This window comes from Camellia sinensis, chromosome 8, assembly GCF_055761805.1.
Source record: "Camellia sinensis isolate YWXY chromosome 8, ASM5576180v1, whole genome shotgun sequence".
NCBI classification, from domain to species: domain Eukaryota; kingdom Viridiplantae; phylum Streptophyta; class Magnoliopsida; order Ericales; family Theaceae; genus Camellia; species Camellia sinensis.
In genome coordinates, this window is record NC_138968.1 from 53,623,554 (window position 1) to 53,695,642 (window position 72,089).

The 72,089-nt window shown below is 34.3% G+C and overlaps 3 protein-coding genes, 1 long non-coding RNA gene and 1 pseudogene across 6 annotated transcripts; 2 read left to right on the plus strand and 3 right to left on the minus strand.

The window, feature by feature from the left end:
- The first annotated feature begins 709 nt into the window (after positions 1 to 709).
- Positions 710 to 1,081, plus strand: LOC145797765 (uncharacterized). The gene has a single exon (XM_082885179.1). It carries the CDS (start codon positions 710 to 712, stop codon positions 1,079 to 1,081), a length of 372 nt encoding a protein of 123 aa, XP_082741305.1.
- A 22,694-nt stretch (positions 1,082 to 23,775) lies between these two features.
- Positions 23,776 to 37,580, minus strand: EGY2 (ethylene-dependent gravitropism-deficient and yellow-green-like 2). 3 transcript variants are annotated; one of them, XM_082882639.1, is made up of 13 exons: positions 37,194 to 37,580; positions 37,033 to 37,111; positions 36,836 to 36,904; positions 36,622 to 36,708; positions 34,289 to 34,339; positions 34,025 to 34,135; positions 32,738 to 32,812; positions 32,540 to 32,645; positions 29,236 to 29,329; positions 25,498 to 25,651; positions 24,738 to 24,945; positions 24,445 to 24,605; positions 23,776 to 24,291 (listed from the first exon to the last, which is right to left on the minus strand). In XM_082882639.1, the coding sequence occupies exons 1-13, from the start codon at positions 37,337 to 37,339 to the stop codon at positions 24,043 to 24,045; spliced, it is 1,590 nt and encodes a 529-aa protein (XP_082738765.1). In that variant the 5' UTR covers positions 37,340 to 37,580; the 3' UTR covers positions 23,776 to 24,042. The 3 variants fall into 3 exon arrangements, with proteins under 3 accessions (XP_082738765.1, XP_082738766.1, XP_082738767.1); XM_082882640.1 differs by having other exon boundaries at positions 36,622 to 36,702; positions 37,194 to 37,553; XM_082882641.1 differs by lacking the exon at positions 36,622 to 36,708 and having other exon boundaries at positions 37,194 to 37,578.
- On the plus strand, positions 25,985 to 26,299 carry LOC145796936 (uncharacterized). The gene is made up of 2 exons (XR_014337680.1): positions 25,985 to 26,090; positions 26,122 to 26,299. It is a non-coding gene; the product is annotated as an uncharacterized LOC145796936 (long non-coding RNA).
- LOC145796935 (PRA1 family protein F3 pseudogene) lies at positions 28,082 to 28,917 on the minus strand (annotated as a pseudogene).
- A 5,139-nt stretch (positions 37,581 to 42,719) lies between the features above and the next one.
- Positions 42,720 to 47,620, minus strand: LOC114269072 (auxin transporter-like protein 2). Its single transcript, XM_028210333.2, has 8 exons — positions 47,233 to 47,620; positions 46,967 to 47,152; positions 45,993 to 46,105; positions 45,679 to 45,862; positions 45,368 to 45,465; positions 44,217 to 44,424; positions 43,779 to 44,036; positions 42,720 to 43,227 (listed from the first exon to the last, which is right to left on the minus strand). The coding sequence occupies exons 1-8, from the start codon at positions 47,389 to 47,391 to the stop codon at positions 43,021 to 43,023; spliced, it is 1,413 nt and encodes a 470-aa protein (XP_028066134.2). The 5' UTR covers positions 47,392 to 47,620; the 3' UTR covers positions 42,720 to 43,020.
- Between the last annotated feature and the right edge of the window lie 24,469 nt (positions 47,621 to 72,089).

The following is a 72,089-nucleotide window of genomic DNA, read 5'->3' on the forward strand; positions in this document are numbered from 1 at the left end:
TAGACAAAAGATTTGTAAACAAAAGTGTAGAAATTTGCTAGAGAGAATTGTAGAGAGAGAGAGAGGAAAACTTTTGATCAAAAATTTTTCTAACCCTAAAAAATGAGAGGGAGGCCCTCTATATATAGAAAACATGAATTCCCTTCAAGAATATCTAGCCCTACATGTGGGGACAAATGCATACATCTGTGCAAACAGCTGACACAACTGCCACAAAATATCTGCAAAAGAAACTGGTGGCCGGCAGGCCATATCAGTGGCGGGCAACCAAGAGTGATAGCCGGCAGTCCAAAAAGGTGACCGGTAGGCCACCAAGGGTTATAGGCTTGAATAACTAAGGCTTGGTCCAAGAATAAGGCAACAGAGGTGTAGGATTTGAAGGGCTCAAAGTTGTGGCATTCTACTGAGGACTTTGAGCACTTGACGAGCATATAGACTCATCATCGGGTGTGTATGCAATGATGTCCAAGTCATAAGGGGCATAAAAAATGGGGTGTCTATAGGCACTCAGTTTGATTGTGGAGTCTATCGCGAGCTGTGCAGTTTATATGGAATTCGACCCAACTTTTGTTCACCTGCTTATTCGTAAAGTAACGGCCAGGCTAAAGCCTTTAACAAGGTCATCCTGGATGGCATTAAGAAGCGTTTGGAGAGAGCCAAAGGCAAATGGATCGAAAAGCTCCCCATTGTACTCTGGACTCATCAAACCATGCCTCGTAGGTCTACCGGTGAAACGCTATTCGCCTTGTGTTTTGGTAACGAAGCCATCATCCCTCTCAAAATCGGTTTACTAATGCTTCGTTCAAGGGCTTTCGATACTGGTTGCAACGATATGATACTGGCAATGGATACGGACTTGCTCGAAGAACGCCGCAACCGCACTCTCGTTGCTATGGCCCGCTATCAACAAATGCTCGCCAAGTCTTATAATCACTGCATGTGCCCACGCCGTTATGTTCCCGGCGAGCTGGCATTGAAAAAGGTTCTTCTCACCGCGAAGACTTCATCCGACGAGAAGCTCGGCCCTAACTGGGACGGCCCCTACCGAGTTGATTCCATCGTCGGGGCAAGAGCATACTAACTCTTTGATATGAGCGGCAAACCATTAACCGACCTTGGAACTTAACCCATCTTCGCAAATTTTATCACTAAAGTGTACCAGTTGGGTCTCTTTTTACTTTTTGCACGATGTAATCGTACCGCATTGTATGTTGAATATATGCTGAATATTCTCTGTGTTGTGGTAACTACAAGGCTGAATGTAAGTCTCTGAATTTGGAGCGTCCTTCATGCCCAGCATGCATGCATGGTCAGCACAAGGGGCCAACGCAAGTCTCCAAATTCGAAGCATCCTTCGTGCTCGGCATGCATGCATGTTCAGCACGGGGGCCAATGCAAGTCTCTAAATTCAGAGCGCCCTTCATGCTCAGCATGCATGCATGTTCAACATGCGGGCCAACGCAAGTCTCTAAATTCGGAGCGCCCTTCGTGCTTGGCATGCATGGATGTTCAGCACAAGGGGCCAACACAAGTCTTCGAATTCGAAGTGCCCTTCGTGCTCTGCATGTATGCATGTTCAACATGAGGAGCCAACGCAAGTCTTTAAATTCGGAGCGCCCTTCGTGCTTAGCATGCATGCATGTTTAGCACGAGGGCCCAACGTAAGTCTCCGAATTTGGAGCGTCTTTCGTGCTCAGCATGAGGGGGCCAACACAAATCTCCGAATTCGAAGTGCCCTTCATGCTCGACATGCATACATGTTCAGCACGAGGGGCCAACACAAGTCTCTGAATTCGGAGCGCCCTTCATGCTCGGCATGCATGCATGTTCAGCATGAAGGGCCAACGCAAGTCTCCAAATTTGGAGCGCCCTTCGTTCTCAGCATGCTTGTACAGTACGAGGGGCCAATACATGGCTCTGAAGTCGGAGTGTCTTTTGTGCTTGACATGTGCTGTGTCAATTAAAGAGTGAAAAGAAAACTCGAATTATCAACAAGTGCGTAATTTTTATTACAATGATGCTTTGGGGATCCAAGAAACTAGTCATTCTAATTATAAAGCATGTTGCTAAAAATAAATGTCGACTAAGTGTTTTCCAAATTTCCGACCTCTTCCTCATCGTCGGTCTTCTCAGGGTCATACGCTTCAAACGGCAATGTGTATTCTTGATATAATAGGAAAGCCACATCAACTCCCACTACCTGCAATGCCTTGAGCCATCCGTGTTTGAAGCCACGATTCTCGTAACGACACACGTCATTGGCTAGTTTCTCTATCGTCTTATCAATACCGACCTTTCACCCTTCGAAAAACCCCTTATTGTAAGCCCCGAGTTTTTATGGCTTCGCGCGCAAATACGACTGTAGTGTCTCTGTCGGCTATGGCACAGTCTAACAGGCGCTACGCGAGAGTATCTTTCGACAGGTGCGCTATGCCAGCTATTTTCAATTCGGTAATCTTTACTTTCCGAGCTTCATTTTCGACCCGTTCTTCGGCCTCCTTAAGTCGGCACTCCAGATTCCATATACATCCGTCTTTGTGCTCAATATCTTTACAAGCAGTTCACTGACGTATGCCAATCTCATAAGAGCTGTATAGTCCTTTAACAGTTCCATGAACCCCCTCTTTGAAGAAGTCATAGTTCGCGCCTGTTGCCACGGACTGATGAACTTCGAGAGGAAAGATTTGCCGAGTAAACTCCACTGCAATGTTTGGATCATGAACAAGTGAATCTGCCTTAGTCATCGGTTTGTTGACAATGAAGACCAAAAAACATAACGGACGAGGCGGCCCACTGGGCTCGTTATGAACGGCAAATAAGGTGCCTGTGATTTTTGTAGTTCCCCTAGTTTGCATCCTGGGAGATCTACTACGGCCCTTCCTCCTTGGGGGGTTGCATCGCTTACCAGGTGACCCACGTCCGTTCCTTCCTCCTCCAGCTCCAACGCCTTCATCGTGTGGGTCGTGGGTCATCTCGATGCCAAGTTCTGCTACTGTTCTTCCCTCTCCTCTACTATTATAGAATACTCTCCCCAACATATATGCTTTTTAACACTAAGAAGACACAATTGTCTTTGTAAATAGTTCTTTAGTAAAGCGCTTGCGGAAGATTGAGGAGATCGCTTCCGGAATAAGATAGGAACTCTCAAATCTTTATCCGTGTATTTAAGATGCTTGTGGATGACTGCGGAGATCGTTTGGCATTTATTATGTGTGTGCACCATATCCAACGCCTCAATGAATAAACGCCACACGTGGAATATAAATCGAGTCGATACTAACGCCGCTCGCACAGTTGATGTAACACCCCAATCCTTCACATGTCATCAATATTGTCCGCTTTGGGCTACACTTGCACGGATTTGTTCTTCCCAATGGGTCGCCCATCCCAGAACTACTCCAGCCTAAGCATGCTTAATTAAAGGAGTTATGCTAGGGATTTCACCACTCGGGAAAAGGCTTCGATACTATATAAAAGTCTAGGTTTTTACTTTTATAGCCCAGGAACTCCCCATTCGTTCCCGATGTAGGACACCAAGACCTTACAATCCACCCCCCTTAAGGCTACACATCCTCATGCAGTAGCCTGCCAGCTCACAAGCCCGCCCATATGCACCAAGAGACGCTAGGGGCTCACACTCAGTACTCCGGAGAATCGACTCTGATACCATTTTGGGCATTATATTTTAATATAAATAATTCAACATGGTTAAGTATTAAGTTCAAATATAACAATTAAAGAAGTACGTTCCAAAGCTTAATCTTAATACAACCCCAAATGTTACTTGCCGAAGCCTATGTCCTAATTCGAGATCATTGCCTTGTCAGAGTGCCCATGCCACCATACCTGTTATACACACTTTGTCATACTCTTGTCTTGTCATTCTGCACCTTTTTGAGGTTATCTAATCCGGCATTGCCACGTGTCCCAACAGAGGGATAAGTCAGGTACTAGCTGAGAAACCCATATCATTTTTTCATATCCTAGCCTTGTAGAGAGAGAAGCTCTAGAGAGAGGAGGAAGAAGTTCTTAGAGAGAGAGAGCTAGATTTCCAAGCTTGATCTTTGGAGTTTGAACCGTAGGATTTGCATTTTGAGGTTAGATTCTTGATCTACTCTTGTCGTTCTTTATGTTAATCTAATCGCATTGCATGATCTAGCATGATTCATAAGCCATGCATTGATTTAAAGTTTGGTTTTAGAAAGAGAAAGTGATGTTCATGTGTTCTTGAAGAAAAACCATATTTTGATCCGAAAGTTTGTATCAAGATCCATGTTTTCGTGTTTGTTTTCATGAAATCTCCATGTACAGGTACCCAGGTCTATGTTTTTAAACTTATCTCATGAAATCTTAGATTTTGGAATAAAAGTTATGATTTAGCATTCATGTTCTTTATGTTCTTCAAGAGGAAACCTAGATTTCCAGACTTCATTTGCCTAAGTGTGGCCATTGAGACCCACTATTGCCTAGATCTCACACCTAGGCCAAACATCGTATCTCACCTTGGCCTACCTTGCATGATCACTTGCACCTTAGCCTATCTTGCATGCACACCTAGGCCAACCACCACACACCTAGGCCGGCCTTGGTATACCCTTGCCGGCACCTTGTAACATCTCGGCAAGCAGCCGCACACCTAGGCCTAGGAGACCACACCTCGGCCAAGATGTGTGGGACCTCGGCCAAGACCTCCTGAGTTCACCCAGATAGGTCATTTTAGCCTAGATTGTCTCTGTGCATCCATTCCAAGACCTAGTTTGTACCCAGCATGTTTTCCCTAGATGAAAAACAGTGATTCAACTCCCAGCACATGTTTTACTTTGTCTTGACTTGGTTTTGGAAAGAAATGCCGAGATCATTTGCACTCATGTAAAGCTTATTTTGAGAATGCATTTCATACCCTTCTTTGAGCATCTCTTTTTTTCTTCTTGAAGTGCATTCAATGGGATTTATTATGTACTTGTAGGTCTTGGATTCTTGCTTTAATCTCTACACCCGAAGAGCTATGTGAGTAATATTTTTAATAAAGCTATGTTATAATATTTTGATAAAAGCTTTGCTTTGTTTCGTTTTGGAAAAGTATTTGTTCAAGTATGAATGATTATCCCTAGTTTTTGTATCAAGTATTATGTTTGTTTTGATGACATTCTTAGAAAGTCCTTAGTACTAGGGGACTATAATGCAACTAGTACCCTTGTTTGAGATATCTCCCTTGCCACCGATGGTCTTGTACTGGTGGGTTTGTCTAATCGATTCCGGGTCGATTATTCCCTTGTTTTGCCACTGATGATTTTTTGCGTGGGTTGTCTAACCGATTCCTGGTCAGCCACCGACGGTCGTGAACGGTGTGCTTTGATTTCGAGAAGGTTATTTCCTTGTTTTGTCTGGAATGTCATCCTTTGATATTATGTAGATGTTATTAACATCCAAGAAGCTTTGAAAGACTTTGATTGATGAACTTGATTCATCCCATGTTTTGTACAAGTTATTATATGTGTTGTTTTGATAAAGATCTCGGATATCATTCATTCAAACCTTTATTACTTATATCATTCACTGAGTATCCAAGCTCACCCTCTCCTTATATATATATGTAGGTGATGAGCAAGAAGGCGGTGACGCCTAGATGTTATGTGCAAGATGTTTTTATTCATGTTTTGTATTCTCTTGAAGATTATGCTTCTTAATTTGTAACTCATTTCTTTTGTATATGTCGGCTTGAGAAGCCTTTTGATCAGGATGTAACATGCACTTTATTTTATTTGTATCCAAGTTATAAAACCATGTTAAGATGTATGTCATTTCATTTGATCTATGCACAGCTCTTATGGACTACTTAGATTTAAATTTGTTGCTTCCGCACATGTAGGCCCCATATATATATACTCTGATTGTGTAAATCCTTGTAAATTGGCCTTTGGTAATCTCGGATTACTGGCCATCACGGCACCATTCTACTAGGGGCAGAGTGGGATCGTGACACTAAGTACCACCACCCTATCATGCATGATCAAGGGTGGTGGCGACCAAGAAATGTGACACGTTTCATCACTTTGAGTATGAAACGTCTCACATTTCTTGTGTTTGGATTAACGTCCGATCCAAACACATGCAATGCAACACAACATGCTTATCTTGTTCAGGTTTTACTTGTCCAATTCTTGTTTACACATTTTAACCTTACCAAGCCATTCTTTAACCGGTTAAGTCCAATGTGATTATCCTCTAATGAGAGAGGGGTCAACCAAAGGATGGTTTAAGACATGAGAGAGATCATGCCTTTGGCTAGGAGGAACCCTCTTAAGAGGGTTAAAGCCGTTGAGTACAAGCTCTATCTCAAGCTTAAACACAATCATAAAGTTAACCAACCCTCAAAACAAATGGAAAAATGAAGAAATGAGGGAGGTTGTAGATTTTTCAATGCTGAAATGGCATGAAAAATAAAGCTAAAACATGCAAGCAACACATGCACAACATGTTAAGAGCCAAAAAGTATTAAAGCTAATGAAGAGCACTACACTAGAGGCATGCCTTATCGATCTCAAATGACTAAACCAGCTCTGGACAGAGCTTAAACATGCCAAATCAAAGGCTAAAACATGCTGAGATGGTAACATAGAAGGCAAGAAAAACATGCTCACATGTTGGCTTACAAACAAGGCTTAAAGCACAACTCTCAAAAGCAAATACTCGTTCACTGGAGCAGGCTTGCTTGAGGTCAAATATGTGTTCTCTAGGCCGTCCGACTTGGGAGAAAACAATCTCGGCATTTTTGTTTCCGAATCATTCGATGTCAACAGCTTGGTCTACACCGTTTTGGTTGGCTTCTTGGTCGGCCTCTTCACCGGCAGATGATCCCCCAACGCTGATGTCTCTTAGATAAACAAAATTGGGAAACACGAGAGTCGTAAGTTGTTATTCGCCTCTCGGAATCAGAATATGGTCGGCCGCAGAAAAAATGGTGTAAGAAGGCTCATACCGGAGTAAGATGTGCGTGGCACGACCTTGGCCTTGTAGATTTGGCCGACCGACAAACTCAAGGACCGCCTTGATTTGAGCAAGCATCGTTTTGTCAGTGAAAGCAAGGGACCTTTTCAAGTTGTTTCCTGCATCAGGAATAAACAGTTAGATGGTATACGTGCCAAATAAGAATAAATCTTCGTTGGGATTAATCGGCGACCTGGTTCGCCCTTGCACCTGGGAATAGGAGTCTGGCGATCTTCTCTTTCTCTGAATTCCCAGTTGCCCCGAACGGCCACCATCGCGTCATCCACTTTTTTGCCAGAGCTGGCAAGGATGGTAACCAGATGGCGATTGGTATCTTTCACCCTGAGGAAATACCGCCCTTGCCGACCAGACGATTTGGCAAGGACGTAGCAGTGCCAAATGGCTGAAATCCTTAAGTCAAGTCAGATGCGGCAGTTTAATTCTATCACGCCCAATACGATTCAGTAGAAATTGACATTGGGTTGGGATGGAATCAAACCCAATGCCGTAGTACAGATCTAAGAGTAAGATGGAGAGGAAAATGGACACCCCCTTCGGCGATTGCCAGAAGGGGGAACACAACGGTGTTCTCATCGGCCCTCTCCATGCTCACTTCACCATCCCCAACAAATGACAGTTGAACATCATCAAGGATAGAAAAGTGATGATGAAACATTACAACTCTATCTTTAGAGAGAAGAGCCTTGAGGTGATTCGCCATGGAAGAACCGGAGTAAAGGTAACAAGACAGAGAGACAAAGGGTTGAACGATAAAAATAAATAAGAAAATGGAGCTCAGAGAACTTACAGACAATAATGAAAGGGTCGCAGGCTGGAAGAGAAGCATGAAGGAAATGACGGGAGCCTTGGGGTTAGAAGTCACGAATGCTGCGCAACAATGAAGCTTAGGCGAAATGAAATGGTGGAAATATTTCAAAACGCATTAAATAAGGAGAGAGCCCGAAGAGGCAGGAAGCCACAATCATTATCTATCATATCTTTTCTGGCACAAGTGTTGAAAAAACACGTCCGTCGCATTCCCATCTCCCAATACATTTCCAAATAATGCCCTTTCGAACACCAAGTTTGCCGCCTATACGAGTCTGCGAATAGCCGACTACTCGAGGGGCAATTGTGGTAGTCGAATTTATATAGCCCACTATTATCATGCCCAACTTGCGGATCGGCCCATTAGACCTCACCCTTGGACTTATGAGGCCGAATACTATCGTCAAATAGAAGCCGAGTATTCCCTACAAGTCGGCATCATGTCTAGATGTCGATTAAGATCCAGACGAGGTACAAAGCAGAGGATAAAACCTAAGAGGAAAAGGTCTTTAAAATGAGGAGGGAGATCTAATGATGAGTTATGTTCAAAAAACTAATCCTCACACTAGATAAAGAAGAAGACTAACTAAACCGTTGGAGTGTTAATTCTGGCATCGCCGATTGAACTGTTCTTGTTTCAAGTGCCTACAAGAGGACAGATCTAAAACCTGTGTAGATCCAGGAGTATTCCAAATCCATCACTCCACAAAAAGCTACTAAAAAATTCAAAAAGTCCATACTATTTAGGAGAAGCTTGTGAGAGAAGCCTAGAGGACAAAATTATTGTTTTATCCTTTGAATTCAACTACCCAAAAGTCAAAAAGTCAACAAAGGTAGAATGGTCATTTTGATTTTATTACAATATTTTATTACACATCTTTTCCTAAAAAGTCAAAAAATTATTCCAAACATACATCTTTCTTTTCTCTACTTTTTTAGCCAAAAATTCAAAAAATACACTTATATAGCACATCTCAAACAACCCCTCAGTGTTGATCCCTTGATCTCAGCATATGTTCCGGTTAACTCTTTTAGTTTCTCTTCAATTATTCTAAGCCACCTCATTGTCCCTGTCATGCCATGTCATTGGCACCCTTGTCACGCCACGTCAACATGTATGTTGACAGGTGGCATTATAAATTTTACTGTCAACGGTGTGCTTAGTCGTTACAAGAAAATATAATTCTCACAATAATTGTTTTCTTGAAGGAAACAATTTTTCTCAAATATTTTTTCTAGAAAAAGTACAAAATTATACATTACAAGAAAGTTTAAGTCATTTTTATATATAAACTTTCTTGTAAAATCGAACAGGTAACAGGAAACTAAATTTTCCTTTCTTTTTTTTTTAGGGTAAATTATACTTACATTCTTTGAGATTTGGGTTTAATACATATCACCCCCTACTGTTTGAAAAATTACACTAACCCCCCTGTTATTGTAATTATTTAGACAGAATGAAGATATTGTACTCATGCACTCTCTATTTTTTTGCTTTGCTTTACTTTCTCTCTTTTTTTCCCTTTCCTTTACTTTTTTTTTTTAACGTAATTTCTTCTATTTTTCTATTAGGAATTGTTACCTTTTATATAGGTAGGGGAATTTGTGAAATGAAACTATTAATCACAAGGGTGATAATGTAATTTTTAAAATGTCAAAGGATGAATAGTAATTGGATCAAATTTCAAAGGGTGTCAATGTAATTTATCCATTTTTTTAATATATTTTTTATAAAAAAAATATTTTTATATGTAATATTTTTGACAACGGAATGAAACTTTAAGGTTGAATGAAAAGAAATTATGACCATTTCCCAAAACACGAGGAGGACAAACTTAAGTGATGAAGATACGCACAGCACCTGCAAACATACAGGCGCCCAACATGTCACCAACTGTAAACTTTTTTTTTTTTTTTTTTCCTTCAATTCTCTTTCATTTGGCAGCACTCTCTCAATGCCACATGCATTAATTTGACCCTCAACATGGATGGGATAATATGAGCAAACTTTTTTTTTTTCCTTCAATTCTCTTTCATTTGGCAGCACTCTCTCAATGCCACATGCATTAATTTGACCCTCAACATGGATGGGATAATATGAGCAAGGATCCTCGGTTGCCGTTTTCGGCAGCCGTTTCGGCAGCCCCCCAAAACGACGTCGTTTTGGGGGTGTTTTGATTTTTTTTCTTCTTCCTCGTCGAGCTCGACAGAACCAGAGGGGAGGGGAGGGGAAGGAGAGAGAGGGGGAGGGGAAGAAGAGCCGCCGGTGGGCCGGACTGAAGGGGGCCATAACCAGTGGGGGAGGAGGAGGAGGAGGAGGAGGAGGAGGAGGCGGAGGCGGAGGAGACGGCGGTGCTGCGGTGCTGCGACGGCCGGGGTGAGGCGACGAGCTATGCTGCGACGGCCGGCGTGAGGCGACGAGCTACGACGGCGACGATCGGACCTCCCCCTCCCTCCTCCCTCTTCTCCCCTCCCCTCCCCTCTGGTTTTCCCCTCTGGTTTTGGATCAAGAACGAAGAAGAAGAAAGAAAAAAAAAAAAAAAAAAAAAAACCCCCAAAACGACGTCGTTTTGGGGGACTGCCGGGTAGGGCTGCCGGGTAGGGCGGCCGATGATCCAAATTCGGGATAATATGCATTATCCTCTACAATTCTCGTTCATGTCACATCCTTAGCAGTGGTAGGCATGACACTTGGTACTTACACATTGGTTCAATGTGTGAGTATTCAATCAAAAAGATTGGGGTAGTAATACCTCACACCTAACTACTGTCTCCAAACAACAATGTACGTTTAGTATTAACTGTTAAAATATATTATACATTATAACTTAATAAATTATGAATTTTAATTTTAATTAAAAATTATTAATTTATTTGGTATAATTATTGGATTATAAATTTAAGTTGTTAAGTAATATTTGTTAAATAAGTTGTGAAATAATTTTTCAATTAATTTTTATTTTTTGTTATTCACTACTTGTGTATATTTCTCATAAATAATAATAATAATAATCTATAATCTATTTGAGTCTTTTTCTATTTTTAAAAAAATAAAAAAATTTAAGAGTATAACCGTAAATTAAATATCTACAATAAAAGCTGATAATCAGAATCAGAAATAAAGAGTGAACAATTTCTCAGAATCAGCTTTTTTAAGTTGAAATAAGTTGTTACAATAAAAAACTGTTTAAAATAAATTTAACCAAACAGTCCAAAATAACTTTTCTAAAACTAAAAACTATAAAGTCAACTCAAAAAAACCTAAACAAATACCCCAAATGTATGATTGCCAATCAGAGCGATAGAAAGCTTCAACTCCATTCTCATTTTAAAAATTCCAAACAAAAAATAACAACAATAATAATAAATAACAGGAAGTTGGGGGGCAATTGTGAAGTCAAAAGTTAGTACGAAACTATGTATATCTTAACTTGAATTCGCAACACAGTCATAACCCTAAAAACAATTTTTGTTGGCATTAGTTGGGAAGAATAATTTTTGTTGTTCAGGAAATTCTAAAATCGAAATTAACGAAGGCAATTTCTCAAAATGATAATCAATTACTTTTGCAAAAAAAGGAATGATCGACATTGCCTAAATATACTTGTGAAATTTAAACAAACACAACTTAGTACTTAAATGTGGAACTACAGTACTTCAACCACATATCATGTACTTAACCAGATCTCAAATTTGTCAAATATTGAAAGTTAGTATTATGATTATACCCAAGTAAGGTTGCAACCCATTAGCAACTATATAGAAATTTCATTGGCCTTCAGATAGAATAGAATTGCATGTGCTATTCAATACAAAAACTAAAAGAAGGGAAAAGAAAATAAATAAATAAATTCAAAGGAGCAACAAATAATGGGTGGGTTGCATTAAAAGAAATTTAATGGCAAACATTGGTGAGCAAGAAGCATAAATGGAGGCCCATATGGAGTCAATGTATTTGGGTGAGGGCTGCTAGCAATCAACAAGCTCTTTTACGCTGTGTTTGGTTGGAAGATTTGGGAAGAGATTTGGAAAGAGAAAGGGAAAAAGTGTGTGAAACTAGGTGAAATATAGGTATGTTTTATTCAAGCTCTTTTACGCTGTGTTTGGTTGGAGGATTTAGGAAGAGATTTGGAAAGAGAAAGAGAAAAGGTGTGTGAAACTAGATGAAATATAGGTATGTTTTATTCACATTTCACCTACCATTTCCATTTCTCTTTCCAAATTCCTCCTCAAATTTCCTAACCAAACACAGCATTAGGAGGCAAAATTAGAGGTATGAGGACGGCACGGGACATAAACAGAGGAATTTGAGAATAGAGAAAATCATGTATTTATGATTACTTTCAATTCTATTTGTCATAGTTGTAAATTTGCAGCATGCAGCAGAACATTTTGCAGACCTAAATTGTGACACAGTATTTAAATGGAGCAGACAACACCATAACAATAAAATAAAAAAATCAGTCATCTTGTGTCCCAAGCAAATTAAGGCTGCATAGACTACTCTAAAATTAAGAACCCAACTTGCCATCCCTGACCATGAAATAAATTTTGGGTTGGTGGGTGGGACAGTTGTTATGCCTTTTTAATGCTTTGCTATTGTATATGACCATTGAGAAGTGTCCTAGCCAAGAAAATTGGATGAAAGAGGGGCAATAAATGTTTTAAAATAAGAGCGGACTCAAAGATGCACCTTGATTGAGAGAGAGAGAGAGAGAGAGAGAGAGAGAGAGAGAGATGAGAAGAGTAGTTGAAATGAAGAAAGAATATATAAAGAGGGATTTTTCAGCAAAATAGATATTTTAAGGGAAAAATGTCAAAAATTCTAGTATCTCACTCTTAGCTCAGTCAAGGGCGGCAAATGAACCGAACTGCTCATGAACAAGCTCGGCTCGGCTCATTTAGTAAACGAGCAGAACTCAAGCGCGTATAAGCTCGGCTTGTCAAGTTTGGCTCGTTTATCTTTATTTAAATTATATAATAAATATATTATTTACATATTAAATAATATGTAAATAATAATATAAATACATTATATATATATTAAATAATATAAAAAAAAAATTTCAAGCCGAGACGAGTTCGAGTTTCATTAATATTAACAAGCCGAGCCGAGCCGAGTTCGAACTCAATAAACGAACTCGATAAGTAAACGATCCAAGCTCGAGCTTGACTTGATTCACTTGCCGTCCTAGTCAGTCATAAGACATTTTGGACAAATACAAGGTGGAAATCCCATTATTTACTACTTTCTGGAAATATATCAATTGAGCTCTGATATGGACACATTGTTTTACAAAAATTGTTACAGAAGTGAAAGATTAAAATGGAGCAAACTGGTGTCGTAAGCCTAGTAATAATATGATGAGAGTCATTATGGAGCAAATGCCGTTGTTCAAATCCTATTGACTATATATATATACAATAAAGGTTGAGACCCCCTTTGGGGGTCACCCCCTTCACCCCTTTTGCATTTTGATTGGCTAACTTTACTCTTTTTTTTTTTCTTTTTTTTTCCTGATCTCCCAATCCCCAACCCCCACGTGTATGTGGGAGGTGGTGGGGGTGGAAATTTTAAGGGGGTATGAATCATTGCTTATATATATAACCGCTACATAATGTATGAAATCAATTATATACCCAACTTCCACCAACCCAAGTGCACCCCCACAACATCAACCAAACAGGTATGACAAGTATTTCTTTATCCCTATTCGCATGTTGTAGCAAAGAGTAAATAATTATAGTCCTTCTTTTATATTTATTTTTGTCTCTTTGTATTTATTTTTAGGTAGACTTTTCAAAAAGCCTATGACTAGGCTTGCCTAAAGAGTTAGAAATTTTGCAATTTTTGGACGTAAAGTCTTGCAAAGTTAGATATGTTAGATATGGAGTTAGATAGGCATTAAGTTATATTTTGTTTGTATTCACCCCTTGTAAGTCTATATGTTGGCCTTTATGCCAACATAATAATGTATGTAAATTCTCTCCATCTTTGAGCTTCCCTCTTTGTCCCTAATTTCTCTACCTTAATTCCATAACTCTACATAATTCCATAATAAAAATAGTAAAAAGCTCCTTTCCTTTTTAGTTTTGTAATTGGTATCAGAGTTTGGTGAAGAGCTTTTTGAAAGCAAGATCAAGCTATGTAAGTATTTCTATCTATGTATAAATTTTTGATATATATACAAGTTTGTATGGTGTGTTTTATGTTATAAAAAAAAAATTAAATTTAAAATTTCGTCTTAGTTTTTTGTGTATCTTTTGTATTTTATATCTTCATAATTATTTGTTTCATTTATAGTTGTTGTAAAACCTATATGCTTAATGTATGTCAAGGCCCATATACTCGTTAAGATCTTTTGACTATTGGCCATAATTAAGTCTTTAAGATCGTAAAGAGAGGTTTTAGGCACCAGATAATACACTAGGAGGGTCTTAAGTACCAACAACAATCTAAAATGGCAATTAATTCTGATGATATAATATGCTTTGGAAATACAAAAAATAATGTTAATAATAAATATGATCATAGTTTGCATATTACTAAAGAATCTGCAAATATAAATAGTGTGTGTTTTAGTTTAAATAATATTACTGATATTATGTGTTCTTGGTTTCTAAATTAGATAAAAATCAAAAAATAAATCAAAATTATCTAGAGACTAAAGTTGAGTCTATAGAATCTAAAATAAACAATTTGGGTTCTATAATAAATATTGATTTAAATAAAGAAATAAAAAACCAAATAAACAATTTGGTGACAAAATTAGAAACTATATCATTCATAAACAATGATGGAATGAATAGCCCAGGAGATAGTTACATCCCTAGGCTATTTTATGGTACAGAAGATATTATGGTACTTCAAACCAATACCTATAATAAAACTGAATAAGAAAATATTGTTGAAATATTAGATTATTGGAGAAAATTATATAAAGACCCAGACTTAGGTATTGATGAAAGAAATAGGCTACTAGATCAGATAAGAGAAACTTATCTAGAAAATGAACCCCTTTTACAACACTTTAATTATGATATTAATATGTCAACTAATGATAATGACAGCCAATCATCCTCATCTAAAGAAACAATAGATCAAGACATTTCATCGGAAATAAATAAAGGGAAAAGAAAGGCAGAAGAGCCAATTGATCCTGAATTATTTGGCATATGGGGAGATGGAGAAAATTTTGACTTTATTCAGACAAATAAAGTTAAAAATAATACTAACATTAGAAGTACCTCAAATCCTACGCCCGAGCCAGTAATATCTAGAAAAGATAATAATCATAAGTATCCAATAGCTCAAAATGGTACTTATTTAGATTTGTCTCATGTTCCATTTAAGGATCAACCACAAGCAATTGATGATTTGGCACAATCCTTGTTCATCATTATTACCAATTATAAAAATAATTCGTCAAAGGAAAAATTCCTTGATTATATTGCAGCAACTCTCCAGGGAGATGTGTTGCAATGGTTAAGACAGTGGGAAAAATCTGAAATTGAAAAAAGTCAAAAAACGGCTTTGTTAACAAATTTTCTCACACTTGACACAATTTTAGCTGAATTTGTAAAAATCATAAAAGAAAATTTATGTGGTTTTGCAGGAGATACTAATTTGCAAGCAGATGCAAATTATATTTTGACTAAATTAGAATTATGTAATATTTGTCTTTTTGAAGATTATGTTCAAACTTTTAAAAAATATTATTATCTTATTGATCCACCAGCAAATCAACCCTGGTTAGATCAATTTTTTCATAAACTCCCTAATCCATGGGATGAGGTATGTATTAAAACATATCCTGATTTTCTCAAAAAAATGGGGAAGGAAGAATATGATAATCTTGGTTTTCGCATTAATTATGTTCTAAGGCTGATAGCAGATCGGTGTCTAGAGGCAAAGGCGAAAAAACAAATAAAAAATCAAATTTCTAACTCACCGTATGGTAAAAAATGTTGTGATAAAATTTTAAAAGAAAATTAAAAAATTGGTTGTAATACATTTCCTAAAAGAAAATGATTTTCCAAAAAGCGTAGAAAATATAAATGGAAACCTTGGAAAAAGAACAAAACTTTTTCAAAAAAGAAAAAGTATATTCGAAAAAAGAAACCAACAAGTGTTTCAAAAAAGAAAACTTGTAAATGTTACATTTGTAACGAAGAAGGTCACTATGCACCCGAATGCCCAAAAAGGGAAAAAAGTGCAAAGAAAATGATCAAAGTCCTTGAAGAACAAGATTTTGAAATAATATATGGAGAAGAAATTTCTGATGAAGAAGAAGTCGTATATGAAATTTCTAGTGATGAAGAAAGTTCAGATGAAGAACTAATCTTCATGATGACTAATAATAGTCAAGAAATATCTCAAGAAGTAGATAATATATCTCAAGAAGAATTACAAGCAATTCGACTTGGAGATGTAATCGGAGAATAAAAAACTTTTACCTACGAAGAATTAGCAAAATTTGAAAAAATGCAAGAAGTTGCTGTTCCAGAAATTTACAAACTTTCAAAATTTAACTTCTTTTCAGCAAGAGTGTTTGAACAATACAGTGGTAACACTCAAGCAAAATGGTCAGCAGAAGAAAATATTGCTATTCCTTTTTTTGATAAGAAGAAGGTTGCAAGATGGAAAAAGAAATATCCTGAAATTCAATATATTCATATTGGATTAATTCAAGTAACCATAACAACCTTATTTCGCCAAGGGATAGATACTCCTATTTTGGCAGTAATTTTTGACAAAAGATTTTCTGACCCAATAAAAGCAATCATTGGAGGAATTCAGTCTAATTTGGCTAATGGAGTAGTTTGGTTTAATGTTAGACCAAATTTCTTTACTTCCATAAATGATCCTAATCTTGAAGATACAGTCAAAATAAGAATTAAAACGCAAGGATTAGGAATGAAATCAAATTCTCATGATTTGGCTATTCGTTGGAAAACAATTCACGAATTAACCAAATTTCCTGAAACAAAAACAAGATCAAACGATAATAAAATCGTTGAGATCTTTGAACCAAGACCATTTGACACGGTAATACAACCTCGTCTAATGAATTGGAGTGATTTAGAAGCCCCTCGACAATGGTTAATCCAAGACCTAGTGGGACAAGGAGAATCTTCTAAAACAAAAAAACCTGCACAATTACAAATGCAGACATCAGGAAAAAATTTATACATTGAAAATACAGTTCCAAAAATTAAAAGATCAACTTCTGTATTTGAAAAAGATTTTCCTAACAAATCATTTTCAAAGTTAAGCATTGGAGAATCAAGTAATAATTCTAATCAAGAATCTATTACTTCAAACAATGTTCAGATTCCTATTTTTCCGGGAACAAGAAAACTTGAACATATTAAGTCCGCATATATGTATCATTTTCAAACAAAAAATGATGATATTATTTTTTCTCCTAGCCAAGGAAAAAGAAGATATACATATATATTGAGAACATTTAATTTTGCAGGTTACAAACAATATAGCCTCAGTGTTCTCATAGACACAGGAGCTACAATTAGCTCATGTAAATGGAATGCCATACCAAAGGAAAAATGGACATTAATGAAACATCTAATTTTGGTTACTGGAATAGATGGCAACCATACTTCCATACAATTCAAGGCTAAAAATATAGCTATTTGGTTAAATGATAGCAAATTCATTATACCAAAAATTTTATGTTTTCTGTATATGCATGGAGATTTCCTTTTTGGCAATAATTTTATATATAAATACCTTTCAATGCAAATACAAGAAAAAGCCATTTCATTAAGCATAAACAATGTCTTAATTCATATTCCTTTTTTAGAACAACATAAATACATTTGTGATAAAGAGTTTGCGCCCGTGCCACGTGGTGATTTAACTCCCATCATCAAAACTATTGATGAATCAAAAATTTTAGAAGAAAATTTTAGTGAACATCCATTAAAACTATGGCAACGTGATCCACGTTATTGTAGTTTAAAATTGAAAGACTCTAATGTTATCATTAGAGTGAGACCAATGATTTATACTAGACAAGATATAGATGAATTTGATATTCAACTCCAGGAACTTTTAGACAAGAAGTTAATTGAAGAAGCTAAAAGCCCTCACTCTAGCCCAGCTTTTATGGTAAGAAACCATGCTAAAATTAAAAGAGGAAAAGTCCGAATGGAAGTCAACTATAAACGGCTAAATGAAAATTTAGAATTTGATGGATATTTTATTCCACGAAAAGATGTTTTGAAATCCACTTTTACAATCAAATTTGCTAAAGATTTTTGATCCTTTGGTTAAGTTAATCAAAATATCTTTTCATGGAATAAAATATCCATCAAATTATAAATTTTCATTTAGTTGTTTATAGTTGACTTCCATTCGGGCTTTTCCTCTTTTAATTTCAGCATGGTTTCTTACCATAAAAGCTGGGCTAGAGTGAGGGCTTTTAGTTTCTTCAATTAACTTCTTGTCTAAAAGTTCCTAGAGTTGAATATCAAATTCATCTATATCTTGTCTAGTATAGATCATTGGTCTCACTCTAATGATAACATTACGGTCTTTCAATTTTAAACTACAATAACGTGGACTATGTTGCCATAGTTTTAATGGATGTTCACTAAAATTTTCTTCTAAAATTTTTGATTCATCAATAGTTTTGATGATGGGAGTTAAATCACCACGCGGCACGGGCGCAAACTCTTTATTACAAATGTATTTATGTTATTCTAACAAGGGAATATGAATTAAAACATTGTTTATGCTTAATGAAATGGCTTTTTCCTGTATTTGTATTGGAAGGTATTTATATATAAAATTATTGCCAAGAAGGAAATCTCCATGCATATACGGAAAATATAAAATTTTTGGTATAATGAATTTGCTATCATTTAACCAAATAGCTATATTTTTAGCCTTGAATTGTATGGAAGTATGGTTGTCATCTATTCCAGTAATCAAAATTGGATGTTTCATTAATATCCATTTTTCCTTTGGTATGGCATTCCATTTACATGAGCTAACTGTAGCTCCTGTGTCTATGAGAACACTGAGGCTATAGGGTTTGTAACCTGCAAAATTAAATGTTCCCAATACATATGTATATCTTCTTTTTCCTTGGCTAGGAGAAAAAATAATATCATTATTTTTTGTTTGAAAATGATACATGTATGCAGACTTAATATGTTCAAGTTTTCTTGTTCCTGGAAAAATAGGAATCTGAACATTATTTGAAGTAATAGATTCTTGATTAGAATTATTACTTAATTCTCCAATGCTTAACTTTGAAAATGATTTGTTAGGAAAATCTTTTTCAAATACAGAAGTTGATTTTTTAATTTTTGGAACTGTATTTTCAATGTATAAATTTTTTCCTGATGCCTGAATTTGAAATTGTGCAGGTTTTTTGGTTTTAGAAGACTCTCCTTGTCCCACTAGGTCTTGGATTAACCATTGTCGAGGGACTTCTAAATCACTCCAATTCATTAGACGAGGTTGTATTACCGTGTCAAATGGTCTTGGTTCAAAGATCTCAACGATTTTATTATCGTTTGATCTTGTTTTTGTTTCAGGAAATTTGGTTAATTCATGAATTGTTTTCCAACGAATAGCCAAATCATGAGAATTTGATTTCATTCCTAATCCTTGTATTTTAATTCTTATTTTGACTGTATCTTCAAGATTAGGATTATTTATGGAAATAAAGAAATTTGGTCTAACATTAAATCAAACTACTCCATTAGCCAAATTAGACTGAATTCCTCCAATGATTGCTTTCATTGGGTCGGAAAATCTTTTGTCAAAAATTACTGCCAAAATAGGAGTATCTATCCCTTGGCGAAATAAGGCTGTTATGGTTACTTGAATTAATCCAATATGAATATATTGAATTTCAGGATATTTCTTTTTCCATCTTGCAACCTTCTTCTTATCAAAAAAAGGAATATCAATATTTCCTTCTTCTGACCATTTTGCTTGAGTGTTACCACTGTATTGTTCAAACACTCTTGCTGAAAAGAAGTTAAATTTTGAAAGTTTGTAAATTTCTGGAACAGCAACTTCTTGCATTTTTTCAAATTTTGCTAATTCTTCGTCGGTAAAAGTTTTTTCTTCTCCGATTACATCTCCAAGTCGAATTGCTTGTAATTCTTCTTGAGATATATTATCTACTTATTGAGATATTTCTTGACTATTATTAGTCATCATGAAGATTAGTTCTTCATCTGAACTTTCTTCATCACTAGAAATTTCATATAAGATTTCTTCTTCATCAGAAATTTCTTTTCCATATATTATTTCAAAATCTTGCTCTTCAAGGACTTTGATCATTTTCTTTGCACTTGTTTCCCTTTTTGGGCATTCGGGTGCATAGTGACCTTCTTCGTTACAAATGTAACATTTACAAGTTTTCTTTTTTGAAACACTTGTTGGTTTCTTTTTTCAAATATACTTTTTCTTTTTTGAAAAAATTTTGTTCTTTTTCCAAGGTTTCCATTTATATTTTCTACGTTTTTTTGGAAAATCATTTTCTTTTAGGAAATGTATTACAACCAATTTTTCAATTTTCTTTTAAAATTTTATCACAACATTTTTTACCATACGGTGAGTTAGAAATTTAATTTTTTATTTGTTTTTTTGCCTTTGCTTCTAGACACTGATCTGCTATCAACCTTACAACATAATTAATGCGAAAACCAAGATTATCATATTCTTCCTTCCCCATTTTTTTGAGAAAATCAGGATATATTTTAATACATAACTCATCCCATGGATTAGGGAGTTTATGAAAAAATTGATCTAACTAGGATAGATTTGCTGGTGGATCAATAAGATAATAATATTTTTTAAAAGTTTGAACATAATCTTCAAAAAGACAAATATTACATAATTTTAATTTAGTCAAAATATAATTTGCATCTGCTTGCAAATTAGTATCTCCTGCAAAATCACACAAATTTTCTTTTATGATTTTTGCAAATTCAGCTAAAATTGTGTCAAGTGTGAGAAAATTTGTTAACAAAACCGTTTTTTGACTTTTTCCAATTTCAGATTTTTCTCACTGTCTTAACCATTGCAACACATCTCCCTGGAGAGTTGCTGCAATATAATCAAGGAATTTTTCCTTTGACGAATTATTTTTATAATTGGTAATAATGATGGACAAGGATTGTGCCCAATCATCAATTGCTTGTGGTTGATCCTTAAATGGAACATGAGACAAGTCTAAATAAGTACTATTTTGAGCTATTGGATACTTATGATTATTATCTTTTCTAGATATTACTGGCTCAGGTGTAGGATTTGAGGTACTTCTAATGTTAGTATCATTTTTAACTTCATTTGTCTGAATAAAGTCAAAATTTTCTCCATCTCCCCATGTGCCAAATAATTCGGGATCAATTGGCTCTTCTGCCTTTCTTTTCTCTTTATTTATTTCCGATGAAATGTCTTGATCTATTGTTTCTTCAAATGAGGATGATTGGCTGTCATCATCATTAGTTGACATATTAATATCATAATTAAAGTGTTGTAAAAGGGGTTCATTTTCTAGATAAGTTTCTCTTATCTGATCTAGTAGCCTATTTCTTTCAACAATACCTAAGTCTGGGTCTTTTTATAATTTTCTCCAATAATCTAATATTTCAACAATATTTTCATATTCAGTTTTATTATAGGTATTAGTTTGAAATACCATAATATCTTCTGTACCATAAAATAGCCTAGGGATGTAACTATCTCCTGGACTATTCATTCCATCATTTTTTATGAAGGATATAGTTTCTAATTTTGTCACCAAATTGTTTATTTGGTTTTTTATTTCTTTATTTAAATCAATATTTATTATAGAACCCAAATTGTTTATTTTAGATTCTATAGACTCAACTTTAGTCTCTAGATAATTTTGATTTATTTTTTGATTTTTATCTAATTTAGAAACCAAGAACACATAATATCAGTAATATTATTTAAATTAAAACACACACTATTTATATTTGCAGATTCTTTAGTAATATGCAAACTATGATCATATTTATTATTAACATTATTTTTTATATTTTCAAAGCATATTATATCATCAGAATTAATTGTCATTTTAGATTGTTATTGGTACTTAAGACCCTCCTAGTATATTATCTGGTGCCTAAAACCTCTCTTTATGATCTTAAAGACTTAATTATGGCCAATAGTCAAAAGATCTTAACGAGTATATGGCTTTGACATACACTAAGCATATAGGTTTTACAACAACTATAAATGAAACAAATAATTATGAAGATATAAAATACAAAAGATACATAAAAAACTTAGACGGAATTTTTAATTAAAATTTTTTTTATAACATAAAACACACCATACAAACTTATATATATATCAAAAATTTATACATAGATAGAAATACTTACATAGCTTGATCTTGCTTTCAAAAAGTTCTTCACCAGGCTCTGATACCAATTACAAAACTAAAAAGGAAAGGAGCTTTTTATTATTTTTGTTATGGAATTATAGTGGAGTTATGGAATTAAGGTAGAGAAATTAGGGATAAAGAGGGAAGCTCAAAGATGGAGAGAATTTACATACATTATTATGTTGGCATAAAGGCCAATATATAGACTTACAAGGGGTGAATATAAGCAAAATATAACTTAATGCCTATCTAACTCCATATCTAACATATCTAACTTTGCAAGACTTTACGTCTAAAAATTACAAAATTTCTAACTCTTTAGGCAAGCTTAGTTATAGGCTTTTTAAAAAGTCTACCTAAAAGTAAACACAAAAAGATAAAAATAAATACAAAAGAAGAACTACAATTATTTACTCTTTACTACAGTTTTTACAATTATATACAATATCAATAAACAGCATCACTAACTTATCTATCACCATAAGTTATTTGTGTTTCGCCTCCTTTGTAGGTCAGGAATTAATTCCTGTTCCTGTTTCCCTGCTCTCCACTTGATTTTGTTGGAGTAATGCTATATAAACTAACAGATCTCGCTTAACTTTTTCTATTCCTATTTCAAGTACCGAAGTTTTATTCTTGCATGTCACGTTTATGAGTAAAAGAAAGTTAGTCTGAGTAGAAAGAGTTGGTAAGATTTGTTAGATTGTATATCATTTTCCATTTTCTTCATTGTTGGAGAAAAAGAGGAAGTCAACTCTACCTTGACTGAGGAGATGGAACGTGGCGTTTCCGTGTCGCATATCGACACTAGTTGCATACTTCCCGATAAATGTCCAACACTTGTTGAAACATGTCACGTTTTTTAATATTTATTTAGATAAAGTATGATTCGAATACTTAGAAAACACATACCCATTACTTAGATATATATGAAACTCACTACCCCTGTTTCAAAATAGTAGTCTTTTTTGAAAAATTCAACTTTTTTTTTGGTAATACAATTAGCACTTTTAAAAAATTAATTTTTTAAAATTACTCTTTGATAGTACGTTTTTTGAAAAGTATCAATTATCATAATTGTACTTTTTATGTTGTTAATGAATTTAAAAAAATGACAAAATAAGAAATTTATATTATTTTAGTCATTAATTTTTGAAAATTAACTAATATTTTAAGACAATGAAAAATAGAATAAATGACTAATATTTTGGAACGGAGAGTATAAATTTGGACAAAATAATTTAAGATAAATAATAAAAGAAAAACAAAAGAATTAGCATTATATTACAATTTTTATATTATTTTTTTAATAATATATTTATATCTATGACACAAAAAATATATATATTTTTTTGTTAATCCCTTATATATTGTATCTTGTATATTTTTAAAAAAATCGTGCCAAACTTGTCGTATCTGTGCCATGCCAAGTGTGTGTCCCTGCTTCTTAGGGTAGCCTGACACGACACAGAGTGAGATAATCTTAAGCATGTGATTGTAAATTTGTAATCATACACTAATATTTATGAATTACTTGACCAACACTGTTCTCTGTGAATTTATGCAAGGAAAAATGAACTTTAAAAAAAAAAAATGCCAGTTTCCACCAACATATGTTGCGTATAGCAAGGAACAAATATTACAAGTATTTATTTTATGCCTCAAAATGAACAAAAAATATAGAAGAAAGAATTATTCTCACTAAATCTTGATATATAATCAGAATACCTTATGAGCCAATAGCAAGAGTTCTCTTGAGAGGAACTAATTAGCATAGACCCTTCGCCATCTACAATAAGATTTCAAGTTGGTATATACTGTGTTGCTAGAAACTTGTAATGGCTTCACTTGTAAAAGGGAATGGGTAAGGTAAGCACACCAGCACTCCCAATATCAGAACTACAATCCCAAGAGAAACATACTTGTTGTCAGGGTTGGTGATTTCTTCGGAAAGTGGGGCAATTGGTCCTCTCTGCAAGAAGAATATCAGAGCTACCCAATAAAATGCCACATCATTAAACAAAGAGGATATTCCAAGCAGCGCAATGGAGGCAGCTGTCAAGCGAGCGGAAGCCTGCCAAAAATAAACTCGATCAAGTTCACTTCTTTTGCTATTCATTTCTTTCCCTTGTTTGTGATTGGGCCATTCATAATGAGATTCTTCGTAGATTACAAGTTTTAACATTGAAGCTTCCATTCGATGTAAATTGAAACTTAAATGGCATACCTTTCTTCCCCATATGGCAAAAGAAATTCTTCCCCCATCAAGCTCCCCTGCAGGGATGCTGTTGATGGCATTAATGAGAAGTCCTGCCCACGACCATATTACAAGAGGGTTGACAGATATTGGAGTGCCTTCCTTGAGAACATCACCAAGAAGAAGCTTTGCTGCAAAACACACAAGACAAAAAGGACGTTCCAATATCCATAAGGCTTCAAAAGCTCGCAAAACTGCGAACACATACCAATGACATGCCACAAATCTTTACATGCAAAACATGTGTGAAACAAATTGCTTACCTATACCACCAGCAAGAAATGACTCGTGAAACAGAGAGGCATCAATGACAAGACCTATACCATCACTGGGAGGCAAGATGAACCCCAGAAGCAAAAGGACAAGACCCAAGGAGAAGCCAGCTAATGGTCCTGCTGCTGCAACCTTCAGAAGATCCTCACGCTTGGGTACAATATTTACAATCCTAGTAATAGCACCAAAAGAGCCTATCTGCCACCAAAATAGGTCATTAGACTTGCTATATTCATCTTGATGGAAGGAAGAATAAAGAAAGAATGTCAAAAAATAATAAAGTATGCATTTAACAGTTTTTCAAGGACTGCAAAGAGAGTCAGATGAGATGATTCATGCCCTTGAGAGGCATTAGAATTTCAGCATTACTACAATTGAAAAAAAAAAAATGAAAAAAAAGAAAAGAAAAATAAGATGATTACCAAAATAACACATTTATCTGTTGAATATAATTTTTTTTGCAACTTCGTTATAACACCAAATTTCCAGGAAGAACATGGGATGCCACAATCAGTTTTTCTGAGTATTTCACAGAGATTAATTCTACATAACATGACTCATGTCTCAAAAGGTAAATTAGAAAATCAATTTAGCGGCCATCACTGATCATTCTTCAACATTTGTACCGTCACTACACACAAAAGGAACCAGAGAATCCCATTATTAACCCAACTACACCCTCTGTTCACCCCAGAAAAATAATAGAGAAAAAAAGAAAAAGATTTCCAACGGGGGAGTCATATATCTCACCTGCCAACTTGGTACGAAGTATGGCACCCCAAGCTTAACTCCAGCATCTTTTGCAACTAAAATGTGGCTGATTTCATGCACACCCAAAATAAGTGCAGTCACAATGGCTCCAGGCAAGCCATCCTTCAATAAGTCAAGATTATCAAAAGTTGATCTGGGACATGACAGTACAAATGTTATCATTAATTACAACCATATCAGAAATATTTTCATATGAGAAAAATCAAGAAATTGGAAATCATAATGATTAGTTATAGAAAAATAGAAACATTTAAACATCATCAGCACCTATTCTTTCTCTTCTAATGATGAAAAACAAACTTTACTAAAGGAACACTCACTCACATGTTGTGGAGTTTCCTCTATAGTCTTTTAACACAAGTTTACAGGCAAATAACAGTTTTTTTTTTTTTTTTTTTTGGGGGGGTGGGGGGGTGGGGGGGGGGGGTGAATTAAAAATATCAATATCTGAAAAATATATTGATGTATATTATTGATTGATGTATTGATTTATTACAAGATTGATTATATTCTGTATATTACAATTCCTATATATAGAGGAGAAGATGGTAGTGGAGTGTGTGATAGTGGAGGTGGATGGTAGTGAAGTGTGTGATAGTGGAGGTGGATGGTAGTGGAGTGTGTGATAGTGGAGGTGGTAGGTGTGGAGAAAGATAGTGGAGGTAGTAGGTGAGTGGTAAATTCTAACAGCCCCCCGCAAACTCAAGGAGGATAGAAACTAACCAACTTGAGTTTGAAGAGAGGAACAAAACAAGAAAATACATAAAAATAAAAAAAGATAGGAGACACTGTATGGTCGTGTCAGACCGTTGGTGAAGACACTGTATGGGGTGTCATAACGTTGTAGAGGACACTGTATGGTGGTGTCAAAACGTTGTAGAGGATAGTTTATGGGGTCATGTCGGACCGTTGTAGAAGACAGTTTATGGGGTCATGTCGGACCGTTGTAGAAAAACAGTTTATGGGGTCATGTCGGACCGTTTGTAGAAGACAGTTTATGGGGGCATGTCGGACCGTTGTAGAAGACAATGTTGTGACAGTTTACAGAGTCTTGTCGGACCCATAAAGGAGCTAACCGGAATCAATGTCGGGACAGTTTACAGAGTCTTGTCGGACCCATAAAGGAGCTAACCGGAATCAATGTCGGGACAGTTTACAGAGTCTTGTCGGACCCCTGTAAAAGTTGCACCCTCAAAAGGTGTGCCCAATTTTGTCAAAAGGCGTGCCATCAAAAGGCGTGCCCAATTCATCAAAAGGTGTGCCGGACATGATGGCGAGGCACGTGGGCGCCTTGGCTTGCGTGCCCGTTTGTCGGCTGGTGGTAAGAGGCGCGCGATGCGCGTGGCTGCCTCGACTATTTAACCAAGGTTGAGGCGGAGGCTGTGCAAACCAGTCTGAAACCGCCGAAAATCCTTTGAAAAAACTCTTCCGTTTCTGAGAAAGAGATTCTGGAACACTCTGTTGCCATTCTGTCACCAACCCTTCCGAACATTACCAGTCTGAAATTGCTATTTCGCTGAAACACTTAGCAACCCAAAAAACATGGCCTCTTCGTCCCGTCCAGCTACCCAGAACCTGCTCACGCTCTTTCCAGAACTGAACGAGCCCACAAGAGAAATAACTGGTGCGGTGGCCAGTGAACCTCAACCAAACACCCCGGAGTTTGCTCCGTTGAACTTTCCGATGCGGTCGGTGGAGCAAAGAATGGCAGTGCAGTCAGATGTGGAGGCCAATCAGTATACTTTGAAGGCCTGTGTGGAAAGTATGACGGCGGTCACAAATTTGTCGCACCGGCTGCAGAGTAGGACAAATGAGGTGCAGCATTTAAACTCCCAGCTGGCTCTGCTCCAACGCATGTATAAGGATGCGCGAGCAGAGATAAGCGTGCTAAGGGCAGAAAACAAGGAGCTGAAGCGGAAGGCCACCGTGATGTTCCGTTTTGGAGGTCCTCCATATGCTGTAGTGGAGGAGCAGGGGGGAGTGAACGTGCTCGGTGGACTAGGAAGCACGGAGGCAGCACCGTCAAGGACCGCCCAGGACGGAGGCAAAAAGAAGAGACCTGCAGCAGAGTAGAGAAGAAAAACCCACTGTCGGTGTGGGTGTGTTTTTTTTTTTTGTTTTGTTTTGTTTTTTTTTTTTTTTTTTTTTGTTGTAAAATGGTGATCGGGGTTGATCCCCAATATGAATAAAATATGGTGTGTTGTGCAAATATGGAACTTGGTTTTTTTTTTTTTTTTTTTTTTTTTTTTTTTTTGTGATGTAAAATGGTGAACGGGGTGAGCCCCGACAAGAATAAGAGAAGGTTGGGGTGGTGGTGGGAAAGGTGTTAAAGAAATAAATAAAGGAGAAGAAAAAGAAAAAAAAATAAATAAATAAAATAAAAGAAAATAAATAAAAGCTTATAGTGGATGTCATGATAAGAAAGCAAAATGAGTGGAATTTGGTGGAAAGAAGAGAGAAAGCAGGATTATAATGTGCTTTGGCTAGTGGTAGGGTCCATCAGCATTATTCACTTCAGAATGGTGATATGTTAGGAGAATGGTCAATGTAGTCAGTAGGTAGCATTTCTACCCAGAAGATGTTGCACGCGAAGCCCGTCAATCTTAGCAGCAAGTAAGAAATCATTTTCTGTAAGTCCACCAACAGCATGTGTCCATAAATCAATTTTGACATTGTTCCATCCAACAAGATGAAGATCTGGATGATGGCCTAAGACGAAGCCGACGGAACCCCGGCGAAGAGCGCCCCCGTGGCGCCTCCGGACTCTTCATCGACAAACAGATCATCAGTCTTCCTAAACACGGCATGAATCAAGACAACAACAACTCCAATCAACAACGAGATCACTATATTGAGAGTCGCATCAGTCAACAAGAGGAAAACGATCGTGAGCACCGATAACACCACCATCACGATGCGGTCGTCGATCGTACGGTTGAAAATCACCCACGGCTCGTCTCTGAGGAAGTAGAGGAAGAGCCAAACGGCCATCATGATGATGAAGACAATCAGCGAGATCGGGTGCCATAGGAGGCTGAGGAAGAGGATGAGAAGCACGATGATCGCGTAGTTCATGTGGAAGTAACCGAGATTCGTTCTGATCCGTCTGAATGCGTCTCCGAAGCCTCCAGGGAGTCCGATTGAATGGAGATTCACCATCTCCTTCCATGGCCGACGAGCTCCGAGGCCTGATTTCAATCTCTCCTTTGCTCGAGAGATATACTCTAGGTTTGCACTTCCCGGCGATGATGATGTCGGAATTGTACCGTAATTCGTCATTTTCCGGCGCTTCTCCGGTCAACTGAGGTTACTGATTTGCAGGGGTAAACAGAGAGATGTGTGGATAGGGATGGTTTGGGCATGTGTAGAGGTCCGGCGGGCGGTCAAGGCGAGACTACCGCCCGCCGGTGAAGTAGAATTACTAACTTCTTAACCTTGCTCTGATACCATGAAAAATATATTGATGTATATTATTGATTGATGTATTGATTTATTACAAGATTGATTATATTCTGTATATTACAATTCCTATATATAGAGGAGAAGATGGTAGTGGAGTGTGTGATAGTGGAGGTGGATGGTAGTGGAGTGTGTGATAGTGGAGGTGGATGGTAGTGGAGTGTGTGATAGTGGAGGTGGTAGGTGTGGAGAAAGATAGTGGAGGTAGTAGGTGAGTGGTAAATTCTAACAATATCAATATCAATATCAATCACGTACGGTAAGTTTGACTGCAATGCAGGCACATTCCGCAAAAGTAAAGTGAACACTGTTACTAGTCCAAAAGCTCCTGCTGCAAACCACTCTGGTACCGCTGCAGAAGTTAAACCAAATGTGTCATAGTTCACTGATGTCAAAGAAGCACGGACAAAGAAGCAGACATGTGGGGGACACTCCCATAATATATAGTTTTATGCATTTATTAGATGTTATGTATACAAACATACCATTCAAAGATAATGAAAAAAAAAAAAAATACAAACATAATAAGAATTTTTGTAAATGTACATTATTTTCTTTTATCTTTGTACCCTAGATTATTTTATTCAAACTTAGTTTTGTGTGTCCAAGTCATGGACACCTGTGTCGCCCAAGTGTCTACAGAATGTCTGGATCTAAAAATTAAAAAAATAATAGGAAATGTTTGGATGAGTGTCCAACACGTGTTGGGAAGTGTTTGATCAGTGTCGGTGTCTGATACAAACACAACACGGACATGCCACCTTCTTAGAAGTGTTTGTGCTTCATTGACTAATACTTGTAGTGGCATAGCTAAGAATTTATTTCTAAGGGCTCATTGAACAAGTTATCGTCTTCCAATATCAATATATGACAAATTTTGCTACATATATACATTAATAAATACCAACAGTTGGTTTTAAATTGAATATTAGTTTCCCTAAGTTAATTTAGAAGACAAAAAATTTGCTTTTATGTGTTTTCTTTTATTCCATTGGGGTCAATTTATTAAACTCATAAATTTGCTTTTATGTTTGTTGATATCACTGGGTTCACTTCGTAAAATCTCAAAAAAATTAGATGGAATCTAAATATACTAAAAAAAATTTGAACCTTCAGTGGTGTCACTTCACACCACTAGTAATGCTATAGCTACGCCCACGGCTGCACATAATCTCTTTTATGTACCTTCTTGTAAGTAGGCCTGTCAATGGATCGGGCAAAACCCAAATCTGATCCGATTAATCCGATCCGTTTGTATACATCCAAATTTGAATATCCGATTAATCCAAATCTGCATAACCCGAATTAAAATGGAGTGGATTCGGATAAATCCGATCCAATTACATTGTTTTACCTGGAATATGTTGATATGAACACCATCTGCAATTTTCTAGCACTCTCTTCGATCCTTCCACGTCAAGCTCTCCATTGAGGTTATCCCAGTAAGCCCAATTGTCTTCCTGATTCCGTTCCCCAAACAAGAAGCAATTTCTTTCACTAAATAGGTTAATCGCTGCTCTTTCTTCTTAATTGAATATCCCATCGAGTAAAGGAATGACCTACTTTAGGAATAAATCCAGCCATAGAGCACTCTGCGCTTTCGTCCCGAAACTCCCCTATCTCTTAACACCTTCTGACAGGCATAAATACAGGAATGACTCTTCTCCCCAAGAGAATCTGTATCCTTATCCTTTTTCCTATTTTGAAAGGCCCTCTTCCATAAGCCCCATAAAGCATGACAATAACGACACCCTACACAACGGCTGGAAAGGAGAAAGAAAGGACCTTTATCAATGATCTGTGCCTAGAATGCGTTGCTAGATCTCTGCTCTAGAAAGCTATACAAGCAACAACGAACGTGGTTTGACCCGGGGCTTCCCTTTCATTACTTCTTTCAATTCAATTTCATAATATTCATATACAAAATATGCACACTCAGATCTAGATTTCAAACTAGTTTTTTGCTCTAATTTACATAAATACTATGAAACATTGAAATTTAGGTACGGGGTTTAGATCTGGATTTTAGTTCAGGATATTCTAATATGATGAAGATGAAGGCAACATTTACCCTTTGATGATGTTTTCATTTCAATCAATGGAGTCCTACCAGCAATGAACTAAGGTGAGGTTTGAATCAAAGGAGTCTTACCAGAGTCTTCGTGGGTGTATTTGGATGGTTGGAAGATTAATATAAATAAATAAATGGATCGAATCGGATTTGTTGTTGGATATCCATATAAAATTGAATTCGGATTCAGACTACTCACTGTCGGATTTTGCAATTCGGATTCGGGTTAACATGTAATCAGGTTGGATTTTTCCAAACCCGGCCCAGACTTGATCCGTTTACAATCCTACTTGTAACAAAATTAACAGAAATAAAAAAAATAAAATAAAATAGGGGAGAAAGACCCACTTTGAGGGTGAAGACCTCTAATTGGTTCACATAGAGGACAACCTGACCTCTTGTTCTTCACAAATGAAGAGTTTTGATTACATTTTTCCTTCCCTCTTTCATTAATAGATCTGATTTATATACAAGGAAATTCAAAACCATGATCCGATAACTACCCACTAGCCTACTACCCCATGACCCCTACCACTAACTAATATCTAATAAACAATAGAATAAAATATTTAATAGAATGACATACATAACATTCCTGCCCTCTAAAACCGCCCTCAAGGTTGAAATACACAAGCATTACAAATCCACCAGGATCCCATATTTTGTATAACGAAAGGATAAAGTGAAAACATTTAACTTCTTGCTTGGTTTTTGAACGTAGCATTAAAACTTGTACAGACTCTTTTTGGCCACTTTGAACCAGCAATAATGATTGTTAATTTTCCATCAAGAAATCATCTTTATTAAGATTTTCCTTCGTGCTGTTTTCAACCATCTTTTGAACTTTTTCATCTTCAAAACTAAGTGTCTTTATTGGCATTTTGACCTCATCTAGAGATTTCTTGAACTGCTGCTTGATCTCAATCATATTAGAGACAAATATTTTGATTGTTACTATATCTTCATGCATTGAATCTATGATATCCGATGGTGTAGCCATTGCCAAGGGTCAACTTGGCTCTAATACCACTTGTTACGTACCTTTTTGTTAACAAAATCAACAGAAATAAAAATAAAAGAAATAAGGGAGAAAGACCCACTTCGAGGGGGGGGGGGGGGGGGGAGAACTCTAACTGCTTCACATATAGGAGAACGTCGCCTCTTGTTCTTCACAAATGAAGAGTCTTGATAATATTTTTCCTTCCCTCTTTCATTAATAGATATGATTTATATACAAGTAAATTAAAACCCATGATCGAAACCCATGATCCTATATGATAGGATAACTACCCACTAGCCTACTACCCACTAGCCTACTACCCCATGACCACTACCACTAACTAAATATTTAATAAACAACAAAATAAAATGAATAAAATTTTTAATAAAATGACATACGTAACATAATCTGATGATAATGATTTCCATTTCAGAAAAGACACAGAGAGAGAGAGAGAGTATAGCAATTACAGGACAGTAGCTAATACCTACCAGTTGTTTCTGGTTGCAAGGTCTTTTTTGGAACCACAACAGCTACAGGTTTATCATCCTCTGGATTGATTAAAAGGAAAAGCTTATATTGATCCCCAAACTTGTCCTGTGGAGAAAATATGCATCCATCTGAAGTGAGTAAATCATTGGTGATGGACCTTTCAAACACTGTGACACAGGAAGAATAGGTACACCTACTTCCATCCTCTTCATTATCTTTTCATAACTTCTAGCAGCCTGCCCTCGCAGGTTTCCCTTAAATAATAATCCACCCTACCAAAGTAGACCAAAGAAGCTTATGAGAATGAGGTCATTAGATGGGAAGAGGTCAACCATATGAAGCATATCAAATCAAGAATCATTTCATGAATCAAAATTTTAATTTTGCGAATCATGAATTAAATCAAACTAAGAATCATTAAGATTCAATACAAACTATAAAAATTATGTTAAACAATTGTATATATAAAAATAAATTAATTTTGACACATGTTATAAAATAATCCTTATATATAGACATGTTTACACCGGCTAATTGGGAAGCCATTGTCTTCATAGGAAGATATATGGATTCAAATCCCACCAAGCATAAAATTATTTAAAAAGCCCAATATAATATCTTGTGACATTCAAAAAATGGACCTAGGAACTCTACATATAGCGTACAAAAAGTACAAAGAATTAAGCAGAATCATTTTTTTAAAAAGGTGTTTATACTTATTGTTGAATTTAAATTTTTTTTTTTTTTAAATATGGTGGTGGAACCATTGGGTTTGACCTTAAACATAGATAATTCACGGGAACAAATTACTTTAACCATAAACAGCCTCAAAAAATATATTATGACACTTTTTTAGGAAAAAAATTGAGAAAAAAAGTTCATGTTGGGTTTGAGTGGATCCAATTGGTTCCTATTAAAAACACTCTAATCACTAAAATAACAAATCATGCATTAAGTATGAGTTATTTTACAAGGTAAAAAAAGTTAGAATCTATTGGACAAGATAGCTTCAAGAATTGCATAAATCATAAAAAGTGAATCGAATTGTGAATCGCTTGTGAATTGTGCAACGCAATTTACAATAGATTCTATCCCAAAATAGATTCACCCATATATTTGCATCAATCTATGCCTAAATCAAAAATCATAAGATTTTGATAATCAAGAGAGAGAGACAGAGAGAGAGAGAGAAAGAGCATCAAAATTATAAATAAAAACAAAGACTGGTTATTTTCTTCTCTTTCTCAATATTATCCCAATAAAATCAATAACCTAAGTAGACTTTTTCTAATAAAATTATAGGTGGTTGCAGAAAGGTTGCCTTTCAAATTCATAAGTAATTGGCTGTTGTTGATAAATTTTGATGGATTCCAAATTCAATCATATCTCAAATATTTCAACATTCTTCTTAATCCATTGGTAATTCCTTTGGGTTTCATTGTAAATTTCCCCATATTACCAAGCAATCCATTTAATCAACTCACCTCATACGGCTCCTGACTTGTCACAAAAAAGGTGTCAAAGCCGAATACTTGGTCCCTAAGAATTTCAATTGTTTCCTTTGGTATCCTGATTAATTCATCAAGTTGCTGTGGCTGTTCATCAGATTTGGAGAGAAGAAAGAATATAGTAAAACCAACCAAAGAAAAAGGAACAGGAAAACAAGAAAGAAAAAGAAGGATAAACTAATAGTTAGTATAATAATCATGTTTCTATACTGAAAACATTACAGCTGTGACCATAATCACCTTCACACCTGGAAGAGGGGATCCACTTGCAACTTCTACATTATCTCCATCCTGTTTCAAAACAATTGTGATGAAAAGTAAAGTTGTGCCCAAAAGAATGAAAGCATATTGTTTAAATAAAAACCACTTTATTCTCATTCCAAGACAGAATAGAAAGCCAAAAAAAAAAAAAGGTAGTTAATATTTTGGGTAGACATTAAAAACTCCTTGACATTACTATCGTCTGGTAACTTGATTTGCAACAAAAAGTTCAAGATTCATGGTAAAAGCAAGATGGCAAACTACCACATTGTGGGTATCAGGATTCAGGATCACCCTCACTACGTGGCAGGCCCCACTAGCACCATTTCATCCCCCACGCAGGAAATACAGCCTCCACGTGGCAAGCCCCAAGAGGTGCCATATCCTAATAGATTATTGGGGTCATGTGCCTAGCCTAAGTTGGGGCAAATAAACCACCCAAGTATGTCAGCTTGGCCCACTAATACACACGGCAGCGTTAGTCTACTACCAATATACCAAATGAATGAGCCAAAGGAAGGAAAATCCTGAGGCAAGGCCCAGAACACCGATCAGCTACCCTTGCTCGGTAGTGACATGGCCCTTATTGGCTTGGGCAAATGGAGCTTTTCCCAGGACATGCTCGTCCCCATAGAGCATTCCAAGGCGTGGTTGAAAGTACACTTAGTAAGCTGAGGCACCTCTGGTCGGCCACCCTTACTCAATAGCAGTATAGCCTAAGACCTTCCTAATCCTTCCTGGCTCAGACAGAAGCATTCCGCGTCAGATCATGGCTCCCTATGACTTCTACCCTATGGCAGAGACTTTTACATAACTAATGACGTAGGACAATGCAGATGTTTAGGGTTTCAAAAGGTGCACCAAAAGGATAGGGTTTTACCAATCAAAGATATGAATTTTGGGGCTGTTACGGGACGGTTATGAGGCTGTGAACAATGATTTGGGAACAATAACTATGCTAAATTTATGCAGGAATTAAAGAAGAAAGAAGAAGAAAAAGTCTAAGCATCACACCTAGATTCCATAGGCATCACACCTAGGATTAGGGTCGCATAACACATATCTAAAGAGGCTTCAAAGTTCTGAAAATTCTATAAAATATCGACTCTATTAAATTATAATCAGTACATTACGTTATATAGACTTTAAAGACTTTATTTACTAATTAGGATTGTGACTTCCAAAACCCATCTAAGACCAAATAAGACACATAAACAAAACCAATTAAATAACTTGACCGATAAGACAACCCATGGGTGACTTTTACAGCCCATATCAACAAATGTAAAGATTACCAAACTACTCCTGACCTAAATGCTCTAGAAAACATAAAATAACTATAAAATAAGACTATAATAACACTAGAAACGTAATTATGTATGGTTCTAGCATCTTATACTTTGCATCACCTAGCCACCCACCACTAGAGATCATTGGAGGATTGTGGCTTGGAGGCTAGGGTAAGGGGATTTGCCAAGATTGTCTAGCTTGCTCCAACAAAGGGAGCAGCCCACCTTGACCAGTCTAAGAGAGAAATGGGCATTGACCTAAACATCTGAAACCTCGGATGGAGTATCATATTTACAAACAAACGTCATGACATGGTACATCCCCCGAGATATCATATGTAGTCCCATGATATAGACCCAAGGTTTGAATCCTAAGATGTAGGCATATTACCTGCATTCTGTCAAACCAAGGAGAGTCGGCAAAGGCTTGGAAAGTGTCCATTGTCTCATGGGGCAAGCTTACTTGGTGGAAAATAGAAGTAAATGGTTGAAATACTTATTGCGAATGTAACCTAAGCAACATTGTAGTTTCCTAACGCGGTCTACCACCTTAGATAAGGGGGGCAGCCATGCAATGTTGATCATGGATGTCCATTGTCACCTTTTCTCTCGCTATGACTGCTTTAGTTCCCTCCTCCTTCAAAAGGTTACGACCGCTGTCTTCCCAGAAGGTTACAATTGACTACCTCACTAGCCATTGCCCACACTTATTATAGGAGCTCTCACATGAACTTTCATGTCTACCAACATTGTCAACAATTAATAATCACATCACATATCTGAGTGTCAGTCTTAATTAAGAAAAACCTTTACACTTCACTTATCCATTTTCAAAGAGAGCAATTTAACAAAGTAAATCCTATCAGTACGAATCTAACAAAATCAACTTATTTGCTTAAATTAAACATATATTCTGTTTAAGCAATATGAAGAATACAAATTTAAACTACTGCATTTCAAAACAAGTTACCATGAAAGGAGTTGTTATAATCAATATAAGAAGACCCAAATGTTATGAAATACCTCTGTGCCACCTTGCACCTTGATTTCTCCACCATTATCATTTATTGGGTTATTTGAATCAATCATCCCTGTCCCAACGGACTGGTCCTTATTCCATGAAAGAACCATGCCCACGCAAGCAGATATTCAAATAATCGAAACTTCACATTTTCAATAGGAACTTAACGTGAGATATTAAAATTTTATATAAATAATTAGGCATTATAAGAATTACTTGATCAACAACAGGCGTAATTGAATCAGTCGAAGCCGACATTTCACCATCTTCATGTACTCCCTTTTCCTATAAAAAATTGACATTACATTCCAAACTTGTTATAGTTAAATTAAACTTATAGATAAACATATATACGCACACAAACATATATGACTGATACAGTATAAAAGTAAAAGTAGAAATGGAGGAAGTACTTTGTCATTTTCGCTTTCTGGTTCGGTCTCAGTCTCAGTTACTCTGCAAACAACATCTCGCTTCCCATGAAACGCTAACCTAACACCATAAATTGATAAAATTAGAAAGAAAATATGAAAAATTGTGAGTTCTCACAGAGACAAGAAGCAAACATCGGTACCTGGAGACTTGGTTTGGGCGAGAATTGATCCATTTTTGGGGAGTAGAGAGCGAAGAAACAATGGATGGAAAGAAGCGGTGGTCACAGTAGCAAGACTGTGATGATAAAGGAACGAAGTTCCCGCCAAAACTCGCTGGTAAATTCATGGTGTTATATGGTCTCGGAGAGGAGCTTAGTTTGGAGAAGACGACATTGGAAATAGGAAAGCTAGGGTTTCAGGGGACGAAGATTGAGGGTGGGTTGGTAATTTTTGAAGACAAATGTGGGGGGTTTTGTGTGTTGGAGAGGATTAGAGTTTCAGAGGTTTAAAATCTTATCTGGTGGTGCAGACGACGAGGAGGATGATGATTCATTAAAAATAGAGAATTATTCCTTTTCAGAAGGGAATACCCGCCTAATGTTTCTCTCTCTTCTAATCGAATGGCTAACCTTCTACGGCAAATCAAAGTTGGACACGTGTAATGTCAAAAAAAAAAAACAGTTGGCTGGTGGAGGTTTGGGCTTAGAAGGCATAATCGTTTGGGCTGGAAAACATGTGGGCTCGGCTCATAGGCTTCGTTTGGAGAGTTGGGTTAGCTTTTTAATTTTTTAATTATTTTAATTTACGTTATAAAGTGCTCGTTTGGCAAGTTGAGGTTTGAGATTTTTTTATTAAAATAATTATAAAAAAATAAAATAGATTTTTTAATTCAATAAGACAAAACATCACATTTAATTCATAATCATTACATTCATTCTCTCATAAAAAGTCAAAAAGTCCTTCCCAAACGAGACTTTTTAGTCCTACGCTAAAATAGTCAAAAAAGTAAAAAACCAACCCACTTCTTAAATGAACCCATAGTTTGTTTGGGTTAACTTTTTTAATTCATGTAAGAGAGAAAATAAAATGATTATGATTTGAATGTGATATTTTGTCTTATTAACTTTTTAATCTGTTTTATCTTTTGTGGCTAAAAAAACTATCAGCCTCAAAAAAGCCGGATGCCAATGGAACTCTATTTATGGGCCATAGAGGTGAACATCTGCCTGGTCTAATAAGTTTTTTATTTTTATTTTTATTTTTTTCAACTTAAAAACTTGTTTGAATTTTGAATTTGTAGAGAAATATATATATATATATATATACTTTCTTTTGACAAATCCAAAAAAAAAAAAGTGTCATGTTGTGTTTAGTTGCCTCATAAAAAATTGATGTAAGTAGTTTATCTCCATTTTCTTTTATTTTCTTTTGACAAATCCAATACTAAGTTTAGCAACAACAAAACAAAAGGGTTTCATTAGTATTTGATTAGATTTTTTCTTTTTTGGATGATGAAATATATGAAGTTTAATATATGTTTGGCATTGAGGAACTCGCACCTTAGATTAGGAAAATGCCTAAAAAATTGTTCTACTTGGTTCCATTTCAGATACCGAATTTTATTACTACACGTCACATTAGTGAACAATATATATATATACATATATTTTTACAAAATTTATTAGTTTGTGGACTATTGTTCAATAAAAATTAACCCCTACTGAACAAAACCATCACAATTGAATAGGAGCCGAGATGCATGCTATCATTGATCCAACAGTAATGCTATGTGCACTGAAAGAATTGTATAAGTTTCCAAATAATTATCAAAGGAACATTTTCCAAAAGAAAAAATAATAATAATTTGTTTTCCAAAATGCCTCCATGATTTATTTAGCTTTTATTTTGCTAGTATTATTTCAAAACGGCGCTGCTTGAGGGCCCGAATTTCGGGGCTCGAATGCCTCGAAATTTCCACTTTAGGTAAAAAAAAAAAAAAAAAAAGGAAAAAAGAAAGAAAAAAAGAAAACAGTTTCTAAAAATGGAAATTAGGGGCATTAGGGGCAAATTTTTTAGGGCCACCAATCATTTTCCATTTCAAAAATATGGTGTGAACTTAGGCCATGTTTGATTCACAATACTAATAGTGAAGTATTAATAATCCCATCAAATTAGTGTGGTATTAACTATCCCACCCCTATCCCATTACTAATAATCCTACAAATTTGTTGGATTAATTATCCATTGGATTAATAGTCCTAAACCAAAATGTCAAAACAAACATAGGATGATTGGGCCCACGGATTAATAATCCTAATCTCATGCTTTAATCCTTCTAATCAAACATGTCCTTAGTATTGTACGAACTCCGTAAAAACCTAATTACAAATATGAATATGTAGGTTGTCCCCTTGGGTTCAATCCCACGTCCCAATTTTTTAAATTTATTCAAACTTTATAACGGATATAGCCAGACCAATAGCAAACTCTCTCAGCATACATGCCAAGGACTTATTTGACCATGCCATCCGGAAATATGTTTGGACTTGATTTCTACTATGAGAAATTGTTTTGTATGCCAATAGGGTATGAAATGGCATTACATTTTCGTCAATTATAAATATATATGCCTTTTAATATTCTTCAAACCTCCTAATAATATGGTCCATATTTCACTACGACTCAGTCTAATATTTAGTTTTCAACAATGGATTAAATCAAAAATACTTGATAAACCCATGCAAACATCAATCAAACTAATCAACTAGAACCATGATAATATTTATAATAATAAAGATTGAGAGATGTACTTTTGGAACTCTAAAAAGAGTTCTAATGTTGTGGTAAGAAGTGAGACCCACATGTGATATAATGTGTGTGCTTATGTTTTTATTTTTTTGTTTTTTTTTTTTCTGTTGTCACATCACTAGAACCTTCTTTAGAGTTTCAAAATTAGAACTCTCTATCATTATTGTATTTATAACTTTAATTAATATAATTATTTATTGTCATGATTAATGTTGATCCATTGGAATGAAGGTGGAATTAAGAGTATCATGGCATAGTATCTATCTAACACATTCTCTATTCGTAAACCCCTTAATCCAACTCTTGTTTTCTCATATCAAAATTTGGAGCCATCCAATCAGAGCTAGTAGAACGGGAATTAGTCAAATTCAACCATTTTGGTTTAGTGTTTTTAAAAACAGTTTTCTAAATTTTCAATCCATATTTTTTATTTTTAGTGAATTTTTAAAAATATTTTAATCAATATTTTAAAACAAAAATTAGATCCACTTATTATAGATACACTTAAAAAGTACAAAAATTGTGTAAAAATCTTTCAAAAATTCATTGAATACAAAAAAACAAAAATAAAAAATCAGTAAATTTTTGTATTTTTCTTGTATTCATTGATTTTTTTTAAAATTTTGTATAAATTTTATACTTTTTAAGCATATATACTTTAAATATATCTAAAGAGTAAAAAAAAAAAAAAATTACTTTAAAATGTTTAAAAAATAACTTTAAAAAAATACAAATTCAAAATTCAAAAAACTATTTTTAAAAATTTCAAACCAAAACAAATGTGTTTTGCAAAATTAGGCATTTTCCCCCATAAATTAGGTCCGGGTGCCTTCACGCACCCAAACTCTTATTAGGTGGAAACTCTAATAAATTAGGTCCGGGTGCCTTCACACACCCAAAATTAGGCATTTTTCCAATAAATATTTTTAAAAATCTTTTCAGAAATCTAGTTCTGTCCTAGGTTACACCGTCTTTTGGAAAGTGGGTTATAATCCACTTTCTAAATTATAATCAACTTCTTTCTCTCATAAAAAAATGATTATAACTATCTTCCTAAAATAACCCTACATTTATGCCTATTTTGAGAAGATGATTATAACTAGCTTTTTGATGAAAAACTATTTATAAACAGTTTTTTTGCCTATTTTAAGAAGATGATTATAACTAATTTTTTGATGAAAAATTACTTATAAACAATTTTTTTATAAAAGAAATTCATGGCTTGAAGCTAAGATCTCTTCTGATCCACTAGTACACATGCGTACTCCCAAGGTCGAGCAAAATCAGGGCGCTACAAACCTAGTTCCCAACTTTACCTTGGCCTACCTGACTTAATGCTTGTGTCACAAGTACGCAAAATAAGAAACAAACTTGTTAAATGCTCCAAAAATTTCTATGCTTACAAAATAAATCTTAAATTTTTAATTTTATCAATTTAAATCCTATATTTTTTTGTGTGTTTTCAATTTAAATTATTTATTTATTTTCATTAAATAAAATCAACAAAAAAAAAATATATTAGTCATTAAACTCAATAAAAATAATATTTTAGACATTTTATATATATCTATAAATTATTTTTTCATCAATTGTACTTATAAAAATAGGCTTATGATTTAGATTTAAAACAATTCAAAAGATTTGAATTTAATTTTTTCTTTTTTTCTTTTTTCTTTTTTTTGGATCGGGTGGTTGAGACATAAATCTAGCTCTTGAAAACATAATCAAGTTTCAGTCTATAACAAGTACATCTTTTGTTTTTGCCTTTTCCCACTTATATATGTAATTCTCCCAAATGTTATTATTCTATTTCAAATGGATTTGTAAAGAAATTTGTCACGTCAATTTCATATTTTTAGTTTGTTGATTAGTTTGTCTGCTTATTTGTACAAACTTTACTCTCTTTTATTTTTTTATTTTATTTTTTTATTTTTTTATTTTTTTTACATTTTAGGATTTATTATTTGAAGGGTATTGATTACAATTTGCTGGTGTGAAATTTGATTGTTCATTTTAATTCCTTGCCGTTTAGGTTTTGAAACCAGTTTTGTGTTTTGTTTACTGCTTTGTTTTGTTTAATTCATTACACATATTGTGTAACTTGTTAACAGACTTCAATTTTATTTTTATTATGTATTAGTGCTCAAATTAGGTTTGTTTAATACAAAATTATTTACAAATTATTCAAAAAAATTGTTTGTACAGAAAAAAATTATCCTGTAATATTTTTATTTGAATATGTTCAATTAAAAAATTTTATTATTTCTGGTCTTAGTTTCAATCAGATTGTATTATTTTGGTTATACACACTTTGATATGACTTGTGAATTATATTATCGCTATGGGATTGACTTTCCTCCAATCCAATCACGAACTGAAGAGTACTGTTGGGCCCGTGGAGACCCACCACAAATTCCGTTTCGATAATCCGAACCATTCAATATGTAGAACTCGTCGTTCAATTTGTTAGTTAATTGAATATTTAAGACGCTTCATAAGTGTTTTGACTATGTCAAAATTTGAAATCATAAATGAAAACATGTATGGCAGCAGAGATTTTTATTTTTCTATTTACACTGCCAACAACCGTTAAGCATCAATACAACTATATGAGAAAAAATAAAGTGTTAGTCACAAAGGATTTAATAATTAAACATTAACCATTGTAGATAGATGCGGAGTCACATCTCAAGGGATTAAGGTCATAAATTGGTTAGTGAACAATGTTGAAACCTATGTGAAGTAAAAAAGAATAGTCAGGGCTCATCATTGCAGGGTTTGAGAAGGATCAAAATTACACAACCTTGTTCCGATGTGTGGTGAAGGTGTTTCTGTGAATTGAATCCGTGACACTCAAGTCACAGTAGAAAGACCTTACTAATATTATGCCATGTCAAGCTGATAGCACACCCCTTGAGTAATTTAAGGTTACAAAAATATATTTGATTAAAACAAATATCTTCCTATCGTAATAGTAATTAAGACATATTTGCTAGGTTTTATGTGTAATACATTCAACAAACATTTATATCAATACAAATAAAGTTGTAGTAACTATTTCCTTTTAGTGCCCAAGGAATTATCAATGTTCACCATCATCTGCTTAAATATATACGTATTTTCATGGAAGAACACATTAGGCGAAGATGATGATAACTCCCAGTGCATGATACACGGGAGATTGTGTTGCAATGGTATGATAATCTTTAACTCACTAACTCAGTGATGTTCTAGTAGTGGTGGGGGTTTGCACTGGTAGCACTTGGCGAAGAGCCCAAAGGTGTCGATTTGGTTAATTAAATTGTTCATGCTAGCCCACCCTCCAAATCCAAAGCCAACAATGAATACCCATACCACAATAAATGTGTTCACCACATACATTGCTGTCCAGCTCGGCAGAAAGAATGGAGGTTTCTCTGCTGCATTCTGTACAAAAGATATTAGAATGTGTTATGATCCCACATTGGAATTAAAAAGGCTTGGCGTTTTTAATATAAGTCTTTTGAACACTCTCTCCTTGCAAGTCAGTTTTGAAGATTGAGTTCTACCCAAAGGGCTTGTATCATTTGGTAAGATAGTTAGCCCCAGAGGGGGTTACTTACAGGCTTGGGATTTATGTTCAAGATGTGGGCATGCAACGATTTTCTAATGTGGTGTGCTTTTTTACTAGAGTAAGAATGTGCTTGCTACATAAATCTGAACGATAAGGATATGCCCCCAAACTTACCTTATCTATGAGGGTACAACTGTAGTGACATTTGAAGTAACCTTAAAGTCAAATTCAAGAAAGCTACAACTAGTTACCAATTAGTCACCACATAAGAAATCACCACAAACTATTATTGGTTATGTTTGGCACCTAGAATAGAGCACAAAAATAATCAAATCAAGGTGGACAATGGTGGCGCCACTAGACAATGCCATTAGGGTAGTAGGTTCAAATGAAGATGTGAATTGAGGAAGATTGAACAAATTACCTGTCTAGCTGAGGCCTTTCTATAAGTGAACATATGAGCAAGAGAAGGGATAATGTAGACCGCAAAGCTGACCAATAGTGCCCCCACGGCAGAGTTGATAGGCCCGAAGAACGGGAAAATAATGGCCAAGAACCATATTGGTATAACCACCGGCAACCTCACAAGTGCCCTTAAACATATGCTCTTTGTGTCATGCATGCCAATCACTTTCTCCCACACAAAATACAGTGGTGTGCAAGCAAATCCAAATGTAATAAACTGCAAGAAACAAGTTAAATTGGTGGTAAAAAAAAAAAAACACATCATCACTAAAAGTGCAATTTCTTGTAATGTGATGGTGTAAATTCCCTAGTTCCTTTTTTTGGGTAAGTATAAATTCCCTAGTTCCATTGGCTGATGCAAGTAGTCAAGTTGATTAACACGAGATGAAGGGAAGACCTGGTGAATGAGCATTAGGATGACAGCTACATCACGAAATCGTGTCCGTGGAAGGAGTGAGAAAGCATTGGAATGGTTAAGGAGTTGGTCACCAAACGCCCAATAGACAGCAGAAGCTGACGGAATTGTTAGGGTGAATACGTAGAGTGTGGCAAACAAATATATGTACTTGAATTTTTTAGGCTTCCACATTGCATGAATGATTTCCCTGTAAAACATTAGGTCCCCTAAATTATTCGTCATCACAAACTTTTTAAGTTGAAAATTTTCCGCTCCAAAATCAATGAAAAGAAGATAATATGTAAATGATTTCACATGTTTTTAGTATGGTTGTGAATCACAAAACCTTTACTTTTCACGACTGCACCCATGGGAATCTGTTTGATTTCTATGATTAATCAAACATGCCAAAATTAGTATTTCCACTTAATTATTTACGAGAAAGAGAGAGAAAGAACAAAAGAATATATGGATTGAAACTTTGTAATACTTTGAAATTGAACATAATTAACCTAAACTAGCAACACAAGCAACTTTTTGATTCTATTTTTTGCTGCATGCTCCATAGTCAAAATATTAGCTATGGCCAGAAGAAGAGTGCAATGACCAAAGAGGGGTTAAAGTTAAACAAAGACGGTAATTATTTTATATGATTAGTCTTGTAACTCAAATAGTATGATGTAACTTAAATAGTACTTGATTAGGCTCACAACCTTCACATTTAGATTAAAGTTCTCTTCTTGTCTTGTTTATGAAAACAAAAACAGAAACAAAAATGAAAAAAACAAACAAACATACAAACAAAACAAAAAACAAGAGAAAGAAATGTTGAAAGCAAAGTTTCAATATTTATTGAAGTTAAAGAGTAGACACATTTGTTTCGGAAGGGCTACTACTATATGCACCCTTTGGTATGCACCTTATGCAAAAAAAACTTAACTTTGATTATAGTGTGCAACTTTTGTCACAAAAAGTTAAACTTTTTTATTCACAAAAAAAGATAATTAGTTATATATAACTTTTATATGCACATTATAACTTCACTATTCATAACTTTCATTAAAAATTATAATTTTTATCACCAAAATCGTAGTTTTTCTTACAATATGCAAGTGCACATCGTAGCATTTTCAATTATTAATATCACTTACACAGTTATGGCATGTCCACCGAAAGTGTAGAGTATATTTGTGGCTCCTGTGAAATACAGTACCAACTTCTTCGGGCCAGAGTGATTTACTCCTTCAACCTATGAAAAAAGAAAAAAAGAGTAAAATAAATCAGCAACTGAGATACTTTACAAATAAGGGTTGTAATTAGCAGCCTATGTTCATGTTGCCCATCTTTTATACAAATAAGCATATCAACCACAGGAGAGCAAGGATTATAATTGAAAGTTGTGGAGGGCAGCTGTAAGTGAAAATTGGCTCTGAAAGTGAAAAATATCATTGAAATAAATTACCTGACCATGAACAAAGGATGCTATGGTTAGATACCAAGCAGTGTAGGTGGTCATGCCAAGACCCAAAAAAGACCAAATCCTATAGTTGTGATATGAGGGTATGAACACAGTGGTTGCACAACAAGCCCCAAATATGTATGTCCATGTCCTCTTATCTAGATTGTCATTTATGTAATATATATTGCTGTAATCGCCGAAAAAAAAAAAATAGAAATAAATTATCAATGAGTTAATAACACAAAACCCAATTCTAATTCCCTTTTTAATTTGAATAAGTAAGAAAATTTTATGCAAAAAATTAAGGGAAGACTAACCTTGCACAAGCTATGAGTTGTATAACAGACCCAAATAGCAATAAGGTACAGTTGAAGCCCAATCCCACAGCTTTCCAGTACGGACCCAGCAAACCATCTAATACTTCAAACCACTGCATACATGCAAACATACATAATTAGGGATGACAATTTTTCTCCATCCCGCTTTCAAGGTTTGTTTAGTCCCAGGTGGATTTTTTCCGCGCTATTAAGCCTTCATTTGGAAATGGGTTAGGTTTTTGGCTCTTTAGTTTTTTTTACTATTTTAGCCCGTGGCTAAAAAATTTGATTTGGAAAGGGCTTTTGGAGGGCTTTTGGCTTTCTTAGCTTTTTTGAATTTTTTGTGAAAGAAAAAATGTAAGGACTGTAAGTTTGATGTGATTTTTTATCTTATTAGGTTAAAAAGACTATTTTATTTTTTTTGTGACTAAAATAACCAAAAAAACCCAAGTTTGAACTTCCCAAACGAAGACTAAGGAAGTGCGATGAGGATGTGCTTTCCTACCCCCATACGGCCACAATTATATTTTTTATTAAATTTTTTAATTTTTAGTACTAAAATATTACATTTAACCCAAATTTTTATTTTTTATTACTCATCTTACATTTTTTTAACTTTCTGTCACTACATTTTTTAACTTTCTGTCACTTAATAATTATTATCCATAATATTCTATATGATGTCACTTTTATCATTCCTAACGTTGCCAAATTAATCCATTCCCAAAACCCCCCCCCCCCCCAAACAAAAACAAGATTGAAAATTTTGAGAAGAGAAATAGAAAATGTAAGTAAAATGTAAATAAAATATATTTACATTCCACCTAATTTTATACATTTTTCTTTTCTTTTTTTCTTTTCAAGGCGCTCATCAAATCTTTCAACCAAACACAACATCAACGTGCATTCACAACAGAATGGTGTTGGGTTCTCAAAATTGATAACATTAGGAATTGTGGAGAAAACAAACAAACCTGTATGACATGATTTTTGAAGCAACCATTCTCTTTTTCCTTGCGAGTACGGTATTCAAGATAGAGAACACTGATGAGATAAGCAGTCCAGCTTCCAAGAATACCATAAAACACCTGTAATATGACCCCTGACACCATACCCAATTGAGAGAACGAGTATGGCAGTGTTAGCAGAACCTGTGCTACCTGCAATCAAATCAAACCCCAATTTTTGCTCAAAATTATTATCTTAGAAATCGATCAAATGTGTTACATGTAGGAAATACCTGATTTGATGCACAGTTAAACCAAGCATCATAAACAGAGCCACCATGCCAAACAAGGCTTTTGAAGCTACACATTGACTCATCTACCCTCTCCTCCTCTCTCTGATCATCATCTTGTTCAGTGTCTATGGCTGCTTCAGCTTGTTTCTGAGGTACCATTTGTTTCTTTTCTTTACTTCTGTAGAGATCTGAAACAACTCAAATGGACAAAGCAATTAACAAGCCAAAGCCGAAACAAAAGCAAACCCAGAACATGAAAAGTTATAAGTAATAGCCCAAAACTCGGATTGTTATGCTGCTTGGTTTAATAGGTCTCTTTTCTTGGGTGGGTATAAAACGCTGAAAAGGGAACTTTTTTTTTTTAGGGTAAATTATGTAAATAGCCTCTGGTTTATATGACGTATCAATTTGACTTTTGTAGTTTTAATTTGTTTGATTATATCTCTTAATTTAATAAATTGTGTCATTTTAATCTAATAAATAATAGTTGTTAAGTTAATTTAACGGAAAGTCGAATAATGTGTCAATTTGGTCCTTGTAATTTCAATTTTCTCGATCTTGATAGGGACTAAATTGATACATTGTGAAAAATATAGGGACCAAATTGACACATTGTTTGACTTTTTGTTAAATTAACTTAACAACCGTTATTTATTGGAATAAAATGACATAATCCGTTAAATTAAAAGACAAAATCAAACAAATTAAAATTACATAACTAAATTGACATATCATGTAAACTACAACAACTATTTACATAATTTTTCATATTTTGCATGGACAAATGTATGTGTGTATGTACGTACGTATATACAGACCACAGTTGCTTTCTCACCAGTTCTCTTTTAAGAAAAAATTAGTTTAGATTTTTGCAGTCTTGCAGAGATTGTTCTTCGTTTTCAAAAAAGATAAATTCACTTCTTGGAAAGCTGGGTAAAAGATGATTTTTTCAGATTTTTAAAAGATGATTTTTTTTCTTTTTTTTTCAAATAAGTGTGTAAAAAAATAAAAAAAACGTAATATAACATAAAAAAAAATTAAAAAATTAACTTTTAATCGTGCCGTCAAAATGAGCCTATGCCTCCGTTTAAGAAGTGGATTGATTTTTTAATTTTTTGATTTTTTTAGTTTTTTTAGTCTGAGTTAAAAAATTTAGTTTGGGAAAGACTTTTTGACTTTTTTTTTATAAAAAAAAAGTATAATAATTATGAATTAAATATAATATTTTATCTTTTGTGATTAAAATAATCTACTTTATCTTTTAAGGCTAAAATAGTCACTTAACCCTTCCCAAACAATGCCATGTGTATTCCGTTGAGGGGAAAGTCAATGCCACGTATTTGAACAGAAATTTCAAAGTCATGATTTTGATTGCTTTGTTGGAGCTCTTCACCCTTATTTTGTCCCTCTCTTCCCTTTCTTTACTCAGCGCTCCTTCAGACTCCCGCGTCAGGATCCTCTAGAGTTAAAGTCTTGGAGTGCTCTCTTAAAGTATTCCATCCAACGGCTGAAATCATATCTCATCAAAACGATGTCGTTTTGGTGAGTAATTTTAAAAAAAAAAAAAAAAAAAAAGCAGCTTTAATTCAAAACATTTCCTGCAAATATGAAGCATGAGAGAGAGAGAGAAGGGCTGAGAGGAACAGGACATAGCCGCTCCGCCCCGTCCCTGACGCACCATCGCCGCTGCCGCTGCCACGACGCTGCCCCGCCATGGAGGGGGGTGACTCATGTTATCTCCATTCTTCCGCTTGTAAACAAAAAAAAGAACTCTGTTTTTGACATAGTTTTTTCTTTGTCCATAAACTTGTTTCAATTAATCAAGAGAGTAAGAGATTATTTTAATTATTATTTTCAATACCCAAAAATGGCTTCAGAGGAGGGACAATTGATCAGCTACCACTCCGTCGACCAGTGGAACAACCAGCTCCAGACGGCCGAAGACTCCAAGAAATTGGTATTCTAACTATTTTTCTCTCTCTGTTTTTTTCTTTTTTGATTTATTTTTACACTTTTTTTTTCTGTATTTCAACCCATGTAAAATTTATTTTTTGTTCTTTTAATCACTTGTTGGATTGATGTCTGCTTTTTAGTTAATGGGTTTGATTTTGATTGGGTTTTTGGCACTTCTTGTTTTTATTGTTTTCAAGTACTTTTTTTATTAGAGTTTTTCATGGGAGAAGTTATTATTTTTTGGAAATATAATTGACCATGGATGTGAGTATTTCTCTGTACATGGTCATGGTGGAATTCCCAAGCCCACCTGATAATTTTTGCTTTCTCTTCCATGGAGTCAGTCTTGGACTCTTGGGGGTTTTTTCTTCTGTCAACGGCGCGGCAGTGTCGGCGACGGGAGGGTGGGAAGGGGCTGGGCGAGATGAGGCGGCTATGTCATGCTCCTCCTCTCAGCCCTCTCTCTCTCTCTCATGCTTCATATTTGTAGGAGATGTTTTGAATTAAAGCTGTGTTTTTTTTTTTTTTTTTTTCTCAAATTACTCATTAAAACGACGTCATTTTTAAGCCGTTGGATGGAGTACTTTAGGAGATCACTCTAGGACTTTAACTCTAGAGGATCCTAATGCCAGACTCCCAGTGGGGGTCGACCCCCAGTGACGTGGCGCACCGCCATTCGCTAAAAAAATATATATATATATTTTTTTTTTTAGCCAATCACGGGTCTACACGCACGACCCCCTAGTGACCCCCACTGAGGGTCTTAGGCATTTTTCTTCTTTACTCTCTTCTCCCAAAACTCTATTACACCCTTATTAATTCAGAAATAACACAGAAATAATTTCTACCACACTCTATGTATACTCCACATAAATTTTACACTATATAAATTAATTTTTATCACATAACCACTCAATCAAAAAATTTTGAATGGATAAGTTTAGGTCCAGACTTTCCCTTCCACTATATAAATTAATTTTTATCACATAATCACTCATTCAAAAAATTTTGAGTCGATAAGTCTAGGTCCCAGACTTTCCCTTCCGCTCTCATGTTATCTCATACACTCTCTCTCTCACTTGTCAATTGCCTCTCATGTACTCTGTCTTCTCTCAATTTTTTCTTTTATTTTTTAGTTTATTTTTATTTAAATAAAATATATAAATTTTAAAACATAAATTTAATTTTTATAAAATTAATACCGTTAAAAAGATGTTGACGATGCCTTTTAAAACAAGACTAATTTAAATGTATTTAATAAAAAATTAAAATAATTATAATAAGATGCATTGGTGATAGGAACCTATAAATAATAAAGTATCTAAACTTACTTGAATAATTTTTTTTTTTTTTTTCAGTTTTCAAGTGAAAAATTAAAAATAGAGGTGATCCGAAGTAAGTGACGTTTGTGTTTGATGTAATTATTATTTGTGTAAGGTGCAAGTTCAAAATAGAGGTGATCCGAAGTAAGTGACGTTTGTGTTTGATGTAATTATTATTTGTGTAAGGTGCAAGTTCAACATATGTCCAGTACAAATGAGATTTATATATAATAATATTTATTATAGTTTTTGGATCATTTAACTGGAAAAAAATGTGTCTTCTATATTTATTTTCTCATAAAATTACATGTCTACAAATAACTATTTTAGTGAATTACATGTTTTATTTGAAAATTGTGAAGAATGATAGCTTATCAAACGATCATTTTGTCATTTTAAATTATTTACAGTGGCAATATTAAATTTGAAGTATATATATTTTTTAAATTATTTATTTAAAGTATATTTTATTTCATTTAACAAAGACCACTTTAATTTTATTTCAATAAAACATTAGAAGTATATTTCCATTTATGATTTTGCTAATACAAAAAAGAAAAAGAAAAAAAAAGGAGTAAGAGAAGACTATTATATATCATGAGATTAATTTACACATGTTTACAAAAATAAAAGAAATAAATTTGTATATACTTGATGATTAATTTCGTCATATAACTTGTTAATCCGGAGGTTGGCTCCTTCCGTCCATTTCTATCTCACACCTCCTATGGGATTAAGTTATCCCACATATGAGAGATTATTAGCCCGATCGGACTATTAGTTCGGCCTTAATTTTTCCGACCAAACATTAGGAGCCTGTTTGCTAATGTTTACATTTACTGCTTTCTGCTTATATTTATAGAATTTTTGAAAATTGTAAATAAAAACTTGTTTGAATTCTGTTTCATTTTCAAAAAGCTGTAAACAATTTACAAAATTTACTAAATTTTGTAAATTACAAAAAAGTTGGTTTCGTTTTCTATTTAATTTTTTTTTTCCAGTTCTTCTTCTTTCTTCCATTCTTTCTTACTACCAACAATTGATGTCCCGTCCTCGCCTCAATTTTATTTATTAAATATATTTATATAATTTAATTTTTTAATATAATAAATTTAAATATTATACTTAATATTCATAATCAGTCATTTATTTACCATATTACATCTTTTAACTTTTATAAATTATAAATTATAATCTATAATATACTATATACCTTGAATTTTTATTAATTTTTTATTTTCAAAGTTACAAAACTAACCTATCCCCGCCCTTGATATAATATGGGGCGGGAGTAGAGGACGACAAATGCGCTCTACACTCATCTCGTTGCCATTCATTCTCATCGTTTTTGGCTACCATCACTAACAATGACTTTATTTGTCAATCACATTCGGCCACCACATCCCTCAATCTCTAACCACCTTCCGTTGCCACCAACCACCTCTTACTAGTGGTAACCATATTTGACCAACACTTTTTATTGAAAACTACTTTTAACTATCACTTTAGGCAGCTAACCAGCCACCATCTCCGATCATTAACAATTACTTTCGACCAACATTTCTTGTGACTAATAACCACCTCTAGTCATTGCCAATTGTCTCTTATCGGTAACAACCATTTTTAACCATTACCTTTCGTTGCCAACAATCACATCGGGCCACTATCTCAAACCGTCAACAATCACCTCCCGTAGCCCGATTTTCACTTGTTTTCTGTTGGAAAATAATAAGTTTTTGGTGACTTTAATACAAAATTAAAGTGTGTCCCAACCACTGGTAGAGGTAGATCCAAGTGGGTCTAGATTATTTGCAATGATATCTCTACACCAGAAAAAGAATGACAAAAAATCTTTAAGATTTGAATGAGAAATTGTTTCACAAAATTAGCTTAATGAATGACATATTGGAGAAGGTGTGTAAACCACCTATCCCACATTGATTATAGATGAAAGTATTGATGGGTATTTAAATTCCTTATTTTTGCTAAAGGTGTAACCCGTTTACGCATCCAAATTTTTCAAAGGAAATGAGTTATGAATTATTTAAGGATGAGTTTGAGCCAAGACTATAGTCTAAGTTGGTTATGCAAAAAGAGCCACACGCGCGCGTCGCCCGCCTTCCCAGACTGGATCGGACTGGGTTCATGGATCTTAGGCTTGAGGCTTGCTGGATTGAATAAAGTTTGGGTTGGGTCGGATTGGTGGCCCACCAACCTAATCTTTTTCTAGACTATGTCAAATGATGGTGGTTGCATTAGTTACTAGCTTTCATGGCTGAAGACTTCTCCTCTCTCCCCTTTGTGTACAAATAGAGACCATCCTTCTTTGGGTTTGCTCTCTTGTGATATTGTCAGTCGGCCAATTGTTCTTTCGAGTGTCATTGTCAAGTTTAAAGAAACTATTCAGAAGATGCTTCTTCAGTAGATGGTTTCGATCTTCATATCTTGGGAGATAAACGCTCGCATTTCTCAAGCACCCATCAGTGAGGTGGTGAATCTGTTTTTAAGAAACTGTATTTACCACAGATTTCGGTTTGTTTTCTTGTTTTGTTTCATTATATTATTTTCTTCCAGAATGTGTTTATCTTATATTTCTATTCTTTGAATTGTAATATCTAGTTTCAATTAGTTCTATTATTTTTTGTTTTGTAATTTAAATTTAAATAAATCTGAATCTGTTTATTTTAATTAAACATGCATTTGTAGAATATTTTCAAAAAAAAAAATTTAAAACATTTACGTATCAAACATGTTTTTTGTTTTTATTTTTATTGAAAATAAACATAAACATGTTTAATAGTTTTTATAAACAAATAATAATAAACTGTAAACTTTGCCAAATGGTACCTAGATTATCCATTCTTTTGGACATAGAGTTTAATTCTATAACTCCAAAGATTTGATGAGTTGGTAAGATAATGACCGACATAATTATAGGTTTTAGGTTTGAATTCTCTATCAAGCTCTTTATAGTCATTGACTAAAATTGAAAGGTGAGTTTCTTGACATGCTTTTCAAGTTGACTTATAGGGTCGGATCTTACGGGTGTGTTTGTTTTGAAGGATTAGGGGATGGGATTGGACTATTAGTCTCACCGGACTAATAGTCCATTGTTTGTTTCATTTTTTTTGCTCCGGACTATTAGTCCCACAAATATGGGATTATCCTATCCCATGAGAGAGGGTGAGATAGAAACCATGGGATTGATATCTCATGGGATTATTTTGTGAAATGTCCATTTTACCCTCCATGCTATTACTTAGCAAACAATTAGAAAAAGATAAAATAGTCTTTTGAACATTTATAAATTATTTTTTTAGTATTGTTAATTTAAAATTATATATTAAATAAAAAAATTTAATTATAAATTATAAATTAAATTTAATTAAAAATAATAAATTATAAATTATGGCCTTATAAATTAAATTTTTTAGTGTTGTTAAAAAATTAAATTTACATATTAAATTAAATTATTTTTTTAGTGTTGTTAATTTAAAATTATATATTAAATAAAAAATATAAATTATAAATTAAATTTATTTAAAAATAATAAACTATAAATTATGGCCTTATAAATTAAATTTTTTTAGTGTTGTTGAAAATTTAATTTATATATTAAATAAAATTATTTTTTATTGTAGTTAATTTAAAATTATATATTAAATAAAAAATATAAATTATAAATTATAAATTTAATTTAATTGCAAATAATAAATTAAAATAAATAAAATATTGTGCAAAAAAATAAAATAAAACAAATTTTTATTTAATCTAGTTAAAAATAATTAAAATATTAAAGCCATGTTTAATATTGCTATTACTTAGTAAATAATTGAAAAGGATAAAATAGTCATTTGAGCATTTATCCTTCTCCATAATATCCCAAATAAACATTGGATAACTAAAAATAGTCTAATCTAGACATCTAATCCCACGACTAAACAAACATAAGATACAAATTTAGTCCAATCAAATAATTCCGGGATAATATATCTCAAGATTAATAATTTGATAGATTACAATTCTCCTTTATCCAATCCGTCTAAATAAACGCACCCTAAACGTCTTGCTTTGGGAAGTTCTAAGATCATAGAAAAAATAAAAAATAAAGTTCAATATTATGGCCTAATCCCACCAAACATGAGAGAGACATTGGGCAATAAAGACGGAGATTGTGCGTGTGATTACGTGAGAGAGGAAACGAATTTTGGCAGAAGCGAATAAAGAGAGGGATGACGCGAGAGAAAAATATGGTAAGAAAATGACAAAATAAGGGTAAAGTGATCTAACCACCATGCCTTTGTAATTTCTTCTTCACTTGTCATTGCTATTGAAATTTACAAAATGTGTCAGGTAATTATTTGTCTCAAGTTACATTGACCCGTATTGTTTTTATTTATATTTTTAGGTTATAAAAAAATTAATTAAAAACGAAAAAAAATTCAATTTTTTTATTTTTTCTTTAGTGATTTTTTTAAAAAAAATTTATACTAGATAAATTATAGTAAGTTATATCAGACAAATTTAAAGTATTATTTTTTTGAAGTTATGTGTTCTGACAAAATGAAATATCAAATCTCTTTTTTTTGTTTTGTTTTGTTTTTAATGTATTCTACCATAATTAGTTGGTGACCCAATTTAATGTTCTTAGGGCACACGTAAAAGATAAATTTAAAGAGTACAAGAAGTTTCTTTTATTAAATTCAATACATTTTTATTGAAATCAATATATTTTTTAATAATTTTACATATTTTCAAAGATGCACACTTTACAACATTAAAAAATAGATGAGGGGTACTTGTTACAATTTGTCAAGAATTATTACTCCTCTCCCTGTCTCAAAATGACTCTTGACTACTCATTGGTTCAATATATATGACTTCACATTCTCATCATTAATGGAGCAACAACTCTTAATAAAAAAGAAAATTTTAAACATACATAAAATTTATACTCCCTTCGTCCCAAAATAATGGTCTCTTTTAGAGAATTTAATTTTTTTTGATAGTACAATTATTACACTTTAAAAAAATTGATTTTCTAAAATTACCTTTTGATAGTATATTTTTTGGAGAATTTCAATGTCATAATTGTACTTTTTATATTGTTAATGAATTTAAAAGAATGGCAAAATGGAAAATTTATATTATTTTTATGCTTGATTATTAAAAAGAGATTAATATTTTGGGACAATGAAAAATGAAATAAGAAACTAATATTTTAGGACGGAGGGAGTATAAAAAAAACTTGACAAAAATAATGTGACATCATTATTGTTGTAAATAAATTAATGTTTAATAATATTTTTTTTAAGTAAAATGTTCGCAATAAATTATAGCATTATGTATAAATTTTTTATTTATATAGTATTACTCTTTAAAATTCTATGTAATTTTCTAGTTAAGTTATGGACACTTCTCCTTAAGAAAAACAACAATGATTCATCCCACTAAAAATATCACCACTAATAGCACTAATGCATTAAAAAAGTAAAAAAAAAAATACAACTCCAAGACCAAAACATCACATCATTAATGGCGGGACCCACTGCCACCTAATTAGTGGGAGCACTAATTAGTGCTCCTAAGAAAAATGCTTCGTACTACTAATTTAGCACCACTAATGCACCATTAATGATATGACATCATGTAGACCCCACCACTGATGTGATAGTTTGGCCTTTATTTTGTTTTATTTTATTTTTTTACATTACCACCTCATTAATGATATTTTTAAAGTTTCAAATTTAGTACTCTAAATCATCACTCTTTCCTTAATGGAGACCCCTCATTGTCTCATTCCACCACTTTCTTTTTACCACTAAGCATGAAATTTAAACAAGATTTTGACTTTGAGTGTAGTGGGAGACTTGATGATTGTTGATAAACGCTCAACATTATACCATATGCGTAAAATTAGGATAAATTCTAGATACAGTACTTAAATTTTGCTTAAAGTATAAATTATTTTTTGTGATTTTAAAAAGTATAGATATTATCTTATTATATTTTTTATTTAACAGAATTAACAAAATAAATAATCTCTATCTACTCTCCTATACAACAATATAATTACATGAATTATTAATTGAAATATATTTATGACATTATTAAATTGACTTGATTATATATTAATAAAATGAGTCATTTATTATGTAATTAGAAACTTGAAGAGACGGAATATAATTTCCAAAGCCACGAGAATAATCTGTATTTTAAACAAATTTAGAAGTTATATTTATAATTTACCAAAAAAATTATGATGAATTGTGAAATTTTTACAACTAATTGTCTATTTTAGTTGGTCATTTTCTATACATTGATAGATTTTAAAGATGAAACACACCTATTATCATAAAATATGCGTTTGCGTTATTTTAATTTTTCAAGTTTCAATTTTATTTCAAAAATTTGCAATTTGAGTAATATTGCTTCAAGTAGAGATTAGGGATGGCAATTTGAAACCGGCCCGATGGGGACCCGACCCCCCGATCCCGAATTGCGCTGGTTTTCTCCGAAAAATACCCCCGACGGGACGGGGATGGTATTTAAAAATCAATCCCCGAACAGATTCGGGCCGGGGACGGGGATAAGTATCCCAACCCCGTACCCGGCCCGGCTCCGTTCCCGTTCCCCGGCCTGGTTTTTCCCCGAATTAAAATTACTAATTTACCCCTAGATATATATATAGACACACATAGTAACCAAACCAAACCCTCATCCAGTTGTCTTCCGTCTCTCTCTCTACCCCCTCTACTCTCTCTCTCTGTGGCCCTGTTCACGACGTCGATCATCGCCACTGTCGGCGTCGCGATCGGCCTCCTCCGTCGTTCATCGCCACTGTCGGCGTCGCGATCGGCCTCCTCCGTCGTTCACAACCACAGATCTGCCTCCTTCGTTGATCGGCCTCCTCTGTCGCTCATCGCCACTGTCGGCGTCGCGGCGTCGCGATCGGCCTCCTCTCTCTCTCTCTCTCTCTCTGACGCAAATACACAGATCTGTATGTTACATATACCGATCTATTTGTTGTTGAAGAACATTTTTTTTTTTAAGTTATATATATTTGCTGTTGTTGTTGATGATTGTTGTGTGTTGAAGAACAGATCATGAACCATGAAGCCTCCATTCTACATAAATTTTTTTTTTTTTTTGGTTGTGTGTTGAACAGATCTGCCGGGGATGTTTCGGGGTCGGGGAAACCCGATCCCCGTTAGGGGACGGGGGTGGGGGAGGTGAGGGGTTCCCCGTCGGGGATCGGGGGCAGAGACGGGGAATTTTCTACCTTCGGGGATCGGGGACGGGGAGTGTCATCCCCGGCCCCGCCTCGACCCGTTGCCATTCCTAGTAGAGATGACTTCTTAAATTGTTAATGAGGTAATTACAAAATTCAATTTTTTAATTAATTTTTGAAAAATAAAAGTTTGGTCAAAGTAATGGGGTTGGGATACTTGCATCAACTTGACCTTTGTTGATGATTACATTTTGCTTACCATTGCTACACTAGGAAAAGATAAAATTTATTGGGGTCCATTCAATGATGGTTTGAACATCATTGAAGGAAACTAGAGTACCCACAAAGAATAAATTTTGAATTGAAATGATAGTTACTCAGTGATTTATGTAATTATCGTTTGAAATAATGAAAAAGTCATAAATTTAGAATTTGAATTAATGGAGCGATTACAATCTTTTATTATAATATAATTTACTAATTGTTGGAAATTGAGTCAAATTTAAAACCCATACATAATTGGGTTGTCTATGGTGGCATAATCCAAGACCCCTTAGAGCAACTCCAACCACACTCTTGACTTTTCACTAGCTAAAGTACGAAAAAAGTACACTCTTTATTTTACTTAATTACTTTAGTTATTGTGTTCTCCAACCACGCTCTTTATTTTAGCTAATCATTTAAACTAATTTAATTAATTTTTAAAATAAAAAATACTAATTGTTGATATTTTACTAATATAAATTTACAATAATAATAAATTTGCCCATACAAACATATAAAACATGTAGAATGAGGAGAAAAAAAAAATACAAAATACAAAATAAGTTATTCCGTAATTCATCAAATAGAATTGAAAGAACATATAAAATTGCTACACACACACACATATATAATATAAAATCTCAAATCGAAGATATAAATATACAAAAATCTAAAATATATACATACATAATTGTTTGGAGAGCCTCTAGGGCTCTTCAATTGTAGCCACCAATAAAATAGGATGGTAAAGGAACTAGCCCAATAGCTAGCCTATTGGAGCTCAAAATTATACTTACATTGGCTAAAATGCCTAACAAACCTTGTTTAACTATTCCCTTGAAGATGCTCTTAGGAGAGACCAAATCAAAGTAGATTTGGATTAACTTATCTTGGGATAAGTGTGATTAACTCATTATCTCATCGATTGAGGAGATGGAGTTGTGGGTGGTTATAACTCTCCTACATAATATATGTATTATATTTAGAAGAATAAAAATTTAATCAAGGGAAATGGAGATTATATCTGCAAAGTTTTGAAACAATCGAAAGATTGAATTTTGAGACAGATGGAGATTTATATTTGATTTTCGTAACTTTGACTGCATGCTGATTTTACATGTTTTATTTTCATATTGTGAAAATTATATATTTAAAATCCTTAATTTGAGACTTTCGAAACGATATATTATGGGTCAGATTCTGACTTACATATTGAGAGAAATTATTAACCCTAATTTGTGTTTGTTTTTTGTGTTTTTGGTAGTTTATCATAGAAGATGAAGTAACAAAAAATCTGCATTCCCACCCTTACAAGAGAGAGATTGGATTAAACTCCATATTTTAGACTTTTCAAAGTAAAAAATCGAGACCACCATTGGAATTCTCTCGAAAAATTGAGTCCGATACTGCCAAAATTGAACCAAATCATAGTCGGAAGGTGGCGCGTGGGATCCGCGCGCGGACTGACGCGCTGATGGACAACTGGCGTCACGTGCTGACGCTAGCGTTGATGTCATCTGCAAGGGGTGACGTAGGAGCTGAAAATTTTAAGGCTCCGTTTGTTTGTTTTAAATTTAAAATTATGTTAATTGCTTCTAAATTATTCTTTATAATTTTGATTGAAGCATGACTTATATCGTTGGACTCAGTAATTCATTTTTCTATAATATGTTAAAGGTTTATAATTGTTTCAAGAATAAAATATTTTTCATTAATGAATAACTCAATATTTTTACGGTAAATTGCTCTTGGGGGAGTATAACTTGGATTCTAGACTTGAAATTTTTACAGTAGACTACTACTATGTAATCTTATTTACTATTATGAGTCTTGGATTTTTTTAGACTCTGTAATATTTATTTCTAATTTTTTTTGTAATTATTAATTACTTGTAATTCTAGAAAATTGCAGAAATTATATAAATATGTTATGACATAATTTAAATATTATATATAGCATGTTAAGTTCTTTTAAATGATTAGAATTTGTAGTATGTTGTTATTTTAAATAGCATGATTTATTTATATTGGTGAATTTTAATTCCATGATTAAATATTCTAACATGTTTTCTTTTATAAATTACATTGAAATGTTATCATGCAGAGTTAAATATTTTATCATACTTTAGACATGCCATAGTTAGTGGGAGGTTATTCAGTTGATAGAAACCTTTGTAGACTTACTTTCGAAAATCAATATTTTACGTATGAATTAAATTAAATTTTGGATAATTGTTCACTTGTGGCGTAAGAGATGATTACAAGCATAGTAGATTTTCGATTTCGTGACTTGTGTAATATTGTCACTATTTAACTTAGATTTTTGCGGCATAATTATATTGTGATATGCTAATCAAGTTAATCCCAATGCGCATTTTTTCCTCTAATTGACTTAGATTATTGAAGTTAATTTGGTTGACCTACACTTAGTAGAGATATTCAAATGTGAACACTGTAATCCTATTCTTTAGATGAACAAAAAGTCTTGAAAACTTTAGGTCAGACCTTAAATGAGCCAAAGTAAGGAAACATGACTCAATGTCACCATGGTTTTATTGCCTTGTTTGGCGTAATAAAAGCTAATGTGTGCGCTATGATTAGCGGCATGCTAAGTAGTTTTGATTGGCGAGTTTGGAGTTGTGAAATTAGTAAGCCCTCAATAGATCTAGATATGATCCTGACTATTGAGCTGCGCAGATTGACTTTGTAATTTGACTTGTAATAATGTTGCATCATTAGATGAAGCAACATTCAAGAGTCACGTCATTCAAGAAATGCGAGCTTAAATGAGTTAGTCATTAAGTGTAAGACGAGTAGCCTGTATAAGCAGTGTTTTGCTCTCTACCCAACTGATGGGAGTGGATGGAGCAAAATTTCACGCACTATGATAATGTGCATTGAAGTATCACTTGAAGTTAAAATATTAGCGCTTAAAAGCTGCAGAAATCTATTAACACTAAGTGAAAGATTAGCACCTAGTAGCTGTAAAATCTATTAGCACTGCCAACTTGTCTAAGTCTAGACACTTACTATTTCCGCACTTGAGCGTGAGGCATGATGAGGTGTTTCTTTGTATGGTTCCTTAGCTAGGCTAACGCCTTTGAATGTCGTTCACCACTAAGCGCAAAAGTTGTAGCATAGTAATGAAAATGTCAAGGCCAACAAGGTTGTTATGACTCTAAGAATTTAATGCATTGCCCGTGAGAGCATTGCGTTGAATTAGACTTTTTAGCCTAATTCGCGTTTAAGTTGCTTCAAGAGTTGTCATACATTGATAGCTTATTCTCTCATTCATGTGGATAGTAAAATTAATTGCAACTAATTATGAAGCGAGAAACAGAGATGGCAAGAGAAGTATTGTCATGTTTCAACTAGATGCAGTAAAGTGTATGGAGAATAAAATTAACTTGAAGGTGTAGGGGATTAGCATTTACTAGTTAAATTTATGACTTAGGCGCCCTTGATATCTCAATGACATCCTTTTATGATCTAGTGAACATTAGTTAGTCATGAGTCATTACCTAGTTGAGCCTAAACCTTTACACTTGTTTTTGAGAACTCACACATTAGGATGATTAGAATTAGTTTATGACATTGGTTATCAACTAGTAGCTTATTGTATTTAATTACATTGACGAGAAGGTGACATGGATGGTTTGAGTAGGCCCTCTTGGGCCCACTTGCTTGCGGTATCTTACTTTCATGTGAATGTATAACTTTGTTCGCAATGACTGCGCACAAGTAAGTTAGAAAGCCGCAAAAAGGCATCTGTATTGGTGTATTTAGTCCACTATGATATTTGTGACTGGATATATGTAAGGGTATGATAGCTAGCCCCAGTCTCGACACATATATAGATTATGATACGCATCTTAGTCAAGACTATTTGATCTCCCAAAAGTCAAAAGTTTTGAGATGATTTTTGACATTGCACATATGAGGTCGAGATCAATTAGAGAAGAGCTTTCGTGCTTTTAGTTTTGTCTGATGTGGCAAGTATCTATTTGAGTTGTCTTTTTTAGAAAGCTCTATGATGAGAAAGGGATGCTTAGAAAATTAATTATTCTTAGTACTTAGCAACACAATAGTGTAGTAGAGATAAGGAATTAAGTATTTTTTATGTTAGGTGGATGATGGCGTAATATGTTTCCCAATTGGGAATTGTACTTTAGTTCATTGCCTATGTCCTTAACTAGTTGACCTCCATATCAGATTTTATACTCCATTTGAGTACTGGGTTAGCGGAGAGCCATTTGTGGGCAATCTATAACCATTAAGCAACTTATCTTTATTTTACTTTTCATAAGGTTGCAAAGTTAAGACCTAGAGTTCTATGACGCATTATTGTATGCAGTCTTGTAAACGCTTAGGGTCATGTGGCGCATTATTGTATGCTGTCATGTAAGCCCTCCAGGTCATGTGCTATACTTGAGCAGCTTTATAGGAGTGTAACTGAGTCACATAAAATTTTCTTAGTAAAAGTGACGTGAATAGAGTTTTAAAACTCTATAAAATAGAGAATTGAAAGTATGGCGCTTTATGTAGCCTAGTTGAGAATGGAAAGAAATTTCCAATATCCTAGAGACAGTGGGAGCGATGTGCCTACTAGTGGATTACTCTATTAGAAAAGAATACTCTACATTTTTAGTTGCATAGTAGCGAATATGAAAAATTTTCACGTCACCACTAGATGATTGAGAGAGAAATATTCATGATTGCTTCGCAAGATAATAAAGAGCCTAGGATAATGCTAAAGGCTCTCTAGTCCTCTATTTTTAGAAAGTGGATTAGTGTTGCACATTTTAAGACAAAGTCTTTGAGGATTAACCATTTGTAGGATTTGGTTGACTTTCCGCTATGACGCGAAATTGTTCTAAAGTTATGCATGATTTGGATAGTCATTTTTGAGGCATAAGGCTCGCTAGTGAGGCTTACTTTGACTTAGGCTATGATTGACATGAGTTCAGAATTTTACTTTGTGGACATTATAACCCAACTTCTCGGTGGAGAATTAGATAAGTAGATCCGTAGGGATTTACTTTCTACTTTTATGGCAAAAAGATAGGAGTGCAAAAGATTATTAGTTCCAATAAATCTTTTCAACCTAAAACAGTTATCCAAATAGTGGTTCTTAGATTTCATCGAGCCATGATGGGCCAATGATGATCGATGAAGACCACTAAGCTATGATCAATGGTCCAAATAAGTTTTTCCTTACTTAGTCATTATGGGCTTGGAATTTATAAGGTTGTCGCCACCTAGGGTTGACAGTCCTCTATTTTAGACATGATGGGCATGGGTGATGTAATTTATTTGCTCAGATGTACGATTCATAGGGATTGTTCTGAGAAAATTCTCTGTTTGTCTTTGATGATTTACATAAGGAATATCCTAGAATGATTCTAGATGCGAAATTGCAAACCCATTGACTTATCTATCGGTAAAAGCTAGAACCTCAGCTATTGAGTGAATCCTCAAATTGTCTCTGGGAGAAATGGATGACCTATATTCCTTGATTTTTCATTATGAGAGCTCGAGTAGTTTAGACCTTGACCTTGATGAGTGTTATCTTTTGTAAATGGTTAACTGAGTAGTTTAGACCTTGACTTTGCACATTAGACTGTGGATAGGATGCTCTACTGGTAATGTATAAATTTTCCCTTTATAAGATTCAATGCGCTTGTTGGGTGCATCTTGAATGAATGCAAATTGGTCACCAAAATATCTTTAGAAAGGTAATTGCGCAAGAGGTAATGATCTTGAACCACTTCATGTGAGGCGCACAAGGTGGATTCCATTGTATATGCTTATCGCAAGAGGTAGGACTTATGTTTGGAATCTAGAATTGCGCAAACTGTTGTTGTATTTTTTTTTTTAATCGATCACTTATTTTTGTTAGATTATGAGATATTGATGTTATTATAGCTTATGTCATAATGATTAGCAGATGATGATGTCAGTAGACAAGATTGGCTCACTCACATGAGCAATCGCCTTTAGCACTTGGGAGCGAGCAAGGATGAGACTAGTAGTTTATTTTATTTGGAACCAAGAGAGGCTTAAATTATCCACTATGTATGTCGCCTTAGTTGCAACCAAGATGAGGTCATGTTAAAGACCAAACATGGACGTTAGTACCCACTTTCCATGTCGTGCCTACTATGATTTGCCAGATGAGAGATCTCATTTGGCGCTTGGAAGGCAAGTAAATAGAGAATTCAGATTAGGCGCTAGAAAGTGACTAGACTAAGATTTATACGGTGTCTTGAGCATGACGTCACTCTTTAGAATAATTACTCCACTGTAGCATATATTCATACTACATGTGCTTGTCGACCGAGTAATGAGGTAAGAGAATAGATCCATGTTTCCTCACCGTGTGAGTCTTATATGTCATTATTGATATAACTTTCACTTATGTACCCCTTTGTGACCTTTGACTATGTCATAAGGTAAGGGATTAATGTTTTGCTACTTTGGTATGTTGCCTACGGTCATGTATGATTTGGCCTTAAGGGACATCACTGAGAGACTTGTTCATTCCCTCTTCTCCATCATCATAGCACTGATGTTACCCCCAACCACCACCATCGTCACAACAGTCTCTCTCTTCCTCTTTCTCATTCTTTCCATCACCGCACTGCCTACCACCCACCACTATTGCCATCAGCGTCCTCCTACTCATTTTCCTTCTCTTTTTCTTCTTTTTCTTTCTCATCTTCTCCTAAAACCCTAACCCCCCGTTACGATCCCTTTTATTCTTCGCCGCTGTTGCAAAACCCTTGTAAACCCTAAATCTAGGGTTTGCGTCGCTCTTCCTCTATAGTTATTGTTTCCATTGCCATTGTAACTCATGTGAAGAAGAAAAAGAAGAAAAAGAAGAATGAGGAGTGTGAGTTTGTGATGGTTGTGCTATGGGGAGAGAGAAAGGAGCTTCGTGACTTAGCCAACGAGAGAGAGAGGAGCTTCACAACTGAAACTGAACTAGAGAAAGAGAAGAGCTTCACGAGAATCAGAGGGCTTTAAACTTTAAACTAGAGGACCAACAATGGAAAACAGACACAAGATGGGTTACGAACTAGAGTCACAAATTCTAAGGTGGGTTGCGAGTTTCAGATATGCGAACAAGGGCCATAATTTTGGTGAAGTTAGAAGCTAATCGTGTTGTTGGCGGGAGTGGAAATTGTGGTGGGATTAGGGTTAGGATTAGGCTTGGGAGGATAGGGATTGGGACAAAATTGAAATTTGATATTAGGACAAAATTATAATAAAAAAAATAAAAAAATGAGAGGTTCAAAGTGAAAAGGTCCTTTAGTAGCATTCCAATCAAATATATAAGAAAGTCCAACAAGATGTACCACAAGTCTGCTCAATACTAACCACCATTACAAGATTGAGTTCATAATAGGGGAAAAAATATACAATCAAACAGAGGTCCTCTAATAGAAAGTAACCCCTCAATTGAGAGTATACAAGAGTGGCTAACTGAACTAACTCGATTGGTTAACTATATGGAATTACAAGTATTACTTTTCTTATGTGATTGACTATGACTAATTTAGAATCAAATACTCCATCAAATTTAAATATGAACTTGACTATTATGTTTGGACTCATGAAACCTGTCACGGCCTTGTTTTAATAATTTAAATCATTCATTTCGTTGAGCCCTTCTTGAATATTATCCATAAAAAAATCAAGTTAATCCAATAATGATAGCATTTTCATTTTATCCCATTTGTTTCCAAAAATATGAATATTCTATTTTTAAGAATACACTTGTCATCTATGTTTTCATAGACAAACTCAATAAAATGAAAAGTTATAATTATCATATTGACTTCATTTTGTTAATAAACGGTTCAAATTTTTAAAATGGGACCCATGATGGACTCTATGATACTGAACATGATAATCAAAATTCAATTTAAATTTGAAAGGAACTTAACCTATCCAATTATCTAAAATTTTCACTATAGTAGTTTTTAGCAATTTCTGTTCTTCCAATGATTTCATTCGGATTTTTTAAATATGCATTTTGTGTCAGATTCATCATTTAAATTTATTAATTTCCTTCTAAATAAAATAAGTGCTATTAGAATATGATGGCAGAACACTTGAATCAAAACCTAGTTAGATTAGACCAGTTTCAAATCCCACAAAGAGCATAATACATGGTAGAACAATTCATTTCTAGAGCACAATTAAAAGCACAAAAGCAAAGCAGAATTATAGATTGAGATGTTGCATCAAATTTTGTAAAAAATAATAATAAAAGGAAAGCAGACAAAGATCATCAAAACCAACTATTTCAAAATCATGCCCTGCAATTTGCAGTGAATTTTGTATCTTGCATAAGGAATACACTACAATAACTTATCATACTGTCTCACATACATGTGAGCTCCACAATTATAGGACATCTTGCAATGGATCTAATTACAAATCATCAGCTATTGGAAATGGAGGAAACAATTTAAACCTTTTTCTTTGATTAATTCTTCCAAAACAAGTGGTGTTGCTTAGGTTGTATGTGGATCATAAATTTGTATAAAAATTTGTAAAAAAAATGAAATGGTAAGGAAAAAGTAACAAAAATAGAAGTTAAATTTGGGTGAATTACACTTCGTCCCTATTTTGGCCCTTGAAGTTTTTTGTTTTTTGTTTTTTTTTTTTTACTTTGGCCGGTCAGGTTTTAAATTTTTTTTAATTTACTTCAGAAATTAACTTATATTTAAAATTAGACAAAAAAATGACACATTAACTTGAAGGGAATGAAGTGTAATTTACCCATTAAATTTTTTTCCATCCATTCTTTTCCTTTTTTGTTCCCTCTACAAATTTTTATCCAAATTCAAGATTCAAGTACAATCTTAAGGTTGTATTTTGTTCACGAATTTACGAAGAGGCTTAGAAAGAAAAAAAAAATTATAAAATGTAAGTAAAATATAATTATATTTTATTCATATTTTTCTTATATTTTTTCTTTTTTAAAAAAAAAATTCTTATTCAAATTTATGAATAAAACACAATGGAAAAGCAGTGAATTCCATTAAAAAAACGAATTGAGGAAGGTTCCTCAATGGAATGAACTATAATAAAAGAACAAATGAGAATGGAGAGATGTGACCATCCACCATAAAAAAGCGAATGAACAATCCAAAAAAGATGTGACTTCCTCTATCATAGTGGAGAATTTCAAACAATCAATACCCATCAGTCCTTTCAATGATTGGTCAGCTTGTCTCATGTATAAGATTAAGATTAGATCATTTAGTCCAGTTCAAGGGTTTACTTTTGGGTTTCGTTTCAATAATTCGAACCGTTGAATATATAGAACTCGTTGAGTATTATACTTCTATGAAAAATCACGTTAATCGAATATCGATAACTATTTGATCAGATCAAATTTGTATAAAAAAATAGACCGTGAAAAAATAAATGGTTGACATAAATTTAATCCGATCAAATAGCTATCGATATTCGATCAATGTGATTTTTTACGGGGATGTAGTACTCGACGAGTTCTACACATTGAATGGATTGAATTATCAAAATAGGGCCTAAAAATAAGTCTATGAGTCAGACTTAATGATCCAATCTTAATCTCAAACACAAGAGAAGTTGGATCCTTTTTTTACCAAACCCATTGACACCTCATTTTGAACTTATTTACCAAAACCGTTTTTGAAATCATAATTTTTTAGCTTATAATCGTATTTTTAAGGGGAATAACATATCCAGGGGTATTTTTTTTTTGGTTTTGGGGGGAGGGGGAAGTCAAATTTTGATAAATTTTAATTATTAAGGATAAACTTTTTCATGTTTTGGTAATTATTTTTTGAAAATATAAGTGCATTATATTTTTTCCTGTTTTTAAACACGATTTTAAAACAAGTATTTAAGAGTAAATTATACAAACTTTCATTGAGATTTGAAAAACATATAATGAGTCCTACAGTTTTAATATAATTATATTAATTTTTCTTTTAATAGGTTAAAGAGACATAATATAGATAGTATGTAAATACAAAAAAATATACAAGATAAAATATATATTTTAATGTAAAAGATATCACAATATTTTTTTTTTTCCATTCATACGACTAACAATTTTTTGATAAAAATAAGGTCAAGTATTATATGAATTAAAATTTTAAGGGAGTCTAATCTAATTATGTCAAACTTATGAAACCTATTACATATTTTTTTCAAGTCTCGTGAGAGATCAATGTAATTTACCCACTATTCAATAAAAGTCATAATTTAATTTCACTTTTTTATTCTTTTTTATTTTTTATTAATGAATTCGTGGTCTCAATACACATCTTGACTTTTGCCATACAAAACCCATTGTGTGGTTCACATGTGTTGGTAGAGTATTTGATGGTAAATAATGTAGGACAATCTTTACTGTATTTAAAAGATTTAATTCTATTGTGTACACAACAACAAATAGAATTTAAAGAAATAAAGAATAGGAGAGAATTTGTTTGATTATAAAAATCAAACTCGAAATAAAAATAAATAAATTGTTTGCCTTACGAACACACTAAGTGTTTACACTCTTCCTTTCGGAAATAAAATGCAGCAAGATGAAGAATATAAATAGCAGAAGTGAAATACGAAATTTCTGAATGAAAAACATCAAATGAGGGTGGTCCTATTTATAGATGTGAAGGTGGCTCTTGGATTTGAATTGAACAGGTATGTGGCTCTTGGTTTTGAATTGAACAGGTATGATACCTGTTGGGTTTTGAATTTCAAACAGATTCAACAATTCAAACAGATAGCAGGGTGTGCACTAATTCCAAAACAGTTTATTTCTGTTTGAAAACTGGAAGGGCCCTGTTTGGATGAACAAAAAATCCAAACCAATTTAATTTGAATTCTGGATTTTATTTTAATAAAAAATAAAATTAAATTCAAATGTTTTTGGCCCAAAAAGATTAGAAGCCCAACCACACACCACGCACCCGCGCCCAAGCCCAGGCCCAGGCCAGCCCGCCCGGACGGACGGCGGCGGCGGCGCGCGCGCGTGTGTAATGATTTTTGGGTCCAATGGGTCTAGCCCATTTTGCCCATAACCTCTCCCTCTAAAACACTTGGGTACCCCTTGGGGCACACCCCAAGTATCTCACCCTAAGCCTTATAAACCCTTTCAAAACTTCCCACCAAATCAATGTGGGACAAGCCAATTTACAACCTTAAGGAATTTCCACCAAAACTCCATTTCCATGGAGCACACTTTGGCTTCAATTTCCCATTCACTCGGTAATGGTTTTGAGCAACCAAATATACCACGTGAATCACAACGCGGCATAGAACGCGTTACCACTTTGACCCGAGTAAATCGACACTCGGGGCCCACCTAAAAAATAGACCGAAAATTCTGGTTTTATCCAGAATTTTATAACCATTTCCAACAATCCCCCACATGAATGGAATTTGATGACAACGGAAATGCAACAATATGCAGACTTTAACGAAAGAGTATAAGTCGAAAATATCTTGCATCAGGATAGGTAGTTTTCGGCTTTGAACCTTCCGTAGTGATAACCTATCGGACTTACTGGCTAACCAATGGACGCGATGCCTTGAATTGTTCAGCCGTTTGTGTAAGCCAAGACAATAGATTTCACACAAAATATCTTCTAACACATCGTGGTTCTCACTGTTGTGTTCATTTTGGCCTTGAACGCGCCTGATTTTCATAAGTGTTTCTAGAGAATTTAGCCTTTTCATTCTCATAGAACCGGCCCCAGTTCAACACTCATATAGGTGATTCTTATTGTGAGTATCTTCTTATACTCATCTTGATTTTATGTCTTAATCAAGATATAAGTAATCATTAAAAGCAAAGCTTATCCTTATACCCCTGCAGACAACATATGTTGCAGATATCACTCTCACCATAGGAATGGGTAGGAATTTTAATCCCTTGGTGATTTCTGGCGAGCCATACATAACTTAGTTGTCCCTTTGAACTTAGTTCTTGGGATCTCCAGTCATATAAGTAGGGTTACCATTATGACGACTCTTATCCTTATACCCCTGCAGACAACATATGTTGCAGATATCACTCTCACCATAGGAATTGGTAGGAATTTTAATCCCTTGGTGATTTCTGGCGAGCCATACATAACTTAGTTGTCCCTTTGAACTTAGTTCTTGGGATCTCCAGTCATATAAGTAGGGTTGCCATTATGACGACTCTTATGTAATAGGCTTTAATCCCATCCCCTTCGATGAACTATACACTAGCTCTTTTGTCAAACCTTTTGTTAACGGATCCGCAATATTCTCTTTAGATTTTATATAATCTATTGAGATTATTCCATTTGACAACAATTGCCTTACGGTATTATGTCGACGACGAATATGTCGTGACTTACCGTTATACATGTGATTCTGTGCCCTGCCTATTGCAGATTGACTATCACAATGAATGCAAATAGCTGGCACAGGTTTTGGCCACATTGGAATGTCTTCTAAGAAGTGACGAAGCCATTCTGCTTCTTCACCTGCTTTGTCTAAAGCAATGAACTCGGATTCCATTGTGGATCGTGCGATGCAAGTTTGTTTCGTGGACTTCCAAGAAACAGCAGCGCCTCCTAGAGTAAAGACATATCCACTAGTGGATTTTGAATCTTTAGTATCCGATATCCAATTGGCATCACAATAACCTTCGAGTACTGCTGGATATCGAGTAAAGTTCAAACCATGATCACGAGTAAATCTTAGATATCTAAGAACTCGAATGATCGCTTTCCAATGGTCTTCTCCAGGGTTACTAGTGTACCTACTCAATTTACTGATAGCATAAGCTATATCAGGACGAGTACAATTCATTAGGTACATTAGGCTTCCAATGATTTGGGAGTATTTTAACTGAGACACTGCATCACCTTTATTTTTTGATAAATAAAGACTGATGTCTACAAGTGTTCTAGCTAAATTCAAATCATCCTTGATAAATTTATCAAGAATTTTCTCAATATAATGAGATTGAGATAATGCATATCCGTCAGATGTTTTAGTAATTTTCATTCCTAATATAACATCTGCGACCCCCATATCTTTCATATCAAATCTTTTGTTAAGCATCTGCTTAGTTGATTTGATCATGTTTTGACTGCTTCCAATGAAAAGCATGTCATCCACATAAAGACAAACTATGACATATCCTTGGTCAGTGTTTTTAACATAGACGCATTTGTCACATTCGTTTATCTTAAACCCATTAGTAAGCATTGCATGATCAAATTTTTCATGTCATTGCTTAGGTGCTTGTTTTAATCCATAAAGGGATTTTACAAGTCGACAAACTTTCTTTTCTTGCCCTGATACTACAAACCCTTCGGGTTGTTCCATATAGATCTCTTCATTTAGATCACCGTTTAAGAAAGCTGTCTTAACATCCATTTGATGTATTTCTAAATTAAACAACGCTGCTATAGCAATAAGCATGCGAATGGATGTTATTCTTGTCACAGGGGAATATGTGTCAAAATAATCCAGACCTTCCTTTTGTCTGTAACCTTTAACAACAAGTCTTGCTTTATACTTGTCAATTGAACCATCTGCTTTCATTTTTCTCTTGAATATCCATTTACATCCAAGAGGTTTAGAACCTGGTGGAAGATCCACCAATTCCCAAGTATGATTTTGCATAATGGACTCAATTTCATTATTAACAGCCTCTTTCCACAAAAGTGCTTCAGGACCTATCATTGCTGCCTTAAAGCTTTGAGGTTCATCATTAGTTAAATCCTGTTGGTCAAGACTATTACTAGTCTCTTGTGTTTGATTGTCATTAGTCTCTTGACTTTGTGTACAATCATAAGTTCTTTTCTGTGAACTTAATTCCTGTCCTTTCTTGTAAGGAAAGACATGTTCAAAAAACACAGCATTCCTTGACTCTATAATAGTGTTCACATTTATATCAGGTATATCTGATTTATAAGTCAGAAACCGATATGCACTACTATTCTGAGCATAACCAATAAACACACAATCTACTGTTTTTGGTCCAATCTTAGTCTTTTTAGAAACAGGTACTTCAACTTTTGCCAAACACCCCCACAC

What these genes read in the sequence shown, in the direction of transcription:
- LOC145797765 (XM_082885179.1), top strand. Translation starts at nt 710, where the DNA reads ATGCCTCGTAGGTCTACCGGTGAAACGCTATTCGCCTTGTGTTTTGGT.
- EGY2 (XM_082882639.1), bottom strand. Translation starts at nt 37,339, where the DNA reads ATGAATTTACCAGCGAGTTTTGGCGGGAACTTCGTTCCTTTATCATCA. An exon ending in GCATTGCAGTCAAACTTACC is followed by an intron (nt 25,652 to 29,235) that starts GTACGTGATTGA and finishes GTCATGTCCCAG; the next exon opens with ATCAACTTTTGATAATCTTG. An exon ending in TTGCCATATGGGGAAGAAAG is followed by an intron (nt 24,292 to 24,444) that starts GTATGCCATTTA and finishes TATTTTTGGCAG; the next exon opens with GCTTCCGCTCGCTTGACAGC.
- LOC114269072 (XM_028210333.2), bottom strand. Translation starts at nt 47,391, where the DNA reads ATGGTACCTCAGAAACAAGCTGAAGCAGCCATAGACACTGAACAAGAT. An exon ending in TTAACTGTGCATCAAATCAG is followed by an intron (nt 47,153 to 47,232) that starts GTATTTCCTACA and finishes ATTTGATTGCAG; the next exon opens with GTAGCACAGGTTCTGCTAAC. An exon ending in CAACTCATAGCTTGTGCAAG is followed by an intron (nt 45,863 to 45,992) that starts GTTAGTCTTCCC and finishes CGGCGATTACAG; the next exon opens with CAATATATATTACATAAATG.